The following is a 72,089-nucleotide window of genomic DNA, read 5'->3' on the forward strand; positions in this document are numbered from 1 at the left end:
GGGGCAATTGCCCCCCTGTAGCGACGCCACTGGTCAGAGATGGCTGCAGCCTGGCTGCCAAACAAAGATTGCACAGGCAGGAACTCCATTGAAGAGTTGGAGAAGTTGCTTACACTGCAAACGAGTGTGGATTGTGGATACCGGGCCCTGTATTGGCAGGCCGCACAGTGGTGTCCAGAGCTGAAGGATGACTACCTGCCAGAGGGCGGCCTGGGATTGATAATGGAAAGCCTAAGTATCGGTGCGAGGATATCTGGGAATTCAGGGAAGGGATTCTCGCAGATGTGCCCTGTTACCTGCCAGATCTGTGGGCTGTTTTGGATTATTTGGTTTACCAAGAATGGATCCTTATGTGACAGAATGACCTGTCATACAAGGCCCCAAGGTAGTCAGAGATGGCTCCAGCCTGACTGCCAAACAAAGATTGCACAGGCAGGAGCTCCGTTGTGTAAACGAATCAGATTAACAGGATTGCTGCCAGGGGGAGATTCAGTAGCTAAAGGGGATTAAAGGTTGGGTTGTCTACATGTACCTGTTTATCAATGTTAATTTATGTTAATGAAGTTCTGTGAATATACGAGTCTATGTTTTACAACAATAAACTGTTCATTCCTGCTGTACTCAATTCAAGGTAGTTGTGTCTACTTATTGCGTACACATAGCAGGGTTCCAAGGTGTGCATGCTGGCTGGCACTGGAAGTGATTTTGGGGACAACAGGAGGATACATGTGGGTGATACTCTGGGAGTTACTACAGCTCTCTTGGTGAACAATTAGCTTGCCACAATGTTTGCACTTTCTATAGCGTCCTTCTTCTACACTTTCAAATTGGGGCACGGGGAGCCTTGGACAGTGCACTTTTGGGTGCTGCTTCTGCTGCGTGGATGAGCTGCAGCAGGACTAGTTCTGCGAACACTGGGAGATGGCACATTATTCTCACTCTCCATCTCTAGGCTCTCTACACTGCTACTAACAGTGGTTGTTCTTCATATTGGCACAGTTACAGTACTGGTGGTGGCAGTAGTAACTGTGCCAGTGCAAACAGGAGTACTGGCCATAGAAATGCTAGTGGGACTGCAAATTTTTTGTTTTGCTGTTGGCGGCGATGATGATAGTTGCGGAGAAGGTGGAGGCTCAGTGGAAAATTGTGCATTAGTCATTAGTACACTGCTTCCTGAGGAATCTGATTCCTGAATACTCATCTCCCCTATTCTCTCCTCCACTTCCTCTGGCTCATAGTCAAGTTCTTCATTAGCCAGATCAAATGGAATTCCTGCTAGGCTGGAGCTAAGACTGATATCATGACTACTACTAGTAGTAGTACTAGCAGGATGAACTTCGCCTCTCGGTCTCACGCGCCTCTGGTACCTTGCTAGATGGAGTTCCACTACGTGTAGCTCTCTCTCTCTAACTATCTTCACAAAAATATTGTAAGGACTTGGTAGCTTGCTAGAGGTGGTGCTAGGAGGAAATGGTGTGGCAGTACCTGTGGGAACAGCAGGCACAGCACAAGTGGTGGTAGAGGTGGTGGTCTTGGGAGGCGATTGTCTACAAAAAGCCTCTGTGAGAAACAACGAGATCGCTTTGGATTGGGAACACCACTCTCAGTGTTGCTGCTAAATTTGCTCTGCTTGGTACCTTGCATGCTGCTCGTGGATGAGGAAGATGCTGCTGGGGGCAAAAGGCACTTCTTTTTACTCACTGGGCTAGTAGTAGTAGTAGTAGTTGTGCTACCCTTTAACTTTGAATGTGCTTCTGGTGCTTTAGGCTTTCCGTAACAAAACATAGAGCTGGTGGGCCTAGCAGTGCTACTGCTGCCTGTTATTACTGCCTTTCCTTTACATGATGACATAGATCCTTCAAGCAATGATTCCCCAAATGATAACCGAGAGCTTGGCCTACTTGTCTGACTAGACTGGCTGCATCGTAGAAGAACTTGTGATGGTCGTGATGGTGGTGGTGGTAGATGGATTTTGTCCAAATTTTATGTTGTGTGTGTAGTGCTAGGGGGACAGGGAAAATAGCTTTCTAAAGAAAAATAGGATTTAAAAGAAGAAAAAATGGAAACAAAAAATTTGAGGAAGTTTCTCTTCAGTGCTACTGCTGAAAAAGAATGCACAACTGCACTGTGCTGTTGTGTGGAGTCTGGCAAAGTGCTCAAGTTATTTAAAGAGTGGTTAACTAATGCCACTAAATGGTCTTATTAACTCAAGTTTAAGTATAATATACTACCTAGTAAAACTACTAGCAGTATTTTATTTTTATTTTACATTTACACGGGCCTAAGAGCCTACTACTATGCTAAAGCTATATTTCATTTTTATTCTAAGTCTACCTCTAGGCAAGGGCAGACGCTCTCAAGCCCACTAAGCTAAAGTGAGGTTATATCAGCATCTTATATTACCGTATTTGCTTGATTATAAGACGACCCTGATTATAAGACGACCCCCCAAATCTGAATATTAATTTAGGAAAAAAAGAAAAAGCCTGAATATAAGACGACCCTATAGGAAAAAAGTTTTACCAGTAAATGTTAATTCATCTAAACTATTTTTTTTAATAAAAGCTATGATTGAGAAAAATATTTTGGCTTATTTACTTCTATTTTCCAACCTGCCCCCCAGTTATGCACATCTGCCCCAGAAATGCCTTATACCCCCTATATGCCACTGTGCCCCATGATATGCCTTTTGACCCCCTATGTGCCACTCTGCCTCCAGAAATTCCTTATACCACTATATGCCACTCTGGCATTTAGAGGGTTAAAAGGCATATTATGGGGAAGAGTGGCATATAGGGAGGTTTAAGGCATTCAGGAGGCAGAGTGGCGTATAGAGGGTTAAAAAGGCATTTCTGGAGGCAGAGTGGCATTAAGGAAAGGCATTTCACAGAGCACTCTGCCACCAGAAATGCCTTATGCCCCCACAATTAACACTCCCCCGCCCCCCCCCCCAACTTACCGGTGCTTCTGACTTCCCTGTCATGTAGCCGGGGGGCAGCGTGTAGATCCCACACACTAACGCTGCAGCCGGAAGGAGGCCCGCACCGATGCGGCACCGGCACCGGGAACTCTGATCTCTGACAGTCGGGGAAGGTCTGCGCGATGGACGCAGACAACCCCCACTGCTAGCCACACCTCCTTCCTGCTACAGCGGAAGTTGTCTACGCGAATCACGTAGACATCTACACGCTGCCCCAGCTACACACTGGGGACTCAGAAGTACCGGTAAGTGGGGCGGCGGGGACAGAAGGATCCAGGTCCCCTGCAGCTGCAGGGGATTTGGATCTTAGTCGTCTCATAGTCAGACCTATTTGAGGTCTGATTATAAGACGACCCCGATTATAAGACGAGGGGTATTTATTAATTAATATTATTAATTTATATAATATTAATAGATTAAAAATTATAATTAATTATATTATGGGGTTAAACAACTTTTACTTTAAATCAGATCAGCTAAATCTACAAATATTTGTTAATTATTTTCTTTTTTACTAGTACTACAGCTGCCTCGAAGCTTTGCTTACTACAGTTGTCGTCACACAGTGAACCTTTATTGAAAAGAAATTAGAAAATAAAATGTAACAGCAAAACAGTTAGCTTCAGTGCTTGCTGAACAAAAAACACATAGCACTGATGCGGCTTGACTCACTAGCCCAACAAGTTCACTTCACTGATGGACTGAGGTGAGCAAAACACTAAGGGGTTTTTAATAAAATTAAATTAAAAATGAGAAAATAATATTTAGCAAAACAGTTATGGTCACTGCTTGCTGAACAAAAATAACACGCAGCAATTATCCCCTTAATGACAAGACTGTTTCTTACTAGTAGCTTTTTTCTGCACGTTATGGGACAATAAGTACCAGTAGCGTTTTGGTATTTCAAAACCATTTTTCCCCCAGAGCTGGTCATTCTGCCCCATGTGCTATTTCAGGTATCTTTTGCACCCGATTGCAATGCAATTTACCCCATGAAACCATATATTTTTAAAAACAAGACACCCCAAGGTATTTCATATGGTGGTATTTTAACAATTTCCATGCACTAGTTCTACCATCAGCCTTTGTCAAACTTTATAGTTTGGATGTCGTTGTTGAAGAACCTGTTCTAGTGTGTGTGTGGGTCTGGGTGTCAGTGTGGCAGAGGCTGTCCTAGTGTGTGTGTTTGGGTGTCAGACAGAGCCTGTCCTGGTGTGTGTTTGGATGTCGGTGTGACAGAGCCTGTCCTGATGTGTGTGTGTGTATGGGTGTTGGTGTGACAGAGCCTGTCCTGGTGTGTGTGTATGTGCGTTGGTGTGACAAGCAGCTGGGAGGGCCAATAAGGTTTTGGCATGCATAAAAAGATTGATTCAAGGGAGGAGGATATTATCTTGCCTCTTTACAGGTGATTGGTAAGACCTCACCTTGAATATGCAGAACAATTTTGGGCACCAGTCCTTAAAAAGGACATTATGGAATTAGAAGGGTTTTTTCTTATTTAGATGTCTTTACTGTCTTTCTTTGCAGCTTTACCGATTAGCTAGTCAGTGGTTAGGAGCAGGTGTGTTAGGTCAGGTCTTCAAAGAGATAATGTTATTGCAGATGAGAATAAGGTGGGGGCCTTTGTTAACAAATCCAAAACAGTTCACAAAGGGGTGGGTAAATGGTTTTCTCTTATGAAGCTAAATGGTCCCCCCTGTGCTTCAGTGATACATTACCTTGGAATGCGTCAAAAGGTGGAAGGCCCATTTTTTGTGTATCAATCAGGAATTTTGTTAACCAAGTTTCAGTTCAATGGGGTACTTCAGTTATGTATTGGGGCTCTTGGATTGGGGAATGTGCGTTATTCTTCACACTTTCACAAAAGGTGCAGCGACGGAAGCAGCAAGATGGGGTTTGGGTGGGTGGTAATTTTAAAGATTCAAAATCTACATTAGGCATTTAGTATAGGTGATTAAGCTTTTGTGTTTTATGAAATTATATTTAATTTGTGTCTTATCAAGCAGGAGAAAGCTGGCAATCGTCTTGGTGGTTTGGCATTCCTTTATCTTCTAGGCTCAGAAGACTGCTGAGGAAACATACTATGGCTTAAATTTGGGCTTGGACTCAGGAACAGTGAACACTTTTTTACAAAGGAGTGCAGAGTTTAAGATGGGCACCGCTTATTTCTGTTATACCATAATGTTTGTTGAATTTTCCACATCTGGATGTCATTATTATTCATTTGGGAGAGAATGATGTTGGGGTCTTAAAGTCTGTTAATCTTTAGTTTGATAGGAAAAATAATATGTTGTTTTTAATCAAAAGATTTTCCAAGATTTGCTTTGTTTGATCTGAGATGGTACCTAGATTGTGCTGCCTTCGAGTGAGCTACCACAGACCTCTTCACTAATTCTGCAGGAAAGTTAATAAAGCTATTGAAAAAAATCAGGGCATGTTTTTCAGGCATACAGAATTGGAAGGTGGATTATTTGGTTTATACCCCAGGGGTGAGGGACACCTGCCAGATATTGGTATAGACATTTATAATGTTAATATACAGACAATGGTGTAAAGGGCCATGGGGCTGTTGGACAAACCGATGTGCCTGAGCCAGTAATGGCACCAGTTACATGTTGCAGCGTCTATTTAATTTAGCTGTTTTAAGGAAAATGTGCAAGATGCACATACAGTGAAGAAAAAAAAATATTTTATATCCCGTCCTGATTTTGTACGTTTGCCCACTGACAATGACATGATCAGTCTATAATTTTAATGGTAGGTTTATTTGAACAGTGAGAGACAGAACAACAAAAAAATCCAGAATAACACATTTCAAATAAATTATACATTGATTTGCATTTTACTCAGCGAAATAAGTATTTGACCCCTTTGCAAAACATGACTTAGTAGTTTGTGGCAAAACCCTTGTTGGCAATCACAGAGGTCAGATGTTTCTTGTAGTTGGCCACACATCTCAGGAGAGATTTTGTCCCACTCCTCTTTGCAGATCTTCTCCAAGTCATTAATGTTTTGAGGCAACTCGAACCTTCAGCTCCCTCCACAGATTTTCTATGGGATTAAGGTCTGGATACTGGCTAGGCCACTCCAGGACCTTAATGTGCTTCTTCTTGAGCCATTCCTTTGTTGCCTTGGCCGTGTGTTATCATGCTGGAATACTTGGGGTCATAGGCAGCATTCCTCCTCCTCCAGACACTGCGAGTTGAGTTGATGCCAAATAGACTTTGGCTTCATCTGACCACAACACTTTCACACAGTTGTCTGAACCATTCAGATGTTCACTAGCAAACTTCAGATGGGCTATATATGTGCATTCTTGAGCAGAGGGACCTTGCGGGTGCTGCAGAATTTCAGTCCTTCATGGGATAGTGTGTTACCAATTGTTTTCTTGGTGACTATGGTCCCAGCTGCCTTGAGATCATTGACAAGATCCTGCTGTGTAGTTCTGGGCTGATTCCTCACCGTTCTCATAATCATCGAAACTCCACAAGGTGAGGTCTTGCATGGAGCCTCAGACCAAGGGAGACTGTCAGTTATTTTGTGTTTCTTCCATTTGTGAATAATCGCACCAGCTGTTGTCACCTTCTCACCAAGATGCTTGGCGATGGTCCTGTAGCCCAGTCCAGCCTTGGACAGCTCTTTGGTCTTGGCCATGGTGGAGAGTTTGGAATCTGATTGATTGCTTCTGTGGACAGGTGTCTTAATACAGGTAAGAAGATGAGATGGAGGCGTTGTATATGATATTTTTAAAATGTTAATGCCAACAACAACAACAGTCTTAAGGTTATAGATGAGCAATCCTTACCTGAAAGCTAACAAGTACAACTCGATAGCTGAAGTTAGAGTAAAAGTCGAAACCAGCAGACTGTAATTCCAAGACCTCAAGTCTCCGTTTGAAAGAAAGAAAAAACAAGAGAACCAGAAAAGTAGTTATATAGCCACGTGGGTCTTGTAAAAAGAGACAGTCATGGGTTTAGTTAGGCTCCTGTGACCAATCCATCACAAGTCTTTTGTGCTATAAAACAGTATCTTAATGAGAAATCACTCTTCCTAAGGACTTTCAAATGGGGCAGTGACAGCCTCAAGGTTGTTGATGAGCAAAAACCCTTAGCAGGATTGGCCCTAATGTGATTTTGCTGTAACAACCTGCCCTAAAATTAATTCACTTTGACTTCTTTGGACACATTGCAGTTTGCTTGGTCTGATTAGACGTGCAGTGGTGTAGATGTGGAATCAAAGCACGATGGGCTACAAAACCCGTAATTGACATTTACATGCAATTATGTTTTGGTTTTTTTGTGCCCTGGGAGTTGCATTGTACAGTATAATTTTAAAGAGTGGTCTTCATTTTCTCAAAGGTTTAGATGAATCATTAAATCAAGTCCATGCGGTATGAACAGAAACCAGCCAGGTGTAGATCCTAGAAGTTAATTGAAAAAACTGTCGGCGGCTGACAGAGGAGGAGCCAAAAAGGCAAAAACTGTGAGAAAAATCAGAAAATAAAAAAAATGCATTCATAGGACAAAATGAGACAGAGGTTAAAGACAAATAAAGAGAGCCAAAATAAATGTAAAGGAGCTTGGAGAATGACAAGGCTAAAATAAGGCCTCAAAAGAGAGAAAAATAGCTTTTTCCTGACCCTTTTTATAAAACCGTCTGCCAGATAGCATGAGAGAAAGACGCCAGTATGAAAGGGATAAAGGAGGGAAATGAAAATTTCCTTGTAATAACTATGAGATTATATGAAAAAATGAAGGATTCCATTCATATGGCAAAAAATATTTGAAAATAATCAAACGAGCAAAAATTAGAGATTGCTAGAGAGACAAAGATAATGGAATATAATATATAGTTTGAGAAGAAGGGGAAAAACCACAGAAGGTCAATATAAAACATACAACAGGGAAACAAAGAAATACGTTTTAATAAATAAACAAATTAAAGGGGTGAGATTCTCAATAGAAAACACAAACGTAAACGGAAGATGAAAATGAGTTGCAGCGGCTGCACCAGAAAGAACGAGGCACAGACGGCCCATAAGGGGGAGCTGTCTCTTTAAGAGGCGGGGAAGGGAGGATGTGGGAGAGACGGCAGAGACAAAGGAGACGGAGACAGACAGGAAGGGTAAGAGACTTTATGGGGTTGGAGAGAGTATTCCACGTGGGGGACAAATAGCACGATAGGGTGAGTTATGGAAGAGACCTGTTTGGGAAAAGTCAACTAAACAGCTCGTGTACACCAAAGAAACTCCCGACGAAGAGTGATTTCTCATAAAGAAACACAAAAGACGTGTGATGGATCGGTCACAGGAGTCTAACTAAACCCATGACTGTCTCTTTTTAAAAGACCCACATGGCTATATAACTATTTTTCTGGTTTTCCTATTCTTTCTTTCAAACAGAGACTGTCGCTTGAGGTCTTGGAATTACAGACTGCTGGTTTCGACTTTTTCTCCAGCTGTCTTCCGAGTTAGCTTTCCGCTTATCAATAACTCCGAGACTGACGTTGTTGCCTGATGGCAGCTCTCAGTAGCCCCGGCTCCAGTCCACACCCCACTTCCCCCCGGGTGTACTTCCAGTCTCCGAGTGAGAGCGCAGAGGAGCCGGAGAGACGGCATCAAGGCAAAGTAACAGTCAAATATGATCGCAAGGAGTTAAGGAAGAGACTGCGACTGGAGGAATGGATCCTGGATCAGCTAATTGGGCTGTATGACTGTCAGGTGAGGGCAATTAATGATAGTTTATACCATGCTAGGGCAATCAGCTTTTCCCATCCCCGACCGCTGTGGGTTGGAGCTGCCATTGTTTAAAGTCTCGTTCGTTGTGATGGGAGTTGTAACCGAGTAACGCCTGATGTTGCAATAAATTCGCTGGGCAGTATATGTGACTTGTCCTTTCTGGAGGCTTTTACTGCCCTCTCTGTAGTGCCATCGGAACATGACTACCCATGAGGAAATTTTGATAAGAACAATGGGGGGCCTATTCCTTATATTGTCATTGCTAGGTTTACTACCTAATAATTTAATATGTTTCTACCCGAAATACTTGGTGCAGCGAAACAGTTAGTTGATTAGAGCCTAGTTGCCCCATTCCTGACAGATGAGCTCTGGCAGGGTCCACAGATGATGCCATCTAGAGTCACAGGAACAGCTGAGGACACCTGTCATCAACATGTGATTGAGGAAGTTCAGAGGGGGTGGGGTGGGAGACATGTGCAGAAAGTGTGAGCACCCTTTACATGTAGTTGTGTTACGCCCAGTGGCGTCTCCAGGTTTCATATTTAGGGGGGGCACATGGGGGGCCAGGGACCAAAGTAGGGGGGCCAATTATAAAACGGTACATATACACTATATATATATATATATATATATATATACACACACACACACGTTAGACGTGCATTTTTAACTACATAATATGCACTTATCTCTTTGAAGTAAAGACTGTGATTAAAATATGATTTCAAAATAACAGCTAAAGTGACAGTTATTTTTCATTCTTTAATATTAGCCCCTGCTGACAATATATATAAATATTAGACCCTGCTGCAGATATATAGAAATATTACACCCTGCTTCCGATATATATTAATATTAACCCCTGCTGCGGATATATATTAATATTAGCCCCTGCTGCGGATACATACTTATATTATACCCTGCTGCCGATATACATAGAAATTATACCCTGCTGCCAACATATATTAATATTAGCCCCTACTGCCGATATATAGTATTAGTCCCTGCAGCCAATATATATAAATATTAGCCCCTGCAGCCAATATTTATTGATAATAGGCCCTGCAGCCAATATATATTAATATTAGCCCCTTCTGCCGATATATATAAACATTAGTCCCAGCTTCCGATATATATTAATATTAGCCCCTGCAGCCAATATATATTAATATTAGACCCTGCTGCCAATATATTTGCCACACTGACTGCAGATCAGGGGAAGACAGTGAGAGTCAGTGCAGTGTTCCCTCCTTCTGACTGCACCGTGACATTGAGAGGTCCTCTCCCCTGTAATCATCCCCAGAGTCCCTTTGTCCCCTCATTCACTAAACCATAGCGCTCTTTTACTTACACCCTGTAGTTCAGGTATAGATCAAATAAACAACACATGGAAACAGCACATGCAACTGAATGAGAATAAAAAAAAAACTTGCATTTGCAGGTATACATAAATAATGTATGGAAACATAGCATTGCTGGTATAAACCAACAGAACACACAAACCCAGCATTGCAGGTATATATCAACTGGAAATCACATGTACACTCAGCACTGAAGGTTTAGATCAAATAATCAACACATGGAAACAGCACTTCAGGTATTGATCAACTGAATAAGACATGCAAATCCTATATTTGCAGGTAAACATTAATAATGTATGGAAATATAGCCGATACAGATGAACAGAATGACACAAAACCCAGCTTTGCAGATATAAATCAATTGGAAATTACATATAAACTCTGCATTAAAGGTATAGATAAAACCCCCTAAATTACAGGCATAGATCACTGGTCACACACCCCAAAGCCAACCCTGGTGTCCACACTGCCCACATAGAACCTGACCAGCACCTAAGTTACACATTATGTCAACTTTGTCCCCAAACAGCTGAACGTACGCCGTTTTTGTCCCATAAAGACCTCTCCCTCCCAATCTATCCTATCTACCCCCTCTCCCTCCCAATCTACCACATCTGCCTCTCTATCTACCACATCTGCCTCCCAATCTATCCTATGTACCCCCCTCTCCCTCCCAATCTATCCTATGTACCCCCCTCTCCCTCCCAATCTATCCTATCTACCCCCTCTCCCTCCCAATCAATCCTAACTATCCCCTCTCCCTCCCAATGTATCCCATCCACCCCCCTCTCCCTCCCAATCTATCCCATCTACCCCCCTCTCCCTCCCAATCTATCCCATCTACCCCCCTCTCCCTCCCAATCTATCCCATCTACCCCTTCTCCCTCCCAATCTATCCTTATCTACCCCTTCTCACTTCCTATCTACCTCTTCTGACTCTCTAACCCCCTCCTAACTTTCTAACCCCCCCTTTGAAGTTCACTTACCTTGGGCTTGTCCTGCGGTGAGATCGCGAGGTCTCTGTATCCCTGGTTCTGCCGGCTTCACTGCTGGGCGCCGGATATGACGACATATACCGGCGCTCGGCTTGAAATGCCGGCACTGCGAACCAGGAAGAGGCCTCTCGGTCGCGGAGAAGAGTGAGAGGCGCCGAACGGTTGCTGAGAACTTATTCCTCAGCAACCGCTCGGCGCCTCTCACTCTCTCCTCCAGATCTATTAAAAAAAAAAAAAAAAAGACGGCGTTTCAATTGGGGGGGCACACCGGGGGGCACAGCATGATGTAGGGGGGGCCATGGCCCCCTCTGGCCCCCCCCCTGCCGACGCCACTGGTTACGCCGGTGTCATGTGCGTGGAATCCAGCAGCCGTAGAGTGATGATATTCACTGTAAAGGAGGAATAAGTCATTCTCTGCAGGGTTTTGCTAATAATTAGATTAGTGGGTTTAGATCTACCCTTTAATTCTGGGTTTCCAGGTAGCACCTGTTTTATAACATGCTAATACTTTATACTAAAATTCCCAATAACTATGTATGATACATAGTAACTGCATATCAAACAGCTGGTGTATTAACTCCTGTTGCTCACATCCTTTTAGTTGTTTCGATGAGTCTTTTCTCACATTACTTCCTTCCTTAAAAAAAATATTGAACTGGCCCAGACATGTAATTCGGTATGGCTTACAGGATGAAATTCACCCTTGGGGTTACCAAATGGTATGGGGGGTTCAATAGCGGGACCATTTCATGAGACTAAAACTGACTGCTCATAGTCCCACTTACACACACTCATTGTGACAAAATTAACCCCTTTCGTACCGGTGACGTACCTGGTACTTCCTGTCTACATTCCCTGCAGACCGGGACGTACCAGGTACTTCATCCCCAAAAAATGCCCCCACATCGCCACAATCGTGGTGATCGCGGGGGCGCTGCTGCTGCTGTCTGCCCAGGTCTCTGGGAAGACAGCACAGCCACCCCGAGCCTTTGATCACTCCCATAGAGTGATTCTGTAGGCTGAAAACGTGAAGGGGGTTGTGTGTTGATCGGGTCCATGAGAGCGTCAGTGCAGCGTTAACCCCTTCAATGCTGCGATCGTGGTATTTTAGGGGTTAATACCCGTTTTGTACGTGGTTCTGTTGTTGGTGTTCTGCCAGGCAGACCAGCAACAGCAAAAACAAGCCTCCACAAGCCCTTTGGTTACTCCTGTAGGCATGGAAGCCTACAGGAGTGATCAAAGAGATTCCTCCCTGCAATCCCTGGTCTGAAGACCAGCAATTGCATACAAGGGGAGAAGGTTCTTCAGTCTCCACATGAGTGTGGAGACCAGCCCCAACCCTCCCCTGCTGCCTGATCGCTCCATGAGAGCGACAGTGCAGCATTAACTCCTTCAATGCCTATGTATCAAACAATTGTGGCATTGCAGGGGTTAACATTTGTCCCCACAAGGGTAATTTGGGGGGTATTAATTAAAAAAAAAAAAACGTAATTATTACCTGATCACTTGTCAGTGACATTTGAAGTCACTGATTATTGATCAAAAATTACCCTAGTTGAACACCTTGACTTGTCTACTGCTCATAAACATATACTATGGGATAATTGTAATGGGGGGGCTTCCAAAATGTCCCAAATGGGATATGGGCCCAGCAAATCAATTTCTGAAAATTGAAAACTGAAATGTGCATGTTCCAGTTTTAGCCTCATAGCTTCCTCAAAAATGCATGAGCCATGCATGTGAGGGATGTTGGTGAATAAAATGTGGTGTTTTTTCTGTAGTTGCACATATTCTATGCAAAATCTAATATGAAATCTAACGCAACATTGCCACATGCAAAAAAAAACCCACAAAAATGTAAAAATACCTAAAAATTTGACAGCAATTGGTGGGAAAAATGCCTGCTTGAAAAGTGTCAAAATGACCCTAGTTCAGGGCTTGACAAGTTTGTTTTAAATCTAGGCGCCAGCTAAAAAAGTTAGGAGGCAGGACTTTTTATTTCCCCAGCCCCCAGTCCCAGTCTCCAGTCTCGCGCTTTGCCCCAGCACCTTGACCCAGCAACGCACATTGCACTCGCTCCAAGTAGCAGAAAAGTCAGCCGTCAGCTAAACAACACATCTGTCATTCGACTAATCCACAATGAAAATCGTTGACAATGACTTTCATTATTGAGTTTTATCGGTTAGTTGTTGCAGCCCTACTTCAGATGCAGCTAGGAATGCACCGAAATGAAAATTCTAGACTGAAACCGAAAATTCAGGATTCACTTGGCCAAAACCGAAAGAGAAAAAATTAACCCACCAAAACTGTAAAAAAAATAAAAAAAATCAATAACAATATATGTAGATATATGATTAACAGCAATCACAGTCCTGCCTAGACATACCCAGGTTCCAGCATGCACTGGCTGACTTGGCATGATAGGAGTACATGCCGAAACCTGGCTTGCTGCCCCCCTTGTGCAGCATCAATACACATCACTTAGAGCCCCCTGTGCCATGCTCCTCCCCCCACTTACACAACCATGCTATCACACATACTCATTCATACACCCTCCTTCACCCCCTTACCTGCACTGCAGATCTCTCACATGCAGACCTCCATAGGGGCCCTGCTGCTTGTCTCTCTGCACGAACTTCTCTTGTCCCGCCCACTGGGAGGAGGAATGGAAATCATGTGACACATGAGATGCATTCATGTGACTCCTCTGGTTTCCTGCTTGCTGTGGCCAGCACAAGAGACGCTGCTTTCACAGTAAGAGGGGATTATTTTCCGCCTTTTTTTTTTTTTTTTTTTTTTTTCGCCATTTTGCCGAAGATGTGTTACGGCCACCGGTTTGGCTCACAAACACCTAGGCGCTAGGACAAAATTATCAGTCACCATGGCGACCTGGCACCTGGGATTTGTCGAGCCCTGCCCTAGCTGAACACCTTGACTTATCTACTGGTCATAAACATATAATTTTTTATGGGGTTATCAGTATCTGTGACAACTATTGCAGTTATACTGGTCAAAATAAATGAAAATCCTGGCCATATAGGGTGGTTTCCAAATCAGGACAAGTTTAATGAATATATCTTGGATATTTTTTCCCCATTGGTTTAACGTGTGTACAATTTATATGTATACAGAACTGTTTAAAAACTTTTTCAAGTTTATTTAAAACAAAACAATGTGCTACGCTGCTTAATATTGTTTCAAATGAAAGTCCTACTTGTGCTGAAGAAAACAATATGATTTGTGTGGGTGCACTAATTGAGAAGAGGGAAATTACAGTTGAAGAAAGAAATAGCAAAAACAAAAAAATGGCTCTGGTCTTTTAGCGCGTCCTGAAGGGGTTAAACCCTCTGACCACTCAATCAATCATACTGATCGCTTTTGGCCACACTGAAATAACCTCAAACGCTTCAAATTAGCACATGGTATTCAGAACCGGCCTTAAGTGTTCTGGCGCCCTGTGCGGACTACTCCTCTGGTGCGCCCATCCCAAGAAAGGAAAAACATCTTGTAACAAACAACTAGCTTTCATTAAAGATAGTGTATGTGCAAGTGCAAACAAGTACAGTAATATATAACTGGAAACAATAATATACATTAAATACAAGGAAAAAACAGCTAATCTGCTGTAACAAAAACATTTTTTTAAATATTGAAAAATTTGGACCCCAGAAAGCATTTCCTTGGGCCCTGCTCCACGCTCCCTAGTATGCAATCACTCCCTCCACTACCACACCAAAAAGAAAATTGCCACACTGACTGCAGATTAGGGAAAGATTGAGTCCGTGCAGTCCCCCCTTCTCACCCTGACCATGGCTTTGAGAGCCATACCTCTCCTTTCCTTCCTCCCTGTGAACTATAGATCAAACTAGGGCTGCAACAACTAATCGATAATGAAAATCGTTGCCAACGAATTTCATTATCGATTAGTTGAATCGATTTTTATCGATTATTAAATGAGGGTTTTTTCAGAGCAAACGCTCTGAAAAATACCCCTCATTATATAAACCGTTTCAGTGACTCGCAGCAGCTCCTACTTACCAGCCCCTCCCTGTAATCACTGTGACAACTGGCCCCGCCCCCTTCCTTCTCCCAGAAGGCCAGAACAACATGGCTGTGACACTCATCTAACTGTAAGTATAACATTAATATTTGGGCTGCTGAAAGTTAGGGGAGGTGGGAGTTAATTTAGGGGCAGTTATGGTTAATGGGGTGTTTAGGGTTCATTTAGGGGCAGTTATGGTTAATGGGGTGTTTAGGGTTAATTTAGGGGCAGCTATGGTTAATAGGGTGTTTAGGGTTAATTTAGGAGCAGCTGTGGTTAATGGGGTGTTTGGGGTTAATTTGAGGCAGTTTTGGTTAATGGTATGTTTAGGGTTAATTTAGGGGCTGTTGTGGTTCATGGGGTCTTTAGGGTTAATTTAGGGGATGCTGTGGTTGATGGGGTCTTTAGGGTTAATTTAGGGGCAGTTATGGTTAATGGGGTGTTTAGGGTTAATTTAATGATGAGGACTGAGAGTTAATTTTATTAATTTATTAAAGTTAACTTAAGGTGCAGTTAGAGATAAAGGGGGGCAAACTAAGGGGAATCTAAATCCTGGGGGCAGTGAAGATTAACCCAGTACTTATTTATAAAAGTATGGTCTGTGACTCTATGAGGGGACTATGAGATATCTGGGGGTATAAGGCATATCTGGGGAGGATGGAGTGATATATCTGGGGGTATAAGGCATATAGGGTATATAAGGCATATGTGGGGAGGGCAGTGTGGCATGTCTGGGGAGGACAGAGTGGTGTATCAGGGTGTATAAGGCAGATCTGGGGCCACAGTGGCTTATCTGGGGGTAGAGTGGAGTGGCTTATCTGGGGGTAGAGTGGAGTGGCATATGTGGGGAGGGCAGTGTGGCATGTCTGGGAGGCAGTGTGGCATGTCTGGGGAGGATGGAGTGGTGTATCGGGGTATAAGGTGTATCAGGCACAGTGGCATATGTGGGGGTAGAGTGGAGTGACATGTGGGAGGCAGCGTGGAGTGGCATATGTGGGAGGCAGCGTGGAGTGGTATATGTGGGGGGCAGCGTGGAGTGGCATATGTGGGGGGCAGCGTGGAGTGGCATATGTGGGGGGCAGCGTGGAGTGGTATATGTGGGGGGCAGCGTGGAGTGGTATATGTGGGGGGCAGCGTGGAGTGGCATATGTGGGGGGCAGAGTGGAGTGGTATATGTGGGGGGCAGAGTGGAGTGGTATATGTGGGGGGCAGAGTGGAGTGGTATATGTGGGGGCAGCGTGGAGTGGCATATGTGGGAGGCAGCGTGGCAAGCCTGGGCTCAAACGTGCATAAATTGGGGGGGGGCTGGTTGCGAAATAAAGGCAAGAAGTGCATTTTATCAAAGTTTTTTTATTATGCTGTTTGTATTTAATATAATTTGTTTATTACATTATTTTAAATAAATGAAAAATTTACATTCATTTTTTTTATCCGATTAATTGAAAAAATAATCGGCCAACTAATCGATTATGAAAATAATCGTTGGTTGCAGCCCTAGATCAAACACATATAAACAATACTTGCATGTATAGATCACATACAAACCCTATATTTGCAGTTATGCATAAATGATGTATGGAAACATAGCATATCGGGTATAGAGCCACAGAATCAACACAAAAACCAAGCTTTGCAGGTATAGAGCAGCTGAAAATCACGTTAATTCAGCGTTGAAGGTATAGATCAAATAAACAGAATCAGACATACAAACCCTCTATTTGTAGGTATACAATAATAATGTATGGAAACAGAGCGTACCAGATACAGATCAACAGAATAACACACACCCAGCTTTGCCGGTATAAATCAATTGGAATTCACATATAAACTCAGCATTAAAAATATAGATAACCCAATAAATTACAGGCATAGATCACAGGTTGCACACCCCAAAGCCAGCCCTGGTGTCCACATTGCCCACATAGAACCTGATCAGCACCCAGATTAAACACATATTACAGCCCAGCCTGAGCCAACTTTGTCCCCTAACAGCCTAGTGTAAGACATCTTTGTCGGCAAAGATGGCATATGAAGGGTGGGCTGTTTGCATTTCCCCAAATCGCTTAAACGTCCATGATAGACACAAACACAGTTACTCACTCATTCACACAAATAATTTACACATATGCATTAATGCAGTCTCACAAATCATTCAAGCAATTCATCCACACATTAATTCATTCATTCATTCTTGTACGCATTCACACTACCCCCTCTCCCTATCTACCCCCCCCTTTCTTTTCTTCCCCATCTCAATATCTACCCCTTTCTCACTATCTACCCCCTCCCCCCCTTCTCACTATCTACCCCCTCTCCCTACTTCTCATTATCCTTACTTACCTTGTTGACGTCCTGCGGTGGGACCGGGAGGCATCCGTCTTCCCGCTTTGCTGAGGTGCGCTATTCACAGCTGAGCGCCGGAATGACATCATATTCCGGCGCTCGGCATGAAATGCTAGCACCGTGAAGGAGTCCAGGAGAGTGAGGGGTGCCGAGCAGTTGCTGAAAACTTCATGGAGGATGTTAAATAATAAACCTGATGTTTTAATTGAAGTCCCGGGCAGGCGCCCCTGCTGCCATGACACCCTGTGCGGCCGCACAGGTCACACACCCCCTAAGGCCGGCCCTGATTTTCCGCTAAATTGCATACAGCCATACATCCCTCTTAGCACCACATGCAGCGCTGTGAGCAAGGAGTCATGTGACATCACGTGACCGCTGAGTATCAGCCTCCCAGGCATTGATACAAAAGTGTTCATAGACGACACATTATTATGCTGTTGACTGTGCCTGTTTGGCCTGCCATGGTGTGCTTGCTTTTATGCTCTAACTGCAAAGACTCTTGATGACACACCAATTTTAGGCCCTGATGCCTTCTTTAAAATTTAAATAAGTGTGTTGTGTGAGGTCTTAGAAAACATCAGTTCTGAGCCTGCCATGTGTGTGTGTTTTTTTTTTTTTTTTTTTTTTTTTTTCACCATCTGATGATTTAACAATGATGTGTACACGTAAGAGAGCCGTTCTGAAATAGTCAGACAGGTTCAATACATTTTGGTTTACTGCAGAGAGGATAGTGAGGTAGGTGCTCTGAGGCTGCTGGCCGAGTTGCATAACGTGCAGGAAAGCAATGGCGAATTCACAATGGCAGCCCTAGCCAGTTTTTATCCTCCTATCCTGCAAAAACCTTAGCGCCTGAATGTGGTTTCTAGTCGCTATGGCAACCTGGTGTGCAGGTTTTGTTGCGCCCTGGTATAGGAGAATTGGTACTTCTGAGTGATCTGTTTCATTTATTCAAGCTTAATTAAAGTATGATGCATAGGCATTGGGATCTTCACAACACACGGACATGCTTTGTGATAGGTGTGACCCAGAGAATCTTCTATTGCCATGCACAGTACAGCCACATCCAACTAAATCTACAGGTTACAGAAAACCCCAAGGGAGTTATTCTAGCCTACCATGGTGCAATTGGGACCAGGCCTCTGGATAAATACCAGAATTGCACACAAATGACAATACAAGTAGGAGTGAGTCTTTTCTTCAGTGTTTGTACGTAATTTACAAAGTGTATATTAAAAAGGGGTGTATATTGTAGATGATTCTAGTAGGGCTGCAACTAACGATTTATTATTTACTCGGGAGATGCTGCTGAACACATATTGGGGTGTTGTTTGAAAGTGATGTATACCTGGAGCTATGAATTTGTACCTCAAGTACAATTCGTGTGTTTAAAAAAAAAAAAAAAAAAAAAAGACTACCACAAACTTTGGCAAAGGCTGGTGGTAGAATCTCATGCATGGAAAAATATATGGTTTGATTGGGTAAATTGAATTAGCCGGCTTCAAAGATGGCCGTATTAGGAAATGGGGGCAGTAGGACCAGATGTAAAATTTCCAAGTTAAAAAATTCGCACTTCCTAAATGTGGCATTTTACCTCCAAAACATGCATGGGGGGTATCACTGTACTCGGGAGATGTTGCTGAACACATATTGGGGTCTTGTTTGAAAGTGACATACACCAGGAGCTGTTAATCCATACCTGAAGCACAATTTTTGTGATTAAAAAAAACACAAAGTAAATTATTACCACAAAGTTTGACAAAGGGTGGTAGTAGAATTAGTGCATGGAAAGAGTTAAAATACCAGCATTTGAAATACCCTGAGGTGTCTAGTTTTCAAAATATATGGCTTGATGGGGTAAATTGCTTTGGCCAGCTTCAAAGATACCCAAAATGGTACATGGGGTAAGAATTACCAGATTTGGGAAATAGCAAAACGGTACTTGTACTTATTGCCCAATAACTTGCAAAAAACATTGGGTGGACAAATAGTAGAATCTATTTAGCAGTTTTTTTTTCATTAGCTTGTTTGGATGACTAAAAGTCAGAAAAAAAATTTTCCCCCTCAATTTGTCATCATTTAATTAGTTGTTTTTTTTTTTGTTTTTGTTTTTGTTTTTTTTTTAATTCAATATGATCAAAAAATGGTATATGAAGAAATCAGTATATAAGTTGTGTGGGTACACTAAAAGAGTGAGGAGAAAATTACATCTAAACACGAGCACCGCAAAAGGGTACAAAAAGTAAAAAACAGCCTGGTCCTTACAGGGTTAAAAGAATTTAATGAACAAACTGGGTGTTAAAGACACACAGCAGAATAAAAAAACTTAACATTTAAATTAACGTGTCATTGTACTGTGTGCACACAACACTTTTACCGCTATCACAATGGCATTTCTCTAATTGCCTTCTTGTTTGATGGAGCACAGGAAGGTCATGGAAGCCCTGGCGGAAGTGGCAGGCAGCACAGACTTTCTTCAGCTGCCACAGAGGAGGATCCAGGTCCCCTGCAGCACTGCGGGTGATCTGGATCTTAGTCTTATAGTCAGATCTCTATTTGAGGTTGGATTATAAAACGAGGGGTGTTTTTCAGAGCTCTGAAAAAATCCTCATCTTAAAATCGAAGAAATGAATTCAACTAATCGATAATGAAAATCATTAACAACGATGTTCATTATCGTTGGGTTTTTAAAAAAAAAAATGTATTGATTAGTTGTTGTTGTTGTTACCTAAACCCTAAGACAGGAAACCAGTTAGTAGTGCCTATTTTTGCCATTGCTGTTGAAACAAAAAACATGGGAGTATAGGCAATGGTAATAAATGAATGTAATCACACTAATAGTTGGTAATATAAGCACAAGATATAATATACTGGTATGGATAATGGCAACGCTGTAACAGAAATTATTGGTGGCAATTTGCATTTCATGTAAAAGGCTAGGTTTGTGGTCTTACATATGTTTACACTATGTAGAATTGGTATAATAGAAAATATGTATATCCAAGTGTTGCACAACAAACTATTAATGCCATTGACCTAAAGAATCCATTATCTCAATCGTCACTGTACATAGAGATAAGCAGTCTCTGAGCTGCTGATGTGTGAATGTCAGTTTGTGTGTTTATGAATTCATACAGAATATCTCTACATAGGAAGAAGAAATTCCAGAACTGGAAATAGATGTGGATGAATTGCTGGACATGGAGACAGATCAGGAAAGAAAGGAGAGAGTGAAGGTAGGGAATTGGTTAAGTTGTTTTTATTTTCTTTTAATATGGTTTTTGGATGGCTAACCTTTAGTTTTCTTCATTTCTAGGAACTGCTCGCAGACTGTTATAAACCAAAAGAGGTAAGCGTCTATGGTATATTACCGTGAGCCTAGTATAAAAGCAATTATCACAAGAGATGTTTAAAAATAGCTGCCTAATGACCTATATGGGATCAGCATAGGGAGTTGTGTTGTAAAGATGAGGTATGCATTGGGGTAGGGTCTGTACAGAGGGTCTTAAATGTATTCTGACCTGTGTATAGTACACTGGTATAACTTTGTAGGGAACATTTAAGTACTAGTGGGGAGGGCTGGCAGCCTAAGGCCTGGGGGAAAGTCTAGTCAAGTGGCCCATTGCGCCACCGAATCAGCCTACTATCCATGCCCATCTTTTCCTGATTTTCTAACGCATATTGATGTAATGTAATGTGACGGGATTGAAAGTACATCAGTACGCTAAAAGTCATCATATACGGGACGCTTTAAGCCACAATTTAGTGTCACTAATCCTTTTAAAAAGGATTGAAATAGCGTAAATAACACAAAACCTTTACTTTTCCGCTCATTGATTTCTGGGCCTAGAAAGTTTGTCCTATGAAGTGACTACAAATTCAGGAGCGTGTTTTTGTCAGGTCCCCGCCGCGGTACTCACCTTGGTCCCACGCCGCGTCCTGCTTCTGACCCACGCCGCTGATATGGCGATGCACGAAGAGGGGTCCGACGTGGCAGACCCGCTCACTCCCTGGCATTGACAGTGCCGCGATCTTCTTCCCGGCATGGTGATCTTCAGGACGGCCGGAACACAACTGCAGGGCCGTCCCAACGGAGACGGAGAACACGTTCCGTCTCTCGCACGCCCTCTAGTGGCGCGCGCGCATACAAATCCTCTACTTAAAGGCACAGTCTGCAATATTCCCAGGTGTATAGAATCAGGTTAATCTTGACATCAGAGGGAGTATCCCTACCTCCTTCCTATAAATCTGTGTCCTTTAGTTCACTCATTGCTCAGATATACTGTGCTCCCTACGTATATACATCAGTGCTTCCTTATCGTTGTTTCATTGGATATTGACCCTTCGCTTGCCTTATCGTGTCCGAACCTTCGCTGCCTGAACTGATCTCTGCTTATCATGACTTCGTCTACGTCTCATCCCTATCGGTACCTTGCTTTTGATTCACCCACGTCTCCAGCCTTGCATATTGGGCTCCGACTACTAAACCCGACAGTTCTATTAATTAGGTTTTTTATTAATTCAATTTATTCCTACAGTAAGTAAAGTGCCAGGAAACTAGGGCTGCAACAACTTGTCGATAATGAAAATCGTTGTAAAAGATTTTCTTTATGGATTAGTTGAATCAATTTTATCAAGTATAAGATGACAGGCTCTGCCACAATCACATACTGACTGGGTAAGCTACAACAACAACAAAAAAAGTGCATTTTCCACACTGCTTTGTTGTTGACCCCACCCCTTTTGTGTTTTCGCCCCCCTTGTGTATTGGCCCCAGCCTGCTCCTCGTTTTAGTATCTATTTATGTAATGGCCCCAGCTGCCCCCCTTGTGTAATGATGCCATCATCACAGATAAAATGCTACCCTGCAGTATGGGGGGGATGTACATCTTGGTCTTCAGGAGGTGCCCAAGATGGCTGCCTCACCTTTCACTGCTCCTAATCTTCACCAAAACATTCTAACTTTCCTTCCACCCTGCACTATCCATGGACTCTACATCTTCTAGACTGGCTGCACTTATGGACACCCTCGCTTTTAACAGATTGCAATGTAACTCAGAGATACAAAGTGGATTTAATTTGCAGCCCTGAGTCCCAAAAGCCCCTCACAGAAGCTGAACTGACAAGCTACAAGCAAGGTACTGTGAAATCCTGCCAATCTTCATGAAACCCCACTTTTAATCACCCAGAGTTTCCATCCTGTTTACCTATAAACAGAGCCCCAGTGTTACCTATAAACAGAGCCCCAGTGTTACCTATAAATTTAATTCAAATATTCCACTATACACAGAGGATATACATTGGAATTATACAGATTCCTCAGAGAATTACAACATCCCTCACAAGCCCTTTATATTTTAGTTTTAGTTCTACAGCCACCATTTGTCTATCTGCATTTGCATTCAAATCTTCAAAGCCCTTTCACAACTCCTGCTGACAAAACCAAGTCTGCTACCATTGCCAATCCTTATTGAATCAGTAGATCTTGCATTACTGAAACTTGGCTGGATGAAAATGCAGGCCCCATCTTGGAAGCAGCAGTCCCAAGCAATTATTCAGTGCACCACTGTCCTAGGGTGGAGGAGTGGCAATCTGCATCAAATCCTCTTTAAATCCTAGGACACTCTCAGTTATTACAACAAAGCATTTTGAATGCATAGCTGCCAGCATCTCCACTGTGAAAGCTTTCAGGATTCTACTGTTATACAGGCCACCTGGCGATGGGAAGGGATTCATAGAGGAACTTGCAGATCTTGTGTCAGGGCTAATCCTGGAACACCCAAGATGGCTAATCCTGGGGGACTTCAATACCTGGATTGATGACACAGCTTCTCAATTTGGGCAGGATCTCCTAAACATGATGAGTAGTCTTGGCTTCATACAAACTGTCACGTCTGCCACTCATACAAGAGGCCACATACTCGACCTGGTGTTCCAACTTGAACTTGAAATCCCTGCTGTAAAAGTAAACCCAGTAGAATGGTCAGATCATCACTGCCTAAACTTCTCCATCTCCTCAGAGCTAACCAAACTTCCCCCTCCAAGGCTAGCCAAACGTTGCTCATTAAAGGGTTTGACTTCACCAATCTTTTTATCAAACCTCGACCTAACAGAATTACTGGGCACCTGCAAAGACCCCAATTTATTAGTCCAACAGTATAATAAGAGGGTGAGCGATGCGATCAGAATGCTGAAGAAAAAAGGCTGTAAGCTTGAAAGAAGGTGGCGTAAAACACACAACCAGGATGGTTAGCGTTCCTTAACCGAGCACATTACCGACTACCAACTAACAATAACTAAGAAAAAAATCTACATTCCTGTCTTGTGAAATCGGCCTTGCACACAACAGACCGGCCTGTGACAGGGCCAGGCTAGCTGGCTCATATGTCATATGAAGTTTAGCCGGGTCACAGAGCACTTTTGTGTCCGGTTCTGTATACTGTGACCCGGTAATATATTATATTGTGTTTAGTGTGTAACCGGCCCAGAGACTGATGTGGATTCAGCCCCAGCCTTCAAAGAGATGATCCTATAATCTGGCTGGGGCTCTTAATTCGCCAGCACAGCCCTGACTGCCCAGACGGCACCCGCACTACAGGGGGGATAACACAGGTGGGGGAACCCATTGTATTCTGTAATCCCCTCACCTGATACATCCCCTGTATACTGATGGGATTTGTGATGGGATGTGGCTGATGGGATTGGGGGCTGGGTTTTGTGTTCATTGAATTAAGGATCTATATAAATTTGGTTTGTTGTGCAATAAAGAGAGTTCTTCTTGGTTTACTACGAATGGTGGTCTGGATGATCCGTGGATAGCTGAGTGCGATCCGTATGAGGGACTGACTGGTGATTCCTCAGCCCTCAAACAGGGGTACCCAGCCTTGGGTACGGTGACCCTGTAACATTGGTTGGCAGCGGTGGGAAGAATCCCACGATTTGGGTGAAATCCAAACCACCAACTGGGATTGCAGACGAGACACCGAGAGAGCTCCTGGAGGTTTGTAGCAAAGGAAAGGCTACTCTGATTGCGGACTGCAGAGAGATGGACCGGCACCAGGATGCCCCAGAGGAGAGCCTCGGACTGAGTGCTCTACAAAAGAACATTCTATGGCACCTATCCCTGTACCCAGGAGGGGCTACATCGGAGCAAGTGACGGCGGTGATTAAAATGTGTCACCAGGAACTGAGCCAGAGTGGGTCTGTATCTCCCAGACTAGGGGAACAGAACACCAAAATATCATACCAGGATATCCAACCCTTCCGAGAACCAGAGGGTGAGACAGACCGGGTTACAGCCGAAGTGTGTGAGCTGGAACACCAGCAATGGCAGTTAGAGTCTGCGCCTGCAGACTGGAGGGATGATTTCTCCCATCCCCACTTCGAATCATACTGGGCACAGTACTGGACAATGTGGGATCTACGAGTTCCACTCCTGGGGGAGAACCCGTTGCCGGAGTGGGAAGAAGAATTGAGAGGTCTCATATTTGCAGAGCTCGACCTCCAGAGCCGCTACCAGGGATTCTCCCAGCAGTTAGCAGGTGAAGACCACAGCGACCCTCTGATGCTGTATAGCCCCGTCGACCCAGGACTGATATATGATGCCTTCCAATTTGACTCGTCCTTCGGAAGCCCCTGCCAGTACCGCAGGGATACAATCTGGGACAACCGTGCAGAAGTCCTGGTTTATGCTATTCCCCCCGAGCTGGAGGCTGTTATGGATTGCCTGGTCCAAGAGGAATGGCAGCTCGAGAGGGACTATAAAGAATTGCTGCGGAGAGTGGAGCTTCAGGAGTTACAAGGAGACTGGGAGCATGGTACTACAACTTGCAGGAGTGGGACCGAGGTCCTCTTCACCTACTCCGCGGCCCCTGCCCTGGCGAGAAGAACTGAGGTCCTTGCCAGCAAGAAGAAGCGGAGGAGGAAGCCAAAAGCTCCGACCCAAGTCCTCACCAACAACCCTGGCTGCTCTACCCCGGCAGAAGAGATGACTGTCCCCACCTCCCGAGTAAGTGGCACAATCCCCCTCACCAAACCCCTAGCTATGCCTATAGAAGCCAGTGCCCCAGATTGTCCCCCTGATTTCCTGAGTGTCCTGGAAGAAGCCCGGGTCACTGCCCCAGAGGTTCCCTATGAAGTCCCCGGTGACCCAGTAGAGGCACCGTTCCCTAACCTAGCGAGGACGCCAGAGGGGCTGCCGAGTTCCCTGGGTCCTCTCAGTAGCCTGGCGCAGGCCCTGGTTCCTATCCCTGTGTTCTCCGAAGTGATCCCTGGTTCCCCAAGTGTCCTCCTAGAAGCCCAGGTCACTGTCCCAGAGTGTTCCTCTGACTCTCTCCGTGCCCAGGCAGAGGCACCTGTCCCAGAGAGGAAGATCGAGGGTCTGCTTAACCCTCCCGGTGGTCCAGTATTGGCACCTGTCCCTGCCCCGGAGTATTCCCCTGGGTCCCCTGAGTACCCCGCAGAGCTGCTTAGCTCGCCCAATAACCCTGTAAGGGCACCTGTTCCTGTCCCAGAGTGTCCCCTAGGTCACTCCAGTGTCCCGGTAGAGGCCTCGCTTACTACCTCTACGTGTTTCCCTGGTTCCCCGAGTGCCCCCGGCCCGATCAGCAGGGTTTTCCTTCCATGCAACCACCCTGGCCTGGCAGCTGCCCCAGACTCAGTTCCCAAGACTAGGGAGCAAGAGTCCCCACGTGCCCCTGTTACCCCGGTGAGGGGGATAGCCATGTGCCCCCGGCTGAGCTGGGACCGTCCTCCAATTCACAGAGGACTACTGACTATCCTTTTGGGCAACCAGGGCCCTGGCCCACCTTCAATGGATGATTCTGACAAAGGGGGCCATGAACTAAGGCCTGCACCTTTGAACTTTGTCCACTTGGACAGCCTGCAGCAGACCCGTGTGGATCTGCCTGGTCTGCCGGACCGTTGGTCAAGGGGGAGATCTGTGACAGGGCCAGGCTAGCTGGCTCATATGTCATATGAAGTTTAGCCGGGTCACAGAGCACTTTTGTGTCCGGTTCTGTATACTGTGACCCGGTAATATATTATATTGTGTTTAGTGTGTAACCGGCCCAGAGACTGATGTGGATTCAGCCCCAGCCTTCAAAGAGATGATCCTATAATCTGGCTGGGGCTCTTAATCCGCCAGCACAGCCCTGACTGCCCAGACGGCACCCGCACTACAGGGGGGATAACACAGGTGGGGGAACCCATTGTATTCTGTAATCCCCTCACCTGATACATCCCCTGTATACTGATGGGATTTGTGATGGGATGTGGCTGATGGGATTGGGGGCTGGGTTTTGTGTTCATTGAATTAAGGATCTATATAAGTTTGGTTTGTTGTGCAATAAAGAGAGTTCTTCTTGGTTTACTACGAATGGTGGTCTGGATGATCCGTGGATAGCTGAGTGCGATCCGTATGAGGGACTGACTGGTGATTCCTCAGCCCTCAAACAGGGGTACCCAGCCTTGGGTACGGTGACCCTGTAACACGGCCCAGCTCTTTCGCACCATAGAAAGGCTCTGCAAGCCATCTTGCCTGTATACCTCCACAAATCTCACACAGTCCAAATGTGAAGATTTTGCAGCCTACTTTTCAGATAAGATAGCTTCCATCCGGACCTCTATTGCAAAAGGACAGCCAAAGGCATTACAGAGGTACAAAAACAGGGGTTCAAATTCCCCCACCCTTTGGACAAGTTTTAACATTCTGGGCAAGGAAGAAATCATCTCAATCTCACAAAACCTGCGGGCAACCACCTGTGACTTAGATCCTGCACCTACATATCTCCTCCCTGCATGCTCAGAAACAGTAGGCCCAGTTTTTACAAAAATAGTCCAATGTTTTCTGAACTCCAGACCTACTGAAGCAATTGTGAAACCTCTTCTAAAAAAGCCTTCCTTAGACCCAGAATGCTTAACAAACTATAGGCCCGTCTCCAACCTCCCTTTTTTGGGAAAAATTATTGAAAAATGTGTGCTAAAGCAACTAGAGGCCCATCTGTCAAGTAATAATATCTTTGATTCTTTCCAATCAGGCTTCAGAAAATGTCATAGCACTGAAACTGCCCTGGTTCGTGTTCTGAATGACCTCTTGATGGCAAGAGACAAGGGTGATCATTCTTCTAGATCTGTCAGCAGAATTTGACACCATTGATCATAAGATTCTTTATTGAGCGGCTGGGACCTACGCGGACTGGGAGGTACAGTTCTAACATGGTTTAAATCTTTCCTCACAAACAGGTCACTAAGGGCATCATCAGGAATGTGTTCCTCAGCTCCCACACCACTAACCTGTGGAGTACCACAGGGATCCATTCCATTTGCCATATACATGCTGCCACTGGGGGACATCATCAGACAACATGGATTAAGATACCACTGCTATGCAGATGACACGCAGCTCTACCTTTCCTTTACGCTAGGAACTAAGGATCCAACTTCTCTTTTCAACAGATGCTAAGCAGATCTCTTAGAATGGATGCAAGCTAGCTGGTTAAAGGTAAATCATGATAAAACAGAAGTCCTGTTGATCAGAGGACAAAGGATAACTGTGCAGATCCTAGGAAATACTAATACAATTCGGGGGTTCAGAGCTACTCAGGTCAAGTGAAGTGCAAAATCTAGGAGTACTCCTTGACAGTGGTTTGTCACTTAAACATCAAATCTCTGCTGCAACAAAATCTGCCTTCCACCTGAGAAATATAGCCAGGATAAAGCACCTAATCCCACCAGAGGATACTGCCACCATAATCCAAGCATTTGTGACATCTCGTCTGGATTATTGCAATGCACTGTATGTAGGCCTCCCAGAAAAAGAACTTCGCAAACTGCAGTTGGCTCAGAACGCAGCAGCCAGACTATTAACAAATCAACCCCGCTCTTCCCATATTACGCTCTCTCCATTGGCTTCCTATCAAATGGAGAATTCACTTTAAGATAGGTGTGTTGTCATTTAAAGCCCTAAAGGACCAGGGACCCCGTTACCTGAAAGATCTATTAACACCCTACATCCCTGTTCGCCCCCTCCGATCCACACACATGTCTTTCTCATTACCCAAAGTGCGCACAAAATCCGGCTTCAATGCATTCTGTCATGCTGCTCCCACATTCTGGAACTCTCTACCACTATCAATCAGAGAGGCCCATCTTTAGAGACCTTAAAAAAAAAAAAAAAAAAAAGACTTAAAACCCATCTTTTCTCCCAATCCTTCAGGTAATTCACTCTCTTTCTCGTATGCATATACCTGTAAAGTGCTTTTAAGTCCCACCGGGAGAAAAGCGCTATATAAATACTTGTTGTAGTTGGTTTCTTCCATGAGTCTATGCATTCGCCGTACTGTAGGGCAGCATTTCATCTGGGATGGTCAGCAATATGTAAAGGCTATATGTATCCTGGAAAACAAAACATGGCCGATGTGGTCCCCCTAATGCCCCCACACTCTTGTGTAGTGCCCCCCTTTAGTATCATGTCAGCCCTGGTATCCTGATTGCATAGGATTTGCCCCCAAAAAGCCTGCCTGTGGCATCCTAGCCTCAAACAGCCTCCCTGTGCAATGATTTCACCCCACTTACACATCCATGCTATCACACACACATTCATTTACTTTTTCACATTCATTCACTCATTCATATTTTCATTCACGCATTCAGATACATACGCATACTTGCTCAAACAAACTCCCCCACCCCCTTACCTGAACTGCAGAGCTCTCTGTGCCGCTCGCAGACTTCTGCAGGACCGCTGCTTTCCTGTGTTATTCGAACCACTTCTCTTGTATCGCCCCCAGGGGAAGCAGGAACTGAGCAGGGTCATGTGACATAAATTCACGTGACTCCGCTGGGTTCCTGCTTCCCTTGGACGGAACAAGGGAAGCAGCAAGGCCCCTGCAGAAGTGATCACGGTTGCTGCGGGCTTTTGTCCTCCATTTAAGAAGTCCCTGTGTGTCGTGCAACCGCTTTAGCGCACGGCCGTTTTTGTTTAGATTTACGGCAGCCCACCCCTGAGTGGTATATAATACACACTTATAACTACATCCTTGCGGGTCTATTTCTACAATGTCAAGCACACGCACTTAAATATACTGACACTTATACACCTACACACTCGCATATACAAACTCATTCCATGCCCCACACACATCTACGTTTAGAATGTCATACTAACCAGTTTCCATTAAAGTTGCTCCAGCAAACCTTAAACTTCAGCTGAACTGTACTTAGTAGAGCACAACTCGTTTAGTCGTTTAGCTATTTTACATTGGTAGTCCCAGTAGAATCGGGAACTTTGTTGTCTGGTTGAGTCTGCCACACATGACCATGCTTAATCAGGGAATGTAATAAAACAGTTTTCTTAGTTATTTCTGTACACGTGTCTGGCACCACGGGGAATAGATTGAGTAGGAGTAAGGCTGCAACTAGCTATTATTTTCATAATCGATTAGTTGGCCGATAATTTTTTTGATTATTAGGATAAAAAAATGAATGTACATTTTTCATTTATTTAAAATAATTTAATAAACAAATGATGTTAAATACAAACAGCAGAATAAAAAAAACTTTGCTAAAATGCATTTCTTTATTTCCCAACCAGCCCCCCCCCAATTTATGCACATTTGAGCCCAGGCTTGCCACGCTGCCTCCCACGTATGCCACTCCGCGCTGCCTCCCACGTATGCCACTGTGGCTGATACGTCTTCTACCCCCTGATACACCACTCCATCCTCCCCAGACATGCCACGCTGCCCTCCCCACATATGCCACTCCACTCTACCCCCAGATATGCCACTGTGGCCCCAGATATGCCTTATACACCCTGATACACCACTCAGTCCTCCCCACATATGCCTTATACCCCCAGATATGTCACTCCGTCCTCCCCAGATATGCCTTATACCCCCCAGATATCTTAGTCCCCTCATAGAGTCACAGACCTTTTCGCATCGCACTGACACCATACTTTTATAAATAAGTACTTCACTGCCCCCAGGATTTAGATTCCCCTTAGTTTGCCCCCCTTTATCTCTAACTGCACCTTAAGTAAACGTAATTAAATTAACCCTCAGTCCTCATTAAATTAACCCTAAACACCCCATTAACCATAACTTCCCCTAAATTAACCCTAAACACCCCATCAACCACAACAGCCCCTAAATTAACCCTAAACACACCATTAACCACAACTGCCTCAAATTAACCCTACACACCCCGTTAACCATAGCTGCCCCTAAATGAACCCTAAACACCCCATTAACCATAACTGCCCCTAAATTAACCCCCACCTCCCCTAACTTCCAGCAGCCCAAATATTAATATTATACTTAGATGAGTGTCACAGCCATGTGGTTCTGGAAGAAGGAAGGGGCGGGGCCAGTTGTCACAGTGATTACAGGGAGGGACTGGTGAGTAGGAATTGCTGCTGTGAGTTACTGAAACGGATTATATAATGAGGGGTATTTTTCAGAGCGTCTGCTCTAATTGATAATGAAATTCGTTGGCAATGATTTTCATTATCGATTTTATCGATTAGTTGTTGCAGCCCTAAGTAGGAGGTTGTGTGGAATAGATCTATGTGTGTAACTGTACTTGTGTTGTACACTGTAGGACAAGTGAGATGGTAATGTACAAAGTATGATAGTTGCTGTATATATCAGCACATGAGATTTTTCTTTAATCAAAGTATACTATGTGGGATTGGAGAAATGGAGACATATGCATTGCAAAGGAAGATGGTGGTACAACAAATTGTTTTTATACCTCTTTCCCACAGGCCTTTATTGCTGGATTGCTGGAGAAGATTCAAGGAATGCAAAAGCTGAGCACCCCCCAGAAGAAGTGATGTGCAATTCCATGACAGGAAGGTATGGCTCCACACACCTTTCTGGTGGAAGTCCAACGACACGGGCTGTCAGGGTTACAGGGTCCCTTCTGATGGATGCATATCAAGTTTTATGTGTGACAGAGAAGGCCCTCCCTCTTTTGTATGACTTTTTTTATTTTTAGAAGGCATTGTCTTTTTTTTATTAATTAAATGAAAAAAAAAACCTGAAGAATTGTTGAACCAGTGTCTTATATATATATATATATATATAGTCACATAGCCTACCATGTTACACAAACGAATATTCTTCTATAAGCTGTTATCCTTCTTTACATTGAGCAGCCTTCCTTCTTCGTCCTCTCATGTGTACGTGAAATTATGTACACATGAATCTGTTTTGTGCGCCGGGATATGACATCAAAACCGAGGGAGCAGGAACGGAGGGCAGACTTATTTTAAGATGGTTACATGGAGGTTATAGTCCACCTCTGGAGGGGTGTGGATCCGATGCCACCTGGTGGCGCCCCCCTTTAGGTATGCTACTGGAACCAATTATAAGGCACAAAATGGAACCAATAGGACTAATGAACACCAAGAAAGTGACCAATGTGTATGTGTCTGTGTGTGGGGGGGTTACACAGAGTGACCACTAGCCCTCTAATCTGTAATTAGATACTCTGCAGGAATGTACACAAGCAGTGCTGCCAAGGAAATGCTTTGCTATAGGTAGATAGGTATAAGGCAGACACCTCCATCAGGGTATAAAATGATTCACCAGAGGAAGGGTTTTGTCTAGCGTTGGTACACTAAAGCAGCTATAATAGCAACAGGGGGACAAAATTGAGTTAAAATTACAATAAGTAGCATTGAACATAATAGTGCTTTGCCAAGTGCATACGTGTATTCTGGCAAGCCAGCTTATTCAGCTCTTATCCAAAACTCTTCAAGTGCCTCTATAATAAAAATAAATAGGTACATTACGTAAATACCTCACAACTAGGAAGTATTGTCGTTGCAGGGGGGAAAACAGACGTAACCACAACAAAGTGACAGCCCAGGAAAGTCAATAATTTTAAAATTTATTTAAATGTTGTTCTCTGTGGATGACCCTTAGTCTGGCAAGGGAAAGAAGGGCAAATTTCATATTCCTTATGAAGAGCTGGGAAAACGTTGAGGAGTCCTGGAATACGAGCAATTTTTGGCCTTGGTAGGTGGCCAGCAGGAATTTCCTTTTTATCAGTGAAATTAAAGAGTGTAAAGATAACAGTCCGTGATCTGGGCTGTCATGTCTGGAGTGGTTGTCCCAACTGCACATCCATTCAATGGCATATGAGTAGCTTGTTGTTTCTAGGAACAGAAGTATAGATAGCAAGAGAAAGTTGAGCAAGTGTCTCCCTTTTAGGGATTCTGATAAACTCATGACCCACAAGATAATTCTGCTGCCATTCTTAGTTCAGGAAAAAGAGAAGAGGCACATTACATGATGACTTGTATAATACTGTTAATTAAAATTGTCACTAGAAAACGTTAAATATTAAACTAAGATATAATGCAGGCTCCTTCAGGTGCTGACTATACATTGTACGTTATTATTTTTAGCATTTATTTATATAGTGTCAACAATTTACGCAGCGCTTTGATACAGAGCATAAGCAGGGACGTTACAGACAAAAGTAGACAAACATGAGGTAGAGGGTCCTGCCTGTAAGCCTACAATCTAGAGGCAATGGGGGGGGGGCATAAGAGTAAGTGAGGTGATTGAAGAGGAGAAAATAAAAACAAATTGTGGATAGAAGGGAGGTTACCAAGTGGTAAATTGCAAGGTTAAATCACATCATGTGATGAATTAGACATATATAACATATTGATCTGGGGTTGTGAGTTGTGGGAGGACATTAAACAGTCTGAGTTGAGTTGCTAGGGCAGGGGTGCTATGCAGATTAAAATAAAGTAAATGACACAAAACCTTTACTTTTCCTCTCACTGATTTCTGGGCCAAGAAAGTGTTGTGACTACAAATTCAGGATAATTAAAAATGAAATAGTTCTATTTATTCTAGGGATACACCGAATTGAAACTTCTGGACCAAAACATTCACGGTTCACTTAGCCAAAACCGAAAATGACCCCCACCTTTAAAAATAATAAAAACTCACATTTTTAATAAAAGTAGGTAACGCACCACAATTGGACAAAAAAAATTAGCAACATGACTTGGCATGATAGGAGTGCGATTGCTAACGGCAATCACACTCCTATCATACCCAGGCAACCAGTAAATGCTGGTACCTAGGCATGATGGGACTGTGTTTGCTGTGATTGCTGTTAGCAATCACACTCCTATCATGCCAAGTCAGCCAGTACATGCTGGTACAGGGTGGCTGTAAGTGATGTGCAGACCCCATACTGCTGGCAGCATCAATACACAAGGGGGGCAGCTAGCTAGGTTTCAGCATGTACTGACTGACTTGGCATTATAAGAGTGTGATTGCTAACAGCAATCACAGGCCCATCATGCCTAGGTTCCAGCACATACACATCCAACCAGTAAATGCTAGAACCAAGGCATGATGGGACTGTGATTGCTGTTAGCAATCACACTGCTATCATCCCAAGTCAGCCAGTACATGCTGGTACAGGATGGCTGTAAGTGATGTGCAGACCCCATACTGCTGGCAGCATCAATACACAAGGGGGGCAGCTAGCCATGTTTCAGCATGTGCTGGCTGACTTGGCATGATAGGAGTGTGATTCCTAACAGCAATCACAGTCCCATCATGCCTAGGTTCCAGCACTTACACATCCATGCTATCACACACACACTTATTCATTCATATACTCATTCATTCACAGATTCATTCCCTCAATCACGCATACTCATTCAAACACCCTCCCCACCCCCTTACCTGCACTGCAGCTCCTCGATGCCTCTCACAGACTTCAGCAGGGGGCGTGGCCTCCCTCTGTGTTCTCTGGTACTGAACAGAGGAAGCAGGACTGTAGCAGAGTCATCTGATGTCACATGAACTCTGTTGGGTTCCGCTTCCTCTGTGCAGTACAAAAGACCCTCCCACAGGTAAGTAGCAGGGCTCTCGTTGTAGCAGGGCTCGAGGTGCGGCCCCCGTAAGATCGGTTGCCCTGGCTGCCGATCTTACGCGCGCCGCACCTCGTGGTCTCGGACGCCCCTGTGCTAGGGGAAGGTGTGTTTGGAGTGACGCCTGTGAGGGATAGCTCAGGAACGTGTATTGAAGGCTCTGAGTTGAGTTCCTGGGGGCAGGTACGTCAGGAGTGATGTCTGTAAAAGGGAAAGCTCAGGAACATACAGTATATTGGAGCCCATGTTCATGGAGAAGCAGACGAAAAAAGAAGACAGACAAACAAGAAGAAGCGAGCTCCACGGCAAGGAGACGGGCAAGGAAGCGGTGGGAGAAGAAGGTAGGGAGGCGTTCAGGGAGAGTGAATGAAAGTGTGAGACAGCATGAGTGAGAGTGAAAGAACCGAAACACTTCAAAATGAAAGTTCAGAGCTCTTTCTGAATGGTAAATTTACTTCTGATCCTTTGTTTCAGTCTTGCTCTTAGCTTCAGCTTCTGTTTCCTTTATAAGGTGTGGGGCACCCGTTTGTTATGTTTGTCTCAGTTATGTGTTTAGATTTAATATTTAGCTTCAGTTTATTAGTGATTCAGTAGGCAGGGTTTAGTGCTAGGACCCACTGAATATTGGAGTACTTTGGCATAGTGGTGGGCTAAGCATACTATGGCCATAAGATGTGACTAAATGTCCAATTGTTATATAGTCCTAGGCTAGCTTTATGTATCTTTGTGTGTCTATATTTTATGTACATTTGCCCTCTTTTCCCTGAATCATCTGAGGATCTTCGTTCCTCTCTCCTCTCCCCATGTTCCAGTTAAGATATCCTATCTTAACTGGGGTCGTGGCTCCTCACTCCATTCCCTGTGTTCCTTGCCTTGTGTCCTGTACCATGTATGTCTTGTCTGGCTATGTTTCTTGCTCAATCTCCCTGTTCTTTGCTCTGTTCCCCTTGCTTGCTTTGTCCGCCTTGATTGCTATGTTTCTGCTGTTACTCTGGTTACTCCCAGCCTGCAGCATCCTGCGCATTTGACTGTAGAGCTATGTCTCATGCCTGCTCCAGGGTGCCGGCAGGATATCACTTTGTTTTGTTCTGGACAACATCCTCTGCTATGTCAGGGCCCTGGTATGTGGCCGCACAACCCTAGGTGCACTCTCCAGGGTGCACTCTCCAGGGTCTGTCCAACTCTGCTACTGTGCGTTATCTCCTGAACACCATCTTTGGGCGCTCTGTCGTCTGTATGGATCCAGTCCCTTGCAAGTCCTCTGTGTTCCTGAGCAGATATGGCTGCTGGACTGCCTAGGAAGCTAGATCCATGCCAAGTCAAACCTCCTCTGCAGCTGACCCAAAGAAGCCTGAGATGGTGATGCAGCCTCTGGATGCTCCTGCTGTGCTGGCTCACCAATTCAACTCAACAGAAAAAAAGAAACCATAATAAATACAAGTATAAGCCCTAATGCACAAAAAAGATGCTCTATACCACACTCAAGGTGCTTCCCTTATAAACACCCGAAAACCAAGTTATACAGCAACACATATAAAGCAGGTGAGCATTGCAAATATACTAAACATATAAAACCAAAAAAATATAAATAGTAAATAAACCCAATACTGGTTACGGTTTATCACTGCAGTGAAAAAGTATTTAAATGGTAAAACTAGTAGAAATCTGCACACTTTTCTTTAGACGTAAATAGTAGCTTCCACAATTTTATAGGGGAAAAAAACAAAAAAATAAACCCAGTGCGACTTGTTTATTATACATGAGAATCGAGATCTTAATTATAGCCTACTTACAGGAGGTAAAGCACTAAGTGCTAAATGAGCCCAAGTAAGAGCCTTTCATGACACTTAGATGTCATATTAGAGCTTCTTGATCCAAGGAGAAATCTTATTGGCTCTTGGAGTCAAGAAGGAATTTTTTTCCCCTGATGGCAGAATTCGAAGTAGCTTAATTAGGGTTGTTTTTTTTTGCCTTCTTTTGGATCAAGAATAGGAAGGTTAGGTAGAAGGGTTGAACTTGATGGACTTAGGTCTTTTTTCAACCTTATTTACTATGTAACTATATAAACACTCCATATATGGTTAAAGAAAAACATTTTAATAAAAAAATAAAAATAAATAGAATACAGACTTATGTGGCTCTTTCGGGGGTTATACTGTGCTCGTGGTTGGTCACAATTGGAGGTGGTTACTGAGAGGGAGCTCATTTGGGAAATCTGGTTTTATTGCTCATCCTTAGAACTGGGGCTTACCCAGCCCCAGCTCTGGAATTCTGGCCCGAGTACTTTGCAGACTATGCCCAGGGACGTTCCCAACGCTGTCACTTAGGGTACCGATGATTTGGAACATAACATCTTTGAACCCTGGCCTCTCCATTGTTAACCCGGTATTACCGCTGCTCCCTTGGGATTACCCCGGAATAGTGACTCTTTACTAGGTGGGCATTGCTGGCCATAGAACTGTATAGAGGTACCAGGCTTCCTGGTAGTTGATGGGATTATACTCCTTATTTGAGTATGTGTGTGAAAATATCCGTGTTTTCAATAAACCTAGTTCCGTTTACAACCTACACTAAGTATCGACTAGTGCTTGGGTGATTACAAAAGGTTAATCCCTTGCGGAAGTGAACTGTCAGTGGCAAGGACGATATCTGTGGTGGAACTAATCAGTCGGAGCATGGGTCTCTGTCACATATGCTACCTTATTTATCAGGTATTTAACCCTTACGATTCTGGATCTATATTCAATATCAATATAGAGGGTAATACACTCTCTATTCTACTTTCACCATATAATATTGTTCCTATGCATTCAATGGAATAATTAAAATATGGAAGCTATATATAAATTATTTGGACACCGCCATTAAAACTTAACTTAAACATTCCAATACACGTCTTAGTACTGTGAATAGCAACTGGGAGGATGATTTCCAATATGTCTTTGATCTGATCAACAATTTGAAGGGGGGCTGTACTGATGACGACGCACAAATGATTGACTATTGACTAATTTTATTTGTATTTGTTTGTTTAATTTTGATTCTTTTGTTGGGGGGGTTAAGGGGGGAATCAACAGCTATCATTACTCTAACATTCCTTTGCAGGCAGTGAATGTTTGTTCGATCCATGGAATACATATGTACCTTTTACAATATTATTTTTGTTGTAATCAAGGTTTTGCCATATCAATGTGCAAAAAACAAAATGTACAAAAATGTACCCACCATTTAGCTGCTGGTTACTGTGATTGGGTAGTTTAATGTTATTATATATAATGTTGAGCTTAAAACTGTAATTGTTTTTAAATTAAAAGATGCATGGAGGCAGCTAAAACCTTCTAATTCTAATGTCAGCTCCTGCATTGATTTTATGCTCACCTTTTCTGTTTTTTATCTTCAAGATAATGTATTCTCAGACCATAGGCTTTTAAAAACTACCTTTGCTGAAGGCTGAAGGAATGAGAAATAATTTTAAGGACTTTTATGGGTGATGGTCGTGCCAGAAAGACCCAAGTCAGAACTTGAACTGGTGACAAACCATGAAGTCCAAGATTAAGAATTTTTTTTATTGACACTGGCAAGAAAATAAAATGGAGCAAGCAAGTTTTTAAAGATCTTAAGATGTGTTTGCAAACTCGTTTTAAGTTAAAAGATGCTGGTGTAAGCAATGCCAATAAACTGATTACTAATTTAAAGGACATTTAAAGGGTAAACAAATTAGTTATTATTTATTTATTTATTTTTTAAATCTACACGTAGAACAAGAAACAATATCTTTATTTTACACATTCAGTGAACATCAATATATATCCTTCACTGTATTTTTGAACTTGAAGTGTTGCTGGAAGCATTAACATATACAAAAAGATGATACATATTAATAAATGTTAATGTTTATACATATACATTACAAAAAAAATAATTGTGTTTCTGTATGACATCATCTTGAGATTTATATAAATAATGGGTTATTGTGCTGGTACTGTGGCTGTTAACTTCATTTTTCCCCCTTTGTCACACACACATTAGATAGATACTATTATTACTTGCTCTTTTATATAGCACCATCAAATTCTGTAGCGCTGTACAATGGGTGGACAGGACAAAACAAGTAGTATGTAACATAACAATTTGATTTACAGAGACAACAGGTGAGGAGGGCCCTGCTCAAACGAGCTTACAATCTAGAGGATATCTCTAGATAGGTAGGTAGATAGAGATATACACTGTATACACAGTGTAAATTAAGATAAAATATAGCAAATATCACATCTTAGGTCTTCTAATGCCTCTTTCCGTTTGCATCTGATATAGTAAATGTAACAGGTTCACCAAGAGAGCTGTAGTAACTCCCAGAGATCACCCACATGTATCCTCCCGTTGTCCCCGGAATCACTTCCAGCACCAGCCAGCATGAGCACCTTGGAACCCTGCTATGTGTACCCAATAAGTAGACACAACTACCTTGGGTTTATTGTTGTAAAACATAGACTCATATAGCCACAGAACTTCATTAACATAAATCAACATTGATAAACAGGTACATGTAGACAACCCAACCTTTAATTCCCTTTAGCTACTGAATATCCCCCTGGCAGCAATCCTGTTAATGGGATTAGTTTACACAATGGAGTTCCTGCCTGTTTGGCAGCCAGGCTGGAGCCATCTCTGACTACCTTGGGGCCTTGTATGACAGGTAATTCTGTCACAGTAATTGTTGTTTAAGATGTGATTCAGAGAAATTTTGGTAATTCTTCCAATTTCTTGCAATTAAAATTTTTGCTGCAATTAATCATTGGATAACTAGGGTAGTTTGTATTTTACTTTAGTTATAAAGGAAGGTTAACTAATTTAAATCTGTTTAGTTTAGAGAAACGGCACCCCAGAGGGCATATGATAGCATTATATAAATATATTCGGGGCCAATACAAACCATTGTCTGGAAACTAGGGCTGCAACTAAAGATTATTTGCATAATCGATTAGTTGGCAGATTATTTTTTCGATTAATTGATTAATCAGAAAAAAATTGAATGTAAATATTTAATTTATTTAAAATAATTTAACCCCTTCATTCCCCTATAGACGTACCGGGACGTCCAAAAAACGCCCACAAAGAAACCCCTATGGACGTCCCGGTACGTCCAGCCCTTCGTGCAGCGCCAGCAGGGCCGGCCCAAGGCAAAATGCCGCCTGGGGCGAATTTTAAAATGCCGCCCCCCCTTATCTACCCCCCCCCCCCCCTGTACTTACATTTCAGCAGTCCTCTGACGAGTCTCCCTGTTCAGTCTGGGTGCCGGCTTGTAATGTTGAGCGCCGGAAATCTTCCGGCACTCAGCATTACAAGCCGACACCGAGACCGAACAGGGAGACTCACCGCAGAGGAGAGAGAGAGGGGCGCCGAGCGGGTACTGACAGCTTGGTAAACTGGTCGGCGCCCCTTTCTCTCTCTTTATCTTTAAAAAAAAAAAAAAAAAGGGCTTGGGGTGGCGAAGTGCTGCCCCTTCAAAAGTGCCGCCTGGAGCGGTTACCCCACTCGGCTCCATTGTCGGGCCGGCCCTGAGCGTCAGGGACACATCCCTGCCGCTGCACAGGAGACCTGGACTCCCCACTGGCAGCAGAAGCCGGCATCGCCGGCTTTCTGCTGCCCGATGTCCCGTAACAGCTTCCGGCATGAAAGCCGAAAGTGCCCGATCGTCACTGCTGACGTAACACGGAAGGTCATCGGAGGAAAGGATATGCCCTGCGGGGATATCCTGCCCTCCGATGAGGCACAGAGACGCATAGAGATCACAGTGTGATCGGTGCAGGGGGATCGCGGGGAGGGGAGTGAGAAACCATGTCTCTCACTCCCCCTCCCGTCCTGAAAGAGAAAAGCAGAAAAAAAAAGTTAATTCATTTAAAAAATAATATTAAATAAATCATTAAAATAATATATATAATACAAAAAAAAATTATAATGTGATCTGTGATGTCATTGTGACATCACTGGCATGTTCAAGAGGTCCTTAGGAGGACCTCTAACCATTTCTGTGTAAAAATAATATATAAAAAATAAAAAAAAAAATGAAAATTAAAAAAAAATATATAAAAAAAGATAATAAAAAAATTATTAAAAAACCTTACTTCCCATTGCCCTAGCATAACATCTAGCCAGTATAACCCTTCTGCCCCCGTTCACAACCCCCAAACCCGTTAAGCCATAGGCATAAAAATTATACAAAATTGTACACCTTATAGTATGCTCCCTGGTGCTGGGAAAGTCTGGAAAATCTATATAAATTAGGTATTTCTGAAATCAGGACACCTGAATTAATAAACTTGGAGGGGATTTTCCATCACTTTACCTAATTTTGTGAGGATTCAGATTCAAAATGTAAAAAAAAATTAGTTTATTTTTCTAATCTTCGCTAGTTTTTACTAAATTTCTCATTCTAAGTTTTCAGCTAATCATCCAACTATGGTATCAAACGCAAGCTCTATCTCTCCTTGAAAAAACAATATATAGTTTATATGGGTACACTATTCACAGGAAAAGAGAACCATCGCTAAACCGACATACCCAAAAAATGGCAAAATTGCTCTGGGCTTTGAGGTACCAAAAACCCCTGGGATTGAAGGGGTTAATAAACAAACAGGATGTTAAAAACAAACAGCAGAATACATTTTTTATATAAAATGCATTTCTTGTTTTTATTTCCCAACCTCCCCCCCCCCAGTTATACACATTTGAGCCCAGATATGCCACACTGCCTCCCAGATATGCCACTCCACCCTCCCACATATGCCTTATACATCCTGATACGCCACTCTGTCCTCCCGATATGCCACTGTGCCCCCTGACATGCCACACTGCCTCCCAGACATGTCACACTCGCCACATATGCCTTATACTCCCAGATATGCCACTCCGCCCTTGCCACATATGCCTTATATCCCCTATATGCCTTATACCCCAGTATGCATTATACCCCCAGATAGTGACATACACTCTGTCCTCCCCAGATATGTCACTCCGTCCTCCCCAGAAATGCCTTATATACCCTATTTGCCTTATACCCCCTGATATGCCACTGAGCCCCCAGATATGCCTTATACCCCCAGATATCCCATAGTCCCCTCATATCACACTGACACAATACTTTTATAAATACAGGATTAATCTTCACTGCCCCCAGGATTTAGAGTCCCCTCAGTGTCCCCCCCTTTACCTCTAACTGCACCTTAAGTTAACTTTAATAAATTAATTAAATTAACCCTCAGGCCTCAGCAATAAATTAACCCTAAAGGCCCCATCAACCACAACTGCCTCTAAATTAACCCTAAACACTGAATTAATACCACAACTGCCCCATAAATTAACCCTAAACACCCCATCAACCACAACTGCCCCTAAATGAACCCTCAACACCCCATTAACCACAACTGCCCCTAAATGAACCCTAATCACCCCATTAACCATAACTGCCCCTAAATTAACCCCCACCTCCCCTAACTTTCAGCAGCCCAAATAATTTTATACTCAGATGAGTTTCACAGCCATGTGGATGCTGTAAGAAAGGGGGCGGGGCCAAACTGCCCCTGACTACAGGGAGGGACTGGAAGAAGGAAATGGGCGGGGCCAATCATCAGTGAGTGACTGCAGGGAGGAACTGTAAGTAGGAACTGCTGCTGTAAGTCACACTGAAACGGATTACAAAACGAGGGGTATTTTTCAGAGCATTTGCTCTGAAAAAACTCTAATTTTATAATCGATAAAAAACGATTCAACTAATCGATAATGAAATTCATTGGCAACGATTTTCATTATCGATTATTATCGATTTTATCGATTAGTTGTTGCAGCCCTACTGGAAACCTATTCGTAAACAGGACTATGCATAGAACACGTGGTCACGCATTTAGACCGGGAAGAAAGGGGATTTAGTCTAAGGCAAAGGATTGGGTTTTTACAGTAAGGACAATAAGGATGTGGAATTCTCTGCCTCCAGAGGTAGTTTTATCAGAGTCTGTACATACGTTTAAAAAAACATAATGTTCAGGGATATAATTTTTAAATTATGGGGAAACAGCTTCTTGATCCAAGGAGAGATCTGATTGCCTTTCTGGGATCAAGAAGGATTTTTTCCCCTAGTTTGTTGCAAAATTGGAAAAAGCCACAAACAGTTTTTTGGGGAGTTTTTTGCCTTCAATCCCAGAGGCCTTACTCTCTAGTCTGTACCATCCTTCTTTCCTCATGTCTACTATTTGCATCATCGCAATGTGAAACATCACTCCAACGTCAAATTGATTTTTTATGATAGGTAGACCCAAACCTCCCTTTTCTACTTTATTAGCCATTACAGCTATTTTAATTCTCGGCATCTTACCTTTCCATACAAAATTTGCAAAGAAGGTTTGGACCGTGTTTAACCAATTGATTGGGACTGCTAAAGGTATAATGCAGAATAAGTATGCCCATTTGGGAAAAATATATGCCTGGGTAAAGTACTTTGAAGAAGGGGAGACGTGCACCTGTTACTTGTTTTAAGCAAATATCTCAAAAGAGAGGTCTAATTTTAGAAATGGAAGGACATTCTTCCATTGCAGGCGTTTTAAAAGCGTCAAAAGAATTTTGCCAAAACCTTTTTGATGCAAAAAAGTTATAGAACATTCCTTTTTTTAAAGAAACACTAACATAACTAATGGTTTACAATAAGATAATGAGTTTCTTTGCTGGTAAGTCCCCAAGGGCAGATAAAATCCCCATTGAATATTATTTAATATTTTTTTATATTTTTATAGTTTTCAATGCCCAAGAATTACCTCCATTACATTATTGTTTTAGAATGGTGATAAGTCAAAATTAGAAAACTGGAGACCTATCACACTGTTGAATGCTGATTACAAAATTATGGTCAACCAAACCAAACACTGTGATAGATAAAGTAATTTACCCAGTTCAGGTCTGTGGTGTCTCAGGGGGTGCTGTATGGAAACATCTAAATGTAATTCATGATTTGATCTGGTATAAGAAATATTAGAAAAATTGGCCACTTTATCTCTTGATTAAAAAAAAAAAGGAGATGCAGCTAAACAATTTTGGCCGGGGTTCTCTGCCGTAACATATACCCTGTGCAAAATAATCTAAGCAACACAGAAGTGTTGGTGGGAAAAAAGTGCAGGAAATAATTTCTGCTGCCACGTTTCACAGTGATTCGTGGCCAGATAATCTGGGTTGTCTGCTTTACAGAATTATATACTTGTGTGGATATTTTTGGTTTATTTGTTTAAAATTAGAATTGCAATCCCATCATAACTCATGTAAAAATTCTACAGCTTTGTAAAGAATAATGTACACCTTATAATATGTTCCCTATAAGTGCTGAAAAAGTATGGAAATTCTATATAAATTAGGTTTTTCTGAAATCAGGACACCTGAATTGATAAATTTGGAGGGCATTTTCCTTCACTTTACCTAATTTTGTGAGGATTCAGACGGGAAAATATATATAAAAATATTTTGTTTCTAAATTTCACTAGTTTTGACTAAATTTCTCTTCCTAAATTTTCAACTAATTATCTAACTATGGTATCAAAGAAAGCCCTCTCTCTTCTAGAAAACACAATTTATAGTTTACATGGGTACACTAATTGCAGGAAAGGGGAATAATCACTGAACCAACATACCGCAAAAATGGCAAAATTGCTCCAGGACTTGAGGTACCAAAAACCCCTGGGGTTAAGAAACACGTATGTACACCTTTTAAAGGACTGTAAAGGCATAAGCCCAATGAAAGCAAAGAGACATTGGTGCCTTAATATGTGTCTTAACATCTTAATTGTACTGATTTTATGCATTTTTGGTAATATCCTAATTTGGTCTTTTAATTGGTTTTATTATTATATTAATGTTTCATTATGTCCTTTGAATTGTCTTTCTTTATATTTCATTATTATACTGTTACATATAGCTAATAAAAACATGGATAACTACACTGCAACTTATCTATATTTTGACCCTCGACATTTAACCAGGTTAGTCTCCTAAGTATTGCAATTAATTCGTATTATGTGGACTTTACCCTTTTTACCCACTATGGCCTGTACTTCAAATTCTATGTCTGAATTCACCATCAAGTACCTGTAGGGTTTAAGTCTCTTTAACATGACAGTTGCCGAATGTAGGGAACAACCATCGATGGCTTTTATATATATAGAAGGTTAGGGTTGGTCAATAATGGAATGCCATTCCGCGGAACATGTGATCGATAAAGTCCCTTGGATCAATGAGTCCTGAATTCAACGGTGTAATCCGACAGGGAGCGTGTACCTTGAGCAAAACATCTGGAGGAGGTGGTATGACTAGGTCTATCAAAAACCTGTCTGAAGGCTGTCACAAAATTCAAATAACTGTTCACAAGAGGCACATTATGTTCCCAGAGAGATGCCCATGCTAAGGCTCTGTTTGTGAGCAAGGATAGCATATACCCCACTGGACGTCTGTCAGAGGGAGATGAGTACGGAGTCATCTTGAAATTGTAGAATCATAAGTGACGGGAGATAAGAACCATTCGGGCCATCCAGTCTGCCCAACCTCTGAATACTTTCCTTAATCCCTGGCCTTATCCTATATCTAGCTTAGCCTTATGTCTATCCCATGCTTGCTTAAACGCCTTCACTGTATTAACATCCACCACTTCTGCTGGAAGAGTGTTCCGTGCATCCACTATCCTTTCAGTAAAGTAATATTTCCTGATGTTACTTTTAAACTCATCTATCTTCAGACTATGTCCTCTTGTGGTAGTATTTCTCCTTTTAATAAATAAACTATTCCTTTTATCTTGTTGATTCCTTTCAAGTATTTAAAAGTTTCTATCATATCCCACTTTCACATCTTTCTTTCAGGCTATATATATATATTAACATCCCTTAACCTTTCCTGGTAAGTTTTATCCTGTAATCAGTGAACCATTCAGACCCCAAACAAACCGACAAACCCATGCAAGAGTGGTATCACTGTACTCGGGAGGTGTTGCTGAACACATATTGGGGTGTTGTGTGACAGTTGTAAAACGTGTGTGGGAAAAATACACACAAAAAATACTACTGCTAACTTTGACAAAGGCTGGTGGTAGAATAAGTGCATGGAAAGTGTCACAAACGCACTCTACTCCAAGCGTGCGCGTGACTTGGTTCTGGTGGTAAAAGGGTTAAAATTCACTATCTGTCTGCCCTAGACCGAAAATATTGATAAAAATACAAATATCCACCCTTAATACCACCCGCAATTAACTATAATGATATAACAAATATCAAAATAACGCTGCCACCACCAAGACAATTTAGAAATGGGGTGCCTTGGTACCCCAAACGAATCAGACTAAAAAAACCCACACAGTATATTTTAACACAAAAATTATGTGATTTAAAATTACCAATAAAACAGTCTCTTCAGGTAACGCAAGTCTTTACCAGACAAAGGCAGAACTTAATAAAGGAATATTTATTATGAATAAAAAAATCACAGTGCATACAAAAAAGATGATAAACAGATTATTTACACCAACAGATAAAATAAAAAGGAGAAAATTACAGAAAACCTAACTACTCACTGAATGGTCAAGTAACAGTTTTTCTGTCCGTAGGGCTCCGGCAAGGAAAGATGGCGACTTACTCAAAATTAGATCTTGGCCCCTAGTAAGCACCATGACCAATCTTCTCTCCTTAATTTTATACCCTTTCCCAGTTCATCTCGAGTTTCCAAGCCGGCCCAGAGGTGGTATAAGCGGAGGGAAGGTGTACCATAAGTGACCTCCCCCTTGAGTAGTGGAAACATATCAGTCAAAATAACTTATTTTCATTTTATCGTCCCTCCTGTGCTCGCCACAGCCATAATTCATGCATTTATGAATTTCCTGTAAATTGTGAAGTCCATAGATATGTCACACTTGCTACATATGACTGACCATCATAGACTTCACAATTCCTTCCAAACCGTTTACGTTGCGCTGTCATGTTTGTACTCTTTTTGTAGGCTGCGCTTTCCCCGTTCTAGGTATGCACACAAGGAGGTATGATAATGAATATATGAGTTATTATTGATATGTGTTGGATATGACCTGGATATGAGATGGTTTTCCTGACTGCTAGTGGTCACTTAGCATATCAAAGAATCCAGTATTATGAGGGGGAAACAGGCATATGGTCGTCTACATTTGAACCTAGACAAAACGGCAGCTCCACTGCAGGACCTAACACCCCGTAGAAGGCCCCGGTTGGAGTCCGAGCTTCAAAGGACACATTTATCTCACAAGACCTTTTGGCACCACATGACTGTACAATCAAATTAACCCCTCTCATACTGAAATTGGCCATACCATCTCTACCAAGTAGCAAGTCCATGTATGCACTACACAAGTTGGTGTGACAGAAAGTGTTTGAAATACCCTGGGGTGTCTAGTTTTCAAACATATATGTTTTATTGGGCACATTGAATTGGCCAAACTCAAAGATGTACCAAATAGGGCATGGGCAGTGAATCACCAAATAAAGTTCAACATTGAAAAATGGGCATGCCTCAAATGTGTCCGTTTTGCCTCAAAACAGCCAGGCAAACCCATGCATGGATGGTATCACTGTACTCAGGAGAGATGTTACTGAACACAAATAGGGATGTTGTGTTCCAGCGGCATATACCAGGAGCTATACATTTGGTAGAATTAGTGCATGGAAAGAGTTAAAATACTAACATTTGAAATACCCTGGGGTGTCTAGTCTTCAAAAGTATATGGTTTGATGGGGTAAATTGTATTGGCTGGCTTAAAAAATACCCGAAATAGCACATGGGAAGAATTACCAGATTTGGAAAAAATGCTTTTGGAATAGCAAAACGTTACTTGTACTTTTTGCCCCATAACATGTAAAAAAAAAGGGGAAAAAAAACCATAAAAACATTGGGTATTTCTAAATTCAGGAAAAATAGTAGAATCTATTTAGCAGGCTTTTATAGATGAGTAAAAGATTTTTTTCAAGTAAAAGTCAGAAAAGTCATTTTTTTCTCAATTTTCCACCATATTTTATACTTTTTCATGGTAAATGATATGATCAAAATAATGACATCTAAAGAAAGCCCTTCTTGTTCTGGAAAAATATATAACTTGTGTGGGTTCAGTAAACGAGAAAGAAGAAAATTACAGCTAAACATGAGCACTGCAGAAATGTTAAAACAGCCTTTGTCACAAAGGGTACAAAAATAAAACCAGCCTTTGTGTTGTTTGTTGGTCCAGTTTACCCCGGTTGGTCCTGGCAGGCTTAGGAGTGTTCAGTTGTATTTGGTTTTGGGTCATTGCAGTGTTAACGCACCTTTTTTATGTTCACAAGTTGCGTGGCAATGATGTTAATAAATCGGCTGTGGCCTTTTCATCCCACATTGGTGTCTGTGTTTTATTTGGGGGGTTAATTGGGTATGACATAGCCCATGATTCGAGGTTACTCCTGTCAATACCTTTCCATCAAGACCTTCTGCAATATCACTAATAAAAATATTAAAGAGAATGGGTCCAAGTACAGATCCCTGAGGTACCCCACTGATAACAAGACCTTGCTCTGAATATACGCCATTTACTACAACCCTCTGTTTTCTGTCACTCAGCCACTCCCTAATCCATTCAACAACATTGGGATCTAATCTCAGATATTGCAGTTAAATGATAAGTCTTCTATTTGGGACAGTGTCAAAGGCAAAACAGACTACATAGTACCCCAATACATAACACTCCTCCTCCTAGACCTCAAAGTCTTTCAGATAATTGGGAGGGTGAATATTTCTTCTTGGCCGCCCCAAGGTTGGAGCAGGTTCGCCTGGACCATCAACTTGGCTGTTGTCCTGTGCTCTGTCCTGTGGACTACAAGGAACTGGCTCTGCAACAACAACTCCTGGAGAACTGACACCTGTATCATCTAGTGGTTCACCAACATCTGGCATCACAGGAGACCCAATATGACTGGGACCCGCAGCAGGCACAATCTCGTTACTTCGTTCCCGGATCTGATCTACGTGCCTTCGTAATATTCTACCATCAGCAGTCTGTACTTTGTATGACAAAGGTCCTGTGGCCACAAGTACTTGTGCAGGTATCCATCTAGGCCCAGAAGCATAGTTCCTCACATAAACAGCACTGTCAGGTACAAAAACTCTCACAGTAGAAACAGTATAGCACTTATTGAATTGCAATTCTTGCTTCTCTTGCAGCTCAGACATCAAATCAGGATGTAAACAATCCAGGCAAGTTTTTAGACGGCGGTCCATGAGGAGCTATGCTGGACTCCTACCGGTGCTTGAGCATGGTGTCACATGTTGTTGTAGAAGGAAATTTGCAAGCCTACGATTCCAGTCTCCCTCAATAATTCTCTTGAGTGAGTCTTTTGTGGTCTGAACCATACGCTCAGCTTGACCATTTGAGGATGGATGAAATGGTGCAATTGTGACATGTCGAATAAGATTACTTTCCATAAAGATTTTGAATTCTGATGAGGTAAATTGCCATTATCAGACACAATTGTATCCGGCAACCCATGTGTAGCAAACAGACTCCTTAGAATGTTTATGACAGTGACCGAGGTAGCAGATGTAACTGGAACAACTTCTAACCATTTCGAAAAGGCGTCAACAACTAAAAAAAACATTTGTCCATGAAAAGGGCCAGCAAAATCTATATGTAAACGGGACCAAGGTGACCTAGTCACTTCCCATGGGTGTACCGGGGCTTTAGGTGGAGCATGACGTGTGGATTGACATGGTACCCAGTTCTTTACCCACTTCTCGATAACTTCATCCATTTTAGACCACCAAACATAACTTCTGGCTAAAGCTTTCATACAAACTATTTCAGGATGTCCCTCATGGAGGGCATGTAACACTTTAGTAGGGCTGCAACAACTAATCGATAATAATCGATAATGAAAATCGTTGCCAACGAATTTCATTATCGATTAGTTGAATCGATTTTTATCGATTATAAAATGAGGGGTTTTTCAGAGCAAACGCTCTGAAAAATACCCCTCATTATATAATCCGTTTAGTCTGACTCACAGCAGCAGCTCCTACTTACCAGTCCCTCCCTGTAATCACTGTGACAACTGGCCCCGCCCCCTTCCTTCTCCCAGAAGGCCAGAACCACATGGCTGTGACACTCATCTAACTGTAAGTGTAAAATTAATATTTGGGCTGCTGAAAGTTAGGGGAGGTGGGGGTTAATTTAGGGGCAGTTATGGTTAATGGGGTATTTAGGGGAAGTTATGGTTAATGGGGTGTTTAGGGTTAATTTAGGGGCAGTTATGGTTAATGGGGTGTTTAGGGTTAATATAGGAGCAGCTGTGGTTAATGGGGTGTTTGGGGTTAATTTGAGGCAGTTGGGGTTAATGGGGTGTTTAGGGTTAATTTAGGGGCTGTTGTGGTTGATGGGGGTCTTTAGGGTTAATTTAGGTGATGCTGTGGTTAATGGGGTGTTTAGGATTAATTTAGGGTAGTTGTGTTTGATGGGGTATTTAGAGTTAATTTAGGGGTAGTTATGGTTAATGGGGTGTTTAGGGTTAATTTAATGATGAGGACTGAGGGTTAATTTATTAAAGTTAACTTAAGGTGCAGTTAGAGATAAAGGGGGGCAGACTAAGGGGAATCTAAATCCTGGGGGCAGTGAAGATTAACCCAGTACTTATTTATAAAAGTATGGTGTCAGTGTGCTGTGAACGGGTCTGTGACTCTGAGGGGACTATGAGATATCTGGGGGGTATAAGGCATATCTGGGGAGGATGGAGTGACATATCTGGGGGTATAAGGCATATACGATATATAAGGCATATGTGGGGAGGGCAGCGTGGCATTTCTGGGGAGGATGGAGTGGTGTATCAGGGGGTATAAGGCGTATCAGGCACAGTGGCATATGTGGGGGTAGAGTGGAGTGGAATATGTGAGAGGCAGCGTGGAGTGGTATATGTGGGAGGCAGCGTGGAGTGGTATATGTGGGAGGCAGCGTGGTATATGTGGGAGGCAGCGTGGTATATGTGGGAGGCAGCGTGGAGTGGTATATGTGGGAGGCAGCGTGGAGTGGTATATGTGGGAGGCAGCGTGGAGTGGTATATGTGGGAGGCAGCGTGGAGTGGCACATGTGGGAGGCAGCGTGGAGTGGCATGTCTGGGAGGCAGCGTGGCAAGCCTGGGCTCAAATGTGCATGTGGGAGGCAGCGTGGAGTGGCATATGTGGGAGGCAGCGTGGAGTGGAATATGTGGGAGGCAGCGTGGCATATGTGGGAGGCAGGGTGGAGTGGTATATGTGGGAGGCAGCGTTGAGTGGTATATGTGGGAGGCAGCGTGGAGTGGTATATGTGGGAGGCAGCGTGGAGTGGTATATGTGGGAGGCAGCGTGGAGTGGTATATGTGGGAGGCAGCGTGGAGTGGCATATGTGGGAGGCAGCGTGGAGTGGTATATGTGGGAGGCAGTGTGGGAGGCAGCGTGGAGTGGCATGTCTGGGAGGCAGCGTGGCAAGCCTGTGCTCGTATGTGCATAACATATGTCCGACCTGAAGACAACATTAAAGTGCATAAATTGGGGGGGCTGGTTGGGAAATAAAGACAAAAAAATGCATTTTATCAGTTTTTTTTTTATTCTGCATTTGTATTTAACATCATTTGTTTATTAAATTATTTTAAATAAATGGAAAATGTACATTAATTTTTTTATCCGATTAATCGAAAAAATAATCGGCCAACTAATAATAATCGTTAGTTGCAGCCCTACACTTTAGCTTGTCCTGCATTTGGAATTACCATTCTGTTCCCCCATAAAAGACAACCTTTATAGGCAGATAGTTCATGTTGGCGCAATGGCTTGAACTTGTCTTCAACTTTTGCTTTTGGCCACCCCCTCCAAACCCAGTTGAGCACACGGGAAAGCAATGGATCCTTGGCCGACATACGAGCAATATCATTTGCATGTAAAGGAGGGTTTGGAACAGATTCCAGCATGAGAACCTCGGACATAGGAGGAACAAGGAAATCAGGAGAAGGCGAAGGTAACCGACTTAACCCATCAGCATGTGTGATATCCTTACCAGGATGATACTTGAACTCACAATCATAAGCATTCAACATAAGCGACCACCTGAGCATGCGTGGGGAAATAATTTGAGGAGTCGGAGTATTGCTGGTAAACAGACCCAATAAAGGTTTATGATCTGTTACAATAGTAAACCTCCGCCCATACAAATAGTCATGAAACTTTTTTACCCCGGACAAAATAGCTAACGCCTCCTTGTCAATTTGGGCATAATTCCTCTCTGTTGTAGATAAGGTCCGTGAATAAAATGCAATAGGAACATCAACACCATTTATCAAAGTGTGACTCAAAACAGCTCCAATGCCATAAGGAGACGCATCGCAGGTAAGGTTGAGTGGTTTCTCTAAATCATAGTGTACAAGGACACTGTCAGAAAACAACAGCTTCTTTGCAGCATTGAATGCTTTAGTATGAACGTCAGTCCACCTCCATGGAGCGTCTTTATCCAGTAGACGATGCAGAGGTTCAGCAACAGTGGCTTTGTCAGGCAGGAAAGAATGGTAAAAATGGTAAAAACCAAGGAAATCCACACTGCTTACACCAAAAACACACTTTTCTTTTTTAAGTTTTAGACCAGTGTCAAGGAAACGTTTCAAAACAAGTTGTAGCTGTGCAGCCAATGACTGTAGACAATCTGCTCCAATAAGAACGTCATCAAAAAAAGGAATTACACCCGGAAGTCCAGATAAGAGGTCCTCCATTAGTTTCTGAAATATGCCAGGAGCAATGGAAACTCCAAACTGCAAACGTTTTGCTCAGAAAGCTCCTTTGTATGTTATGACAGCCTCATCATCCACAGGTAACTGCTGGTAGGCTTGAGCCATATCTAATTTGGCAAATACCTTCCCTTTTGCCAAAGTAGTAAGGATTTGATTAACAGCTGGAATTTGATAAGGATGCTCTTGCAATGCTTTGTTGATTGTACATTTGTAATCTGCACAGATTCTGACATCACCATTTGGTTTCATCCCTGGAACTATGGGTGTACACCACTTAGGATGTGTCACAGGTTCAAGAATACCTTGTTCTACAAGACGTGTAATCTCAGCATCTATTTTGGGTCTGAGAGCTAATGGAACTTTGCGAGGCTTCATACGAACTGGAGGTACTGTAAGAGGACCTTTATACATGCCAAGACCTTCCTCGAAAACCGCACTAAAGTCATCAACCACATTCTGTAGTGTATGTGTGGATACATTATGAACTCCAGTTAATGTGATTCCTAGGGGTTCAAACCACTCTCTACCCAGCAAGCTTGCTCTTTGTCCCTTAGTAATTATTAAACGTAAGTGTCCTCTGAATTTACCATATTTGACTGGTATAAAGCAAGCACCTTTGACAGCCACAACTTGTCTGTTGTAATCTACCGGATGAATATCACAAGGTACTATTGAAGGGCCATAACAAGGCAAATGTCTCTTCTGAAATCAAAGAATATGCGCATTTATGCGCATCTACTTCCATTTTGCAAGGAACATCTTGGAGCACAATCTCAGTGTAAATCTTAAGCCCTGATGGCAAATTTTCCATTTTATTTACATAGTCATTTGAGTAAACACCTGTAGTCATTTCACTACCCCAAACAGCATGTGGAATATTAACAGAGTGCGCTGCGGTTGGCATTGTACTTTCTTGCATTATATTGGTTTTGTGTTCCACTGGCTTTACTTTGGCAAATGTTTACATATGTGGCAAACTGCATTTCGGAAATTACATGTATTACGTCTGTGTTTTCCGCCGCAACTATAACAAGTCCCTTTAAATGGAGCTGTGACATTAGTGTGTGGTGAAAAATCCTTTCATTTAACATCAATTTTCCTCACTAGATTTAATTCAGGTGGGTTATCTTTGCTGGAACATTGTATCTCTTTGGAGTGTAAATATGCAGCCTCATATGCAAGTGCTTCTTCTTGTGCAGTAATAAAAGTTAAGTTTTGTCTTGCAAGAAGTCTCCTCTGTTATGCTTCACCATGCACTCCACACACCAGCCTGTCCCTAAGCAAAGATTCTAAACTAGCACCAAAATTGCAATTTTCAGACAGCCTGCACAGTTCTGCAATGTATGCTGCAATACTTTCCCCTGGTTGCTGACTTCTGTTGAAATGGAAATGCCTCACTGTTTCAGATGAGGTGGGTGCAAAATGATTTTTTAATAGTGCCAGTATTTCTTCAAATGAGCAGTCTTTTGGTGTCGCAGGAATTATCAATGAGCGGACAGTATCAAAAGTCTTAGATCCAATAACACTCAGTAACACAGCTCTTTTCTGAATAGCATCAACCACCTTATTAGCCTCCAGGAAAAACACTAACCTGTCAGCATTTGAGTCCCATGAAGATGGATTAGCCAGATCAAATTCCTCCGTGTGCCCCAGAGAAGCCATGCTGGATATATTTGTATATGTGTAATTCCAACAAAAAAAAAGTTCAACTTCCTCACTCTGACTGAGTTTTTATATTTTTTCTGCAGTGTCCATTAAATGAAATCCCATCCTCGTCGCCAGTTTTGTGTATTTGAATGTTATATAGATGTTGCTCACAAACACAGACAAGCAGTGGAACATAACTTCTTTTCTTTACTTCAGTAACCACATGCAACACATTAAGATATATACACAAGAGACCTAACACAACAGAACAAGTGCACATTTCCATTATGCTGCCATCTACTGGCAAAAAGGATTACATAGTACCCCAATACATAACAGCCTTACTGAAATCCAGATACGCAATGTCTACTGCACCACCTTGATCAATTACTTTAGTCACCCAATCAAAAAAATCAGTAAGATTCGTTTGGCATGATCTTCCTGAGGTAAACCCATGTTGTTTTTGATCTTGAAACCCATGTGACTTCAGATGTTCAACAATCCTGTCCTTTATAAATAAAAGAAGACAGCGCTCCGGCAAAGTGTTAATATAAAAATATATAATTTATTAAAAGAAAAGTATGCAAATATGCACTGCATTTTGGCACCTAGGCTGGCCAGGCATTACTTATTCTACAGTGAGTTATATTAGATTTCTTTTCATTTTTTATTGATTTTTTTTTTATTATTATGATTGTATGTCTTTATTCCTTTCACACTTTTTCTACTGACAATGATAAGATTGATAATTACCACTTACCTGGGACGACTCCCGTTACCATTACCATGATTTGTTAACTAAGTCAGTTTTTGCTAGTACACCACCAAGCTCTTTTAATAACTTGGGGTGTATATGGACGCACCGGTACATCCTGCTGCTACACGGGAGATCGAGCTGTCATTTGACAGCCTGGACTCCCCCCCGTCAGCAGAAGCCAGCTTTCTGCTGCCAGATCTCATGACACAGATCACAGACACTGTGGTCTCTATGCAAGTCTATGGGGATTGGGGATTGGTGGCCAAATAGCTGCGTGAAGAGTGCCCAAATACCCTGATATGAAAGTCTGTGTTGTCTTCTTTACAGCAAAAATGGAAAAATTGCTCCGGGCTTTGAGGTACCAAAAACCCCTGGGACTGAAAGGGTTGCATAGAGATCACAGTGTGATCGGCGGAGGGGGCACAAGCATTTTGCTCTAGATATCCTCTAGATTGTAAGCTCGTTTGAGCAGGGCCCACCTCACCTGTTGTCTCTGTAAGTCAAATTGTTATGATACATACTACTTGCTGTGTCCTGTCCACCCATTGTACAGCGATCTGGAATTGGATGGCGCTATATAAAACAATAATAATAATAAACTTTATTTTTTTATTTTATTTAGTTTATTGTTTTTGGACTTTTTTTTACATTTTGCTGGAACTGGATGGTTCCTCTGATGCATAATAATTTTTTTTAAGCTTTTTTTTTTTCCATATTTTTATTAAAATTTTTTAAGCATTTTACTAATCACATAGTGATTAGAAAGCTGGGGTCTATTGACTTGCATGGTTGAATACAAGTGGAGCCAGAGTTCTCTAGAGGGTCTGGAGACCCTCTGGCGAACTTTTTTTTTTTTACTGGACGTGCTGCCATCTTGCAAGTGTCAAAATCATTTGCAGTGGCGGTTGTGACCGCTCCGGAGAGTGTATGCAGTGGAGTCTCCAGCATTCATATTTAGGGGGGGCACATGGGGGGCCAGGGACCAAAGTAGGGGGGCCAATTATAAAACGGTACATATAATATATATATATATATATATATATATATATATATATATATATATGCGTTAGACGTGCATTTTTAACTACTTCATATGTACTTATCTCTTTGAAGTGATTGAAATATGATTTTAAAATAACAGCTGAACTGGCAGTTATTTTTCATTCTTTAATATTAGACCCTGCTGCAGATATATAGAAATATTACACCCTGCTTCCGATATATATTACTATTAGCCCCTGCTGCGGATATATACTTATATTATACCCTGCTGCGGATATATATTAATATTAGACCCTGCTGCCAATATATATAAATATTAGCCCCTGCTGCCAAAACATATATAAATATTTGCCCCTGCTGCCAATATATATATATAAATATTTGCCCCTGCTTCCAATAAAAATATAAATATTTGCCACTGCTGCCAATATATATATATATATATATATATATATATATATATATATATATATATATATAAATATTAGACCCTGTTGTAGTGAAAAAATTTGACCCTACCCAAGCATTTCCTTGGGCCCCGCTCAATGCTCCCTTGCATGCAATCACTCCCTCCGCTACCACACCAAAAAAATATATTTGCCACACTGACTGCAGATCAGGGGAAGATCTGTCCTTCTGACTGCACCATGACATTGAGAGGTCCTCTCCCCTGTAACCATCCCTTTGTCCCCTCATTCACTAAACCATACCGCTCTTTTACTTACACCCTGTAGTTCAGGTATAGATCAAATAAACAACACATGGAAACAGCATGTGGATGTATAGATCAACTGAATAAGAAATACAAACCCTGTATTTGCAGGTATACATAATGGAAGCATAACATAGCAGATACAGATCAACAGAATAACACACAAACCCAGCTATGCAGGTACAGATCAACTGGAAATCACATAACAACTAAGCATTAACGGTATAGATAAAACCCCCTAAATTACAGGCAAAGCTCACAGGATGTATCTCACCAGCCCTGGGGTCCACACTGCCCACATAGAACCCGACCAGCACCAAGATAACATTAACAAATTACAGTCGAGAGTGAGCAAACGTTGTCCCCAAACAGCCCAGCGTCAGCCAATTTTGTCCCCAAACAGCCCGCCCTGACACCAGTACAGGCTCTGCAACACCGACACCCAAACACACACACCAGGACAGGCTCTGCCACACAGACACCCAAACAGACACACCAGGACAGGCTCTGCCACACAGATACCAGGACAGGCTCTGCCACACTGAGACCCAGACACACACACCAGGACAGGCTCTGCCACACTGACACCCAAACACACATTGGGTATTGATTTTTGTGATGTCCCCAGCCAGCCCCCCACCCTTGTGTATTGATGCCCCCCTTTGCATTGTTAATGACCCATGTATATTGAACCCAGCCACCCACCCCCCACCTTTGTGTATTGATTTATGTGGTGCCCCAACCACCCTGTTGTGTACTTATACCCCCTAGCCACCCCCATTTTGTATTTAATTGTTGTCCCAATGCAGCCCCCCCCTTGACTATGGCTCCCCTTCCTCCTATTACCCCAATTTTGTAAGTTTTTTTTAATACTTAAGTTTTTCCCGCATCCTTCACTGCTGCTGTCCTCCAACGTGCTCTTCTACCTGTCACGAGGAACTGTTCCGTGTGACTCCGCCCCCTTGAGCGGCCCATCACATTGAAGATGTGACGTGCCGCTCAAGGGGGCGGAGTCACACGGAACAGGGCACTGTGCAGGCACGCTGGCCGCTTAATGATTTTAAAGCGGCCAGCGTGTCTAACCGCCGCTTTAAGACTCGCAGCCACATCAGCTGCAATGGCATCTCGGTGTGCCGGCCACTTTGGCCGGCCCACTGCGGATGCTGCGGGCATTAAAGACGACCACTTAAATGGGCGGCCGCGCGGCTGTTTAATGTACATTCAGGGCGGCCTGGGGGGCAATTGCCCCCTTGCCCAGCCCGCCCCTGCCTCCGCGTCTATTAAAAAAAAAAAAAAGATGGCGTTCCAATTGGGGGGGCACACGGGGGGGCAGCATGCCAACGCCACTGAGTGTATGGCGGATGTTGATGCCAATGGGGAGGGGCCGGACATGGCCCATGATGCCGATCTCTGTGTTTTGCTTAATGCCTTGACATCGAGGCATGACAGCAACACCGTTTAAGCGAAGAAAGTGATCGTTAGGCACGTCATAGGCCGTTTTCTCATGACGTGTCTGACCCGTCAATGGACGTTAAGGGTTTTAATATTCTATACTCTGCCCTTGGTGCATTACTTTGCATTTATCCACATGAATTGCCAGTTGCCACAGTTCTGACCATTTTTCCAGTTTACCTAAGTCATTTGCCATTTGGCTTATCTCCCCAGGAACATCCACCGTGTTGCAAATCTTTATCTCTTCAAAATGAATTGAACATTGACTCAGGAATCCCCAGCAGCCTGCCAGATCTCCCCTTTAACGAGGTAGAGGGGGTAGTCAGAGAGGCTGAGCAAGCAGAGCATCAGGTGGGGCACAAGCCAACATTTTCTGGCCTGTCTCTGAAGGGTCCATGGATGCCCCTTTGTACTGTTATGTAACTGGTAGGTAGATATATATACAGTGAAGGAAAAAAATTATTTGATCCCTGTTGACTTTGTATGTTTGCCCACTGACAAAGACATGATCAGTGTATAATTTTAATAGTAAGTTTATTTGAACAGTGAGAGACAGAATAACACAACAAGGGTTTTGCCACCAAGTACTAAGTCATGTTTTGCAAAGTGGTCAAATGAATGAAAATCAATTCATAACTTATTTGAAATGCATTATTCTGGATTTTTTTGTTATTCTGTCTCTCACTGTTCAAATAAACCTACCATTAAAATGCATTATAGGCAGTTCATTAGGAGAATAAGAACATAATCGTAGGCCCTCATGCAGCCTACCATGTAGCTGATGATGCAGAGGATGTATCGGGTGAGTGCAGGAATGCCCCACAACCTTGTAAGTTCCATCAGAGAGGAGGTGGCATGGAAGGGTCCCTGATGTTGGACACCCCACCGTCAGATGAGCGGACCAACAGAGAGAACAGCGCTTTACAAATAGCACTTACAGCGGACGGGGGCAGATGTAGCAAGGTACAGATTTCACAGACGTGTTGCAAATATGGCATCCTATGACAGTGCCTTGTTTAAATTTACTGAGCTTTTCATTCTACTGCCAATTTTATTTTATAGAGGTGGCATGCCTATGATTTTATACACCTATTAGCAATAGGTACACCTAAAGCGAAACACCTAAACGCAATCATTTGGAGGGGTGTCCACATACTTTTGGTCATATAGTTGTGGAATGATGTTAAGGTGAAAGGCTGAGGGCCACGAGAGTAGTACTGAGTGAATTTCAGTTGCTTGGCATTTATTGTGTAAAGTCATTTATCCTTTGAATGTGTGTTTGTTGATTGTGAGAATGTTTGGGGGTAGGTGAGGTTTCTTTGAAGAGAGCTACAGCCATAAATAATAATCTTTTCAGCTGTTTATTTTTAGTTGTATTTAGACAGGGTATTCTTATTACCCTATATAAGTATTTACTCTATTATTCGGGCAGACTACTTTTGGCTTTTGTAGAGCTCTGTAGTTTCCCTTGGCTGCCATTGTATTGTAATAAAGGTATAAACTTCTGAAATCATACCTGCCTCTGTATCAGTTTCATCAAGAATTCCACATAGTGTAGCTCTTGGTCTAAGCAAGTGCTACAAATTAATTTCTGTGGTGTAGTTGGGCTGCCCATGGGCTCCAAAGCTGCTTATGATGGTTATTTCCATGCACAATACTACTTACTACCTTTAGTGACAGGGAGAAGCCTGTATCCAAAAGAACCAGAAATAATACTTATTATTATTAATTGATTTATATAATGTGAACATATTCTTCCACAGCACTGGACAATGGGCCATTGGAGGCAAAATGTGAAACTTCTAATCAGACCTCCCTGATAAAAAAAGTCAGTGCCTTAGATACAGTGGGGCAAAAAAGTATTTAGTCAGCCACCAATTGTTCAAGTTCTTCCACTTACAAAGATGAGAGAGGCCTGTTATTTTCACCATAGGTACACTTCAACTATGAGAGACAGAATGGGGGGAAAGAATACAGGAAATCACATTGTAGGATTTCTAATTGTATTTGGTCACCTACAAACAAGCAAGATATCTGGCTCTCACAGACCTGTAACATCTTCTTTAAGAGTCTCCTCTGTCCTCCACTCGTTACCTGTCTTAATGGCACCTGTTTGAACTTGTTATCAGTATAAAAGACACCTGTCCACAACCTCAAACAGTCACACTCCAAACCCCACTATGGCCAAGACGAAAGAGCTGTCGAAGGACACCAGAAACAAAATTGTAGACCTGCACCAGGCTGGGAAGACTGAATCTGCAATAGGCAAGCAGCTTGGTGTGAAGAAATCAACTGTGGGAGCAATTATTCGAAAATGGAAGACATACAGGACCACTGATAATCTCCTTCGATCTGGGGCTCCACGCAAGATCTCACCCCGTGGTGTCAAAATTATCACAAGAACGGTGAGCAAAAATCCCAGAACCACACGGGGAGACCTAGTGAATGACCTGCAGAGAGCTGGGACCAAAGTAACAAAGGCTACCATCAGTAACACACTATGCCGCCAGGGACTCATCATGCAGTGCCAGACGTGTCCCCCTGCTTAAGCCACTACATGTCCAGGCCCGTCTGAAGTTTGCTAGAGATCATTTGGATGATCCAGAAGAGGATTGGGCGAATGTCATATGGTCAGATGAAACCAAGGTAGAACTTTTTGGTAGAAACTCAACTCGTCGTGTTTGGAGGAGAAAGGATGCTGAGTTGCATCCAAAGAAGACCATACCTACGGTGAAGCATGGGGGTGGAAACATCATGCTTTGGGACTGTTTTTCTGCAAAGGGACCAGGACGACTGATCCGTGTAAAGGAAAGAATGAATGGGGCCATGTATCGTGAGATTTTGAGTGAAAACCTCTTTCCATCAGCAAGGGCATTAAAGATGAAACGTGGCTGGGTCTTTCAGCATGACAATGATCCCAAACACACCACCCGGGCAACGAAGGATTGGCTTCGTAAGAAGCATTTCAAGGTCCTGGAGTGACCTAGCCAGTCGTAAAGAGATATGTATAAAAAGAGTGAGAAAAACCAGTATAGGGAGTAAGATAGTGAATAATAGGAATAATCGGCAATAATGACTTTCCTTTTGTGTCTGGAACCACAGCTGCAACCCTTAAGCAACACTCTCCAGGTGTTGAAGTAATACAGCAAAAAGTCCACTAGGGGGCGCTCGTGTGTTCCATTCAATGAAAAATAAAACAGAAAAAAATTATATATAGTGTAGAAGTACAAAAAGGTGTACTGTGCCCTGCGTATCGCAGATTTCCCACTCACAGTGTGTTGGTATTGTTCAGTACGTCATAGCGCTGGCCTTGGGATCCATATACAGGAGTGTATACCGAGGGAAAAACAGAAGAGCTCTTCCCCATAGAAAACCTTTGGAGGGAGTTGGAGGTCCATGCTGCCCAGCGACAGCCCCAAAACATCACTGCTCTAGAGGAGATCTGCATGGAGGAATGGTCCAAAATACCAGCAACAGTGTGTGAAAACCTTGTGAAGACTTACAGAAAACGTTTGACCTCTGTCATTGCCAACAAAGGGTGTATAACAAAGTATTGATATGAACTTTTGTTATTGACCAAATACTTATTTTCCACCATAATTTGCAAATAAAAAAAATAGATTTGTTGTCTCATTCTGTCTCTCATAGTTGAAGTGTACCTATGGTGAAAATTACAGGCCTCTCTCATCTTTGTAAGTGGGAGAACTTGCACAATTGGTGGCTGACTAAATACTTTTTTGCCCCACTGTACTTATGAAGGTATTACAATTGTAAATGAGTAGACTGTGTAAAAGCGCAACATAAAGCTGTCACAATTGTGACGGGACTTACCTGTACCCCGATTGGGTACTCCCGCCAATCGTTGCTTCCTCCTGCCGGGACACCAACAATTAACCCCTTCAGCGCCAGGCAGAACCAGCGTTGTAGATAGAAGGGGGGACGTCGCTGCACCGGAGCTGCATTGGAACTGTGGCTAGCCGAAGCTTAGCTACACAGCGTGGCTATTGTCTTGAAAAGGACAATAAAGGATCATAGCAGCCCACCCCAAGCATCAGGTAACACTCATGTTGAGGTGAAAACAGGACTCCTTTGTTAAAACCAAATTCAGAGCTATATATACACAAGTAAGAAAAGGGGCAAGACAAATATCACATGATCTAATTACCATGTCAGGAAGGAAGTAATTAGATCAAATCCTGCAACACAATATCCGGGGGAAGGACAGGATGACATGAGACATAAGTAATTACATTAATTGGGGACGTAGACGTGGAATGATGATAGACATATAATTGGCTTGAGACAGACAATGGTCAGGACACAGAGATAACAGGAGCTCACAGGATTACCAGCTACCTGTTGTGTGATGGATAATTAGGTATGCAGCAGTGACAACTAGTCATACCTACAAGGGGTTTTAAGACAAGGGCTAACTCACACAATGACAGGGGAAACACTTCACACCTATACAATCAACAATGCAAAGACAATCAGCCTTCTTCCTACAACAGGGTGTCCAGCTGACATTAGAGTTTTGAGACTCTGAGTAGTAAAACATGGGGAAAATCAGTAGAAACTGGCCCCCTTTGTCCACACACAGAAGTCTCTACAAGGCTTTGGCCCATAGTCGATAGGGAGGAGGCTGGTCTTAAGGCCTCTCCAGGGGCCCCAGTGATGGATGGTTCTGTCACAACAATATCTGATGTGCTGTAAGAAGACAGCCATCATCTGGCAAAGATAAGCTGTTGTCATAAATCAACTCACCCTCTCCCCGGTTCCAGCGTCGGCAGGTCTCGGCGTCGGGTTTCCTCAGACACGAGCAGAGGCTGCGTGAAGGCACGCCCCCTCCACTGCCGGCAGAGAGCAGCAGGGAGGAGGACGCGGCCCCAAGTTGCTATGGAGACGCGTCCACTCCTTGCTACTGCTGATAGACGCCGGCAACGTAGGAGTTGTGTACGCGTTGCCATGGCAACGCGTCTCTCAGTATGACGTAATTTTGGCGCCAAATTCAAATTATAAAAGCCCCTTCCACTGAGAGATCATTGCTCAAGTATCAAGCTATTACTGCCTCTGTACCTAAGCGTTCCTGATTGATTCTACTAGTGTACCAGATCCTTCCTTCTGATTTTTGACCTACGTTCCTTGCTGCCTGCCTCGACCATTGCGTGTGACCTGACCTTGTTTTTGGATTATCGTTTTTGTACCTCGCCTCGGACTTTGTGGTTGCCATCTGCTATTAGGAACCATCTACCTTTTCGGCTCACGGGTCAGCCGTGATAGCTGTGAATAGTAGCACATTTCACAATAAAATAAAATTAAATAATTACCATGCCAGGAATATATTTAACCAGTGTATTATCCTTAAACTGTTTAGAATATACGATTATTTATTATCTATGAGAGTTGACTTACCTAAGTTTCAAAGCAGAGATCTTCAAAGGAAAAAAAAATAAAAATTACTTGACCTTACTTGGGACCATTTACATGGAGCAGCCCATCCTGCAGCACACAATATGTTATTAAATGAACTAAATGTAACACACTAATGTTCCATTTATTGTAAAACACGGAAGCAGCTGTTATTGTACAGCCAGGGCTGGTCCTTGTCCAAGTGACACCCCAGGCAAGAATATCCTCTTATGTCTCCCTTTTCTTTTACATAAATGGCAATATTTTTAAAACAGGATCGAGCAAGAAGTTGTACAAAGTAGGGTGCAGAACAATTATTTCTTATGCAAAGGCAGGTGCATCACACCCAGGCACAAAATAATTGTTCTGCCCCCTTATTCTTTACAGCCTTTTCCCTGCTCAGTAATCCTTACTCTAATGCTAAATGCAAACACACACTCCAAAACAGTAACTTGGTAGGATCCCACTATGCAGGGACCTGGATGGGAGCACGGGACTTGGACCCACCAATACAATCTTGGCAACATGTAGTGGTATCTCATCACATGGTATATAAAAGGTAGGATGAGGACTGAGTTCAGGACTGGAGGTGGATAAAGTAGTCGGATACGAGCTGGGATCTGAAGCCAGGAGAGCAGATGATTTAAGGTCTACTAAGGGGCAAGGGTAGGAATATAAGCATTTATTCACGTTTCTATATGTATGTTTGTCCCTGTTCCCCCATTGGCCCCCTAAATATGTTTGCTGAAGACGCCACTGAGGAGCGTTAGGAGTGTCAGTGTTAGACTCGGCTTAGATTGAGGCTTATCTCCCATATTGCAAGTAGTGTTAGTGCACCACTAGTGTAGAAAAGTGACTGGGGTGGGGTGGATTGTAGAAGCTGTGCAACTACTAATAGTTTTCGTATTTTTGCAGAGCACAAAATAAGTAAGAAAATATTATTATGTACATATTATGGTATATTTACAAGCAATGTGTTATTCTTCTGGACTTACCTGCTGTCTCTAAAAAAAATGTTTTCCAAGAGAGGAATGTTTTCACGGATGATTTTAACGTTATGTAACAATTTTTTGCAATTATTATTTGACAAAAGCACTGTTAACAATTTCCAGCCAATGTAAACTCAGTGGAGGTCTGTAGAGTTTATGTGAAACTCTATGATAAAAATGTTAATGAAAAAGTGATTAGGTGTTCAGAGGATAGGTGGGCCTGTGACAATGAGTTATGGAAAAAAGATTAAAAAAGGATGGAATTAATTGCATGCAAACTATTATTTCAACAGTTATGTATAATCTAACACGTGGACAGGTGTAGTATCTTAAAAGAGGGCTTGTCTTTCAGTAGTACACTACACTTTTTGCAAAACACAAAATGATTAAGAACATCGCAAATTAGGCAAGCAGGCAGGCCACGGAATTGGACTGTGCATGCACAATGTGTAATTGTTCCTGAATTGTTTCAGTAATACACTTACTTACACTAACAAGCAAAGCCTAATTTTTTTGTACAGCACAAGATTTCTCAAGGGCTGCCCCTATCCTCTGGAATGCCCTCCCCCGGTCTATCCATCTCTCCCCCTGCCTTTATTCCTTCAAAAATTCCCTCAAGACCCACTTCTTTAAGGATGCTTACAACATAGCACACTAACGCCCTCCCATACTCCCATATTCCTTTAGCTCACCTTTGCTACTCCCTCTCCTGCAATACTTTTTCTAGTGTGGCTGGTCTATCCCAATGGGACCTTTACCTATTGTGTAATACACCCTAAATCCCTCTAGACTGTAAGCTTGTTTGAGCAGGGCCCTCCTCACCTGTTGTCTCTGTTATGTTACATACTACTTGTTATGTCCTGTCTACCCATTGTACAGCGCTATGGAATTTGATGGCGCTATATAAAACAATAAATAATAATAATACATTTGAGAAGTTAAGCATTCATAGTTGGTTAGGCAGGCCAAAGCTAGAGCAGCAGCAGGCAGTTCACTCCCTGTCCTCTGAGCAGCCCATTGGGCAGAGGGGAATAGGCATTAATGAAATTAGAGGTCATTTAACAGTTCATGTGGCTGGATGTGTCTGTATTCCATGGCCACCCAGTGCCCTACTGTTGCTGCCACCGCTTCATCACATTCCTTACTCTGAGAAGTCAATTTATAAAACTTGTCTAATTTTTTTGTCGCTCTATGTGCCTGCCTGCGTCTGCCCAGTTCCCTACTGCTGCTACTGCTCTGTCACAACCATTTGAAAAATACACTTTCACTGAGATTACGCTGGACACTCGGATACCAGTTGTCTAATATTTGTGCGATCATTAATAGTTTTCTTATAAATATGCACACGCCTATAAAACTCCAAGCTGTCTGTTTCAAGGCATGGTTAATAAGACTACACTAGATACAAAATTGCTAATTTCTGCACTTACACGATACATTGATAGGCCAACATTAGCTCATAAGAAAACTACACTGATCAGCTATAACATTAGGACCACCTGCTTATTAATTTATAGGTCGCCTTTTGCCGCCAAAACAGCCATGAACCACCAAGGCATGGACTCCACTAGACCTCTGAAGGGGTGCTGCGGTATCTGGCACCAAAAACATTAGCAGCAGATCCCACAAATCCATGATCATTTTAATGCTTAAGTATCCCTTTTTTGCTGTATTGTTATCAAATGTTTTGTGTTTGTTATATGTTTTTTTAACCTATACCAGTGACCTATTTCAATTTCAATATATGTGTTTTATATAAACTTGTATTTGTGCTTTATTCATCATACATTCCCTAAAAGAATAACCCTGTAAGAGGGTTATAATTTCTTACACCACTACCTCCACAGGCTTGCATTCTTCCCATAGTGCATCCTGGTGCCATGTGTTCTCCAGGTAAGCGACACACCCACCCACCCATCCATCCATCCAGGTGATGTAAAAGAAAACTTGATTCATCAGACCAGGCCACCTTCTTTTATTGCTCCATGGTCCAGTTCTTATGCTCACTTGCCCATTGTAGGCGCTTTCAGCAGTGGGCAGGGGTCAGCATGGGCACCCTGACTGGTCTGCAGCCTCATACACAACAAACTGCTATGCACTGTGTGTTCAGACACCTTTCTATCGAAACCAGCATTAACTTTTTCAGCATTTTGAGCTACAGTAGCTCATATGTTGGATTTGACCACACGAGCCAGCCTTCGTCCCCCACATTCATCAATGAGCCTTGGCTGCACATGACCCTGTAGCGTTTTTTTTTTGCAGTTTTGGAGATGCTCTGACCCAGTTGTGACAGGGCCAGGTTAACTGTAGTTGCCCCGGACCTCCTGTCCCCAGGCAGAGACGGACATTCTAGTGGAACTCTGGATCGGGTTGTCTGGGGGCAGTTTGCACAAAGTCTTTCATTGTGTGGGGGGGGGGTTTAGAGGTCTTTGTTGGGGATTCGTGTGCGGTTTAGCCGGGTCATGGAGCGCATCTGTCTCCTGTTTCTGATCCCATGACCCGGTAATATTTTCTAATGTTTTAGTTTATAACTGGCCCTAGAGACTGAATGTGGCTGCAGCTCCGGCCCTTCAAAGTGACAATCTTGTAACCTGGCTGGAGCTTTTAACCGGCCAGCACAGCCCTGTTTGCCTAGACGGCAGCCTCACTACAGGAAGATAACACAGGCGGGGAAATCCATTGTATCCCTTAATCCCCTCACCTTATCCATTCCCTGTGTACTCCCCGAGCTGCTGGGATTTGTGGTTGGGTTCTGTGTGTATTGAGAACGTCTGTTAAAGGAATGTTGATAGAATTAAGGATCTATATAAGTTCTGTGTGTTTGTAATAAAAGTGGTTCTTGTTTTACTGCACGAATTGTGGTCTTACTGATCCGTGGATAGCAGGAGCTATCCGTATGAGGGTACTGACTGGTGATTCCTCAGCTCTCAAACAGGGGTACCCAGCCTTGGTTACGGTGACCCTGTAACACCAGTCTAGCCATCACATTTTGGTGCATTTTTTTACTGCTTCTAACACATCAACTTTAACCCCTTAAGGACAGAGGCTGTTTTAACACTTTTGCGGGGCTCGTGTTTAGATGTAATTTTCTCCTCACTCATTTAGTGTACCCACCGGTGCCAGTGCCGGGAACTCTGATCTCTGACAGTCGGGGAAGGTCTGCGCGATGGACGCAGACAACCCCTGCTGCTAGCCACGCCTCCTTCCAGCTGCAGCGTAAGTGCGTGGGATCTACACGCTGCCCCGGCTACATGACAGGGAAGTCCGAAGCACCGGTAAGTTGGGGGGTGTTAAATGGGGGGCATAAGCCATTTCTGGAGACAGAGTGCTCTGTGAAATGCCTTTTAACCCCCTTAATGCCACTCTGCCTCCAGAAATGCCTTTTTAACCCTCTATATGCCACTCTGCCTCCTGAATGCCTTAAACCTCCCTATATGCGACTCTTCCCCATAATATGCCTTTTAACCCTCTAAATGCCAGAGTGGCATAGAGGGGTATAAGGCATTTCTGGAGGCAGAGTGGGACATAGGGGGTCAAAAGGCATATCATGGGGCACAGTGGCATATAGGGTTAAAAGGCATATCATGGAGCACAGTGGTATTTAGAGGGTTAAAAGGCATATCATGGGGCACAGTGGCATATAGGGGTATAAGGCATTTCTGGGGCAGATGTGCGTAACTGGGGGGCAGGTTGGAAAATAAAAGGAAATAAAACCAAAATATTTTTCTCAATCATAGCTTTTATTAAAAAAAAATAGTTTAGATGAATTAACATTTGTTGGTAAAACTTTTTTTCCTATAGGGTCGTCTTATATTCAGGCTTTTTCTTTTTTTCCTAAATTAATATTCAGATTTGAGGGGGTCGTCTTATAATCAGGTTCGTCTTATAATCAAGCAAATACGGTAATTATTTTTGTATTTTTTTCACACAAATTGTACTTATATAAATTTATAGCTCCAGGTATACGTCACTATCAATCAACACCCCAATGTGTGTTCAGCAATATCTCCCGAGTACAGTGATACCACCCATGCATGGGTTGGTCTGGTGTTTGGGGGTTAAAAGGCCACATTTGGGAAGTGCGCCCCCCATTTTGGTACGTTTGTGCCTATGCCCTATCTTTGAGCCCGGCCACTCCAATTTACCCCATGAAACTATTCATTTTTATTTTTTTTAATTAGACACCCCTTCGGTATTTGAAATGCTTTTAACTTTTTCCATGTCAAGATTTATGGGACGATACACCACAAATTTTAGCACTTGCTCGTAATACCGTATTTGCTTGATTATGCTCTGAAAAATACCCCTCATCTCATAATCAAAGTTGTCTTCTAATCAGACCTCAAATTGAGCCAGGCTGCTTACCGGTGCTTTGGTTGCACAGTGTGCAAGCAGCATCTCTTGTACCGGCCAGGAGAACAGGAACCCAGCAGAGTCACGTGAATGCACGTCACGTGCCTCTGCTCCCCTCCTTCTTCCTCTGGGGGTGGGACAAGAGAAGTTGCAGAAGGAGGAAGCCGGGCCCCTGCAGAAGTCTGCGAGTGAGAGATCTGCAGTTCAGGTAAGGGGTGGGGGAGGGTTTATGAGCAAGTATGCGTGATTAAGGGAATGAATAAGTATTTAAATGTTTGTGAATGAGAGTGTGTGTGATAGCATGGATGTGTAAGGGGGGGGCGGTAGCATGGCATAGGGAGGCTGTAATCACACTCCTATCATGCCCAGGTTCCAGCATGTACTGGCTGTCTGGGCATGATAGGAGTGTGATTACTGTTAGCAATCATATATGTATATATGCCTCCAGAAATGCCTTTTGACCCCCTATATGCCACTCTGCCCCATGATATGCCTTTTAACCGCCTATATGCCAGAGTGGCATATAGGGGTATAAGGCATATCATGGGGCAGAGTGGCCTACAAGGGTTAAAAGGCATATCATGAAGCACAGTGGCATATAGGAGGATATAAGGCATTTCTAGAGGCAGAGTGGCATATAGAGGGTTAAAAGGCATATCATGGGGCAGAGTGGCAAGCCTGAGGAAGATGTACATACCTGGGGGGGCAGTTGGCAAATAAAAGGAAATAAAAAATATTTTTCTCAATCATAGCTTTTATTAAATATAAAAAATAGCTTACATGAATTAATATTTACCAGCAAAACTTTTTTTTCCTACAGGGTAGTCTTATATTCAGGCTTTTTATTTTTTCCTAACCTAATATTCAGATTTTGGCCGTCTTATAATCGAGCAAATACGTTAATAAACTTTTTTATTTTACCGTATTTGTTCGATTATAAGACGACCCCCCAAAATCTGAATATTAATTTAGGAAAAAAAGAAAAAGCCTGAATATAAGACGACCCTATAGGAAAAAAGTTTTACCAATAAAAGTTAATTCTTGTAAACTATGTAAACTACTTTTTTAAATAAAAGCTATGATTGAGAAAAATATTTTGTTTTTAATTCCTTTTATTTTCCAACCTGCCCCCCAGTTATGCACATCTGCTCCCAGGCTTGTCACTCTGCCCCATAAGTGCCTTAAACCCCCTATATGCCACTGTGCCCCAGGATATTCCTTTAACCCTCTAAATGCCACTGTGCCCCATGATATGCCTTTTGACCCCCTATGTGCCACTCTGCCTTCAGAAATGCCATATACCCCTATATGCCACTCTGGCATTTAGGGGGTTAAAAGGCATATTATGGGGGCAGAGTGGCATATAGGGAGGTATAAGGCATTTCAGGAGGCAGAGTGGCGTATAGAGGGTTAAAAGGCATTTCTGGAGACAGAAAAATGCCTTATGCCCCCCATTTAACCCCCCCCCCAAAAAAACTTACCGGTGCTTCTGCGTAGTCCGGGCAGCGTGTAGACATCTACGCGATTCGCGTAGACAATTTCTGCTGCAGCCGGAAGGAGGTGCGGTTAGCAGTGGGGTTGTCTGCGTCCATCACGCAGACCTTCCCCGGCTGTCAGAGAGAATTCCCCGGTGAGGGAGTCAGAAGCACCGTTAAGTTGGGGGGGGGGGACAGGAGGATCCAGGTCCACTGCAGCGTTGCAGGGGATCTGGATCTTAGTCAGACTTATTTGAGGTTTGATTATAAGACGACCCCGATTAGTCTTATAATCGAGCAAATACGTTATTTAATTTGGACTTTTTGACATTTTGCTTACACTGGATGGTTCCTCTGATGCATAATTACTTTTAAATGTTACCACTTTTAAAATATTTTTTTTTTATTATTTTTTAAATATTTCACTAATCACATTATGATTATAAAGCTGGGCTCCATTGACTTGCATGGTTAAATTCAGTACCTGTATTCAACCTGCAAGTGGAGCTAGAGCTCTCTAGAGGGTCTGGAGACCCTCTGGCGAACGTTTACAACGTTGAGGTGCCGCCATCTTGCGAGTGGCAAAATCACTTGCAGTGGCAGTTGTGACCGCTTTCCGGAGTGGTCACATTGCATCCTGGGGTGGGTGTTCGGTGTCGCTGAATGCCTTGTGATCGTTGATAGCCTCCTAAACGCTTTTAAAACGGGTATCTGCCGCTATACAGTGTATGGCGGATGTTGACGCCCCGGGGAGGCATTACAGCAACACCGTTTAAGCCTGTTTAATGAAATGACGTGCCAGGCACTTCATAGGTCATCACCTGATCAATGGACGTTAAGGGGTTAAGGATGAACTTTTCACTTGCTGCCTAATATATCCTACCCACTGTCAGCTGCCATGATAACAAGATTATCATTGTTATTCAATTAACCTGTCAGTGGTCATAATTTTATGGCTGATCGCCATATATATACAATGTGTATGTTATATACTGGTTTAGCCAGCAACAGGGCAAAACGATGTCCCCATAATATTAGATAAAGGGGTATATCTCCTTAGCTGTGTATGTTTCATCAGGATAGTGGTCCCCTAATATGATCTGGTTCCTCATAAATTCAGTGTTGTAATAAAGTAACACAATAATAATGTGTATTATTCAATTTAATTATAGAATGACTTGTGAATGATTAACCCTCAATGAACCTGTAATTTATGCTAAAAGACTATATATTTAATACCTATATACACCTTCATTAATAAGTAGATCCATAACTTGTGTACCATTATTATTTTTTTTAACGTATATTAATTTAAATAACATTTGAAATGATATACCGTATTGGCCCGAATATAGGTCACACTCCCCCACTTTAGGTCTTTAAAGTGGGGGTGCGGCTTATATTCGGGGTTTAGCGCAGGGATGCGCAGTTCGTTTCACCCGACGCCTGGGACATGCAGTTCCGGGCTGGTGTTTTTTTTTTCCTCTTTCATTTATCCCTGCTGCGGGTAAGCAACAGGGTTATGATCCAGATCCCCCGCAGCGCTGCAGGGGACCTGGATCCTCCTCTCCGGCAGCCGTGGACATCTGCAGGATGCACTTAGTCAACATCTGATGCCGGCACTTGCATGGTGGAGCACAGTGGCGTACCTACCGGGGTCGCAGGGGTCGCGACTGCGACCGGGCCCCGGCGGCAGGGGGGCCCAACCCAAGGGGCCGCACGAAATCGGGCCCCGGCGGCAGAGGGGCCCAAGCCAAGGGGCCGCACGAAATCGGGCCCCGGCGGCAGGGGGGCCCAAGCCAAGGGGCCGCACGAAATCGGGCCCCTGCGGCAGGGGGGCCCAAGCCAAGGGTCCGCACGAAATCGGGACCCGGTGGAAGGGGGGCCCAAGCCAAGGGGCCGCCCGATACCTTTTTATGTTTTTTTTTTTTGTTTTTTTTTTTTAAATAAGGCAAGCCGCGCCACGGAGCTGGCGACGGCCGCCTAATCATTGATGCAGCGTGAGGGGCGAAAGCTCCGCCCCCTCACGCTCAGAGGATCACATAGAGCATGAGGGGTGAAGGCTCCGCCCCCTCATACAGACTGCAGGAGCACTGGATCGTGCCACAAGAGC

At 43.0% G+C, this 72,089-nt stretch overlaps 1 protein-coding gene across 1 annotated transcript; it reads left to right on the top strand.

Moving 5' to 3' along the window:
- Positions 1-8,495: 8,495 nt before the first annotated feature.
- Positions 8,496-31,292, top strand: LOC149281694 (protein phosphatase 1 regulatory subunit 14B-like). Its single transcript, XM_089499066.1, has 4 exons — positions 8,496-8,699; positions 20,608-20,691; positions 20,772-20,804; positions 31,224-31,292. The coding sequence occupies exons 1-4, from the start codon at positions 8,496-8,498 to the stop codon at positions 31,290-31,292; spliced, it is 390 nt and encodes a 129-aa protein (XP_089355192.1).
- Positions 31,293-72,089: the final 40,797 nt, after the last annotated feature.

Source organism: Sceloporus occidentalis, unplaced genomic scaffold (genome assembly GCF_023333645.1).
Source record: "Sceloporus occidentalis isolate IW3139 unplaced genomic scaffold, rSceOcc1.0.p SCAF_128, whole genome shotgun sequence".
In the NCBI taxonomy this organism is placed as follows: Eukaryota; Metazoa; Chordata; class Lepidosauria; order Squamata; family Phrynosomatidae; genus Sceloporus; species Sceloporus occidentalis.

Bases quoted from the DNA above. Each gene is read 5' to 3' on its own strand.
- LOC149281694 (XM_089499066.1), top strand. From the start codon at position 8,496: ATGGCAGCTCTCAGTAGCCCCGGCTCCAGTCCACACCCCACTTCCCCC. The intron at 8,700-20,607 runs GTGAGGGCAATT...ATCTCTACATAG, and splicing joins TTGGGCTGTATGACTGTCAG to GAAGAAGAAATTCCAGAACT. The intron at 20,692-20,771 runs GTAGGGAATTGG...CTTCATTTCTAG, and splicing joins AAAGAAAGGAGAGAGTGAAG to GAACTGCTCGCAGACTGTTA.